Consider the following 72089-nt stretch of genomic DNA (forward strand, 5'->3'; position numbering starts at 1 on the left):
TGAATTTTTTCTAAATAATATTTTTAAATTTACATTTGAAGTTACAAATTAAGCCGTACTTTAATTAAGAGAGATTATTATCTTCCCACTAATCATTAAAATAGCTGATTGCTTTTGCACAATTTACTAAATTACTACTTTAATATTAACTCGGCCCAAGGGCGCCCATATAGGGGGGCAAGGGGGGAGGGCTTGAGCCCCCCCCCCCCTTTGAAAAAAGAACTTCTTTGTTTTTAGTACTTTTTTCTTTGCAAAAATGTAAAAATATTTCTTCTCCAGCCATTAATGAACAAGTTATTAAAAATGTCAAATTTTAATGACTCTAATCTGTCCTGAAATCAGTTTCCACGGGGGAAAATATTTGAGCCCCCCCTTGCAACTTTGCATATGGGCGCCCATGAATCGGCCTCGATTTTTAAATATTAAAAGTTTTTTTTTTTTTTTTTTACATCCGTGAACAAGGCATTTTTTTTTTTAATGAGTAAAATAATTGGACCTTAGCTGGGCCATTGTTTATGGTTACTTCTAGTAGGTAACACTTTCATGTAAGAATGAATAAAAGAAAACAAAAGGTTTCTAAATTGAAAAATATTTGCGTTATGTTTTCTGAAAAATGACCCTTATGCTCTTCGTGAACCTCAGGCCAATAAAACTTAGGAATTTTCATGTTCAGATGGCGCCACGTAACAAAACCTTTAATATTTCGCTCTCATTTCATTTCATTTAATCAAATCAACTATGAAAATAATTTATTATTAAGTAATTTAAGAAAATATTCATTTTGACGAAGAAAAAACGAAAATTTTTTACTTCACGTTAAACAGGCCAGTCATTTCAAAATTTTTCAGGGGGCGGGGGTGTAGGACAGGGCATATAATTAATGCGTTTTATATCGAAAAGCAACAAAAACTAATCCTGGATATATAGCTCGTTTGGAAGGGCGTCGTCAGCTGAAATTTATTGGGGGGGACAATTCTGACACTGTCATTTTAAAGTTGTATCAAGAAAAATGCGTGTATAAATATATATATATATATATATATATATATATATATATATATATATATAGGAGATAAAAACTTGACATCAAATAGAAAGGGGTTTACATTTAAGACAAAATTTTTAAACAGGTACATCTTGATTTACATATTTACACAATAAGAAAAAAAATTAAATTCCACCAAATACATATTTTCTAGACTGCACATGGGATACGAATATCCGTGCTATTTTTTGTGATTAATTTCATCCAAGATATTTTTGTGAACGTAACATAAAGCAACATGATTAACCGCTTTTGTGTCATAGTCGACCTTAGATACATTTTGAGCTTTCTCAGCGCACTAAAGCTTTTTCAGCTTCACACGACGAAGCGGAGCACACCAAAAGCAGCCGCACCAAATTTTCAACATTTTGAAACAGACCCTAACTTTAACGGCTGACGACAAAGCTTTCTTTGCTTCATCTAAGCAGTTAACTTCAAAGTTTTTATGGGATAGTTGAAGCTCAGTTTTTAAAGTAGCCATTCTATTAAAATTTATAAAAGAAGGAACATTTCAAAAAAAAAAAAAAAGTTGAACGCATTAGTTTTGATAGAACTCATAATGTTAAAATAATTCTAGTAAACGCATACCTGATTAGCAGGCATTCAGGGGCTACATGATAGAGGTCACTATGACCTCCCATAAACTTTTCTTTCCCAGAAAATTTTGTCTGACAAGTCCAAATTTCGAGTAGTTTTTCGTGAAATATTGCATTAAAAAGATACTCTCATTAAATGTACAGTGGCTCCCAAAAGTGTTCGTACACCTTGAAATTTTGTAGTAAAACTAAATTAACGCAAAACTAAATTCGAATTTGAAATCTAATTTTTTTTCACATCACAACTGATTTTATTTTTGAAATTTTTCAAAAAACGAAGAGATAGAGAAACACTACGCCACAAAAGTCACCGTACGCTGAAATATTTTGGAATATATTCATGATTAAAATTGTCACAGGTCATTTTTTAAAATTATTTTTGCATTGTGTTGACACTATAAAGTCATTTAGCTTGAATTTTTTGTGCATTTATTCTCTAATATTCTGCTTATTATTTTTAAATGGCTGGTATTCGTGAAAAAGCAATAAAGAGCATTCAAAATTTGATTTTTACCCCTCACAGTAGTGGTAAATTGGTTTGAAATGTCTCTAAATTAATTAATGTATACCATTCTATAGTAAAGTGCTTAATAAAATACTTTTGAGAACGGAATCAGATCAAAAGCAAGGTTAGAAAAAGTCAACCGGCTTAATTTTCTCCCAAAATTGTTCGCCAAGTTCTCTGATTAGCTGGATCAAATGGGACCTTTTCTCGCAGAAATTTTCTCGTTCTTGCGAAAAACAGAAAGCTTACGCTTTTCGTCGCAAAATCAATGATAAATAAGCTCAAAATGTTTTGGAATAACGTCTTACTTACAAATGAAAATGAATTCAACATTTTAGGTTAAATTGTTGTAATTGTAAATAGAAGAAAAAATGAGGAATTTGAAACACAATTTTTAACTATTAGCCCAAAATTCGGCTATCGGGAACAATTTTGTATTTTATCAAGATAAAGATGAGAAGCACACGGTTTTCAACGTTTGCGTCTGGTGCCTCAAAAATTGTCCTTAATCTTAGGAATATCTCCTCAATCCCCAGATTTAAACTTAATCTAGAAAAATTAGAGATATCTGATGGCTAGATTACGAAAATACGGCATTGAAACGAAAATCAAACTAGAAACAGTAAGACTCGAAGTGCGGTTGAACACTTACTCAGAAATTGCACAAAAAAAGAAAAGAAGAACAATGAAATCTATTTCCAGACGTTTAAAAGGTGTTGTTGGTATACTGCACGAACTTAGTAAAAAGTTAGATTATTTTTCTAATATATAGATATTTTTTCAAAGTGTACGAAAACTTTTCAGATAAAGTTTCTGGCACTTTTTGATTATTGATTTCTTAAAAATCAAGTTTTATTATGCTATTAAAAATTTACATGTAGTTTTGTTGAAAATAGATCATAGATCTTATAATTAAATACCTATTCCAAAATATTAATTTTAACCAATGGATAGGGGAGTATTTCATTGAAAATCGTAAGTGTACGAACACGAACACTTTTGGGAGCCACTGTTTAGGAATTTCATTCGAAAAATTGAAAAGTAATCCCATCTGAATGGTATAAAATCGGGGTGCCCCTGCAGGCATTACACCTAACAGAATGGTCCTTACCAATCGTTGTCTTTTGCCTTTTTGAAGACGGTTCCGTGGGATGTTGATAGTGGCACCTGGATGTTGATGGTGATTCAGTAGATAAAAATTGCTCAGGTTCATTTGATGTAGAAGGTTTGCTACATTTTCCCGTTTAAAGCCACCTCTCCATAGTTGTTATCGAATGTGTAAAAAAAGTATAATAACCAAAATAGGAGCGCTCTTCGGGTCACCTACTCTCAAGGAAATCAAAAGATCACATGAAATTATCTTAATTTTTGTCGCAACTTTTCCCAACAGGGGAAGCTTATTTTATTTCTGTCTTTTTTTCTGGTCATCTTGAGCTTTTTTCGTTGGTCAATTGGAAGTGACATCACAGTATCCGTCACTCTGCTGGCTTACGATTTGCTTTTGAAATTACTCTTTAATTTTTAGTCTCCTCTCCTTTTTTTCTTGTAACGTAACGCTTTTTCGGTCAAATTTGAGATGCCGCAAACACATTTAAGAAACCTCGCTTCGGTAAGGTACTTTGAAGCCACGTGTTGAATAGTTTTAAACACATGAAGCGTCTCCTTTCCCTTTCTACCCCAAATTTAACCTTTGACCAGCAAAGTGGTTTTCTAAGTTTGTTAGCATCCTTTGGCCAGGGTGTTCTTGCCAGCTGCAAAAAACCGCCAAAGAGGTCTGGTGTCTCATTTTGTTTGGGTAACATTGGGGTCGATATAAATTGAATCGAATTGGAGAAGCAAACACTGCAAAACTCGAAACAGAACCTTGCCAGCGCCAAGAAACGAGATAAGAAAGAAAGGAGCCGAAACTCAGATCCCCGTCTTCTGCTGACTTATTAGCGCTTTAAGCGCGAGAGCCGAAAAAAAGGGGGAGGGGGATTGTCCATCTGATTTCAGTATCACAAATTTGTCCAGTTGTTTCCCCCCAAATAGCAACAAATACGCTGGAATCACTTCCAAGCTGGGAACGCCGGGGACACGACTTGTGTTTTCAATACGGGACCGGACATAGGATACTTTTTGTGAGTTAAGGCATGGCTTCCTGCCATGGTTAAGGGATCCCCCTGTTAACAATTTATTACCCCGCTAACACATCTCTACTCTGTGACTGGTTGACATTGCGCTCTGAAGAAAGTGTTACCTTTCTTGCATCCTCTACTGAAGCTATGCGCAGAGAGCAGAGCAATGGTTTGTCATTGGATTTCACTTTCCGTTCACTATACACATCGCCTATTTTGTTATTATTTACAGTTCTTTTTCGCTTTTTTTTTTCCTTCTTTTTTTCGATGTTCATTTCGTTTTGTTTGATATGAATTAAGCATGGTAAATTATGTATTATGCAACTGTTTAAAGCCTTTTTTTTTTGCCAAAACAGTAATAATTTCCCCCAAAATAATGAATTTCATCTTGACAATTATCGAGAGGGTCCGATTTTCAAATATTGAGGGGGCCCGGTTCTCAAATATTGGGGGGGGGGTCCGGACCCCTTGGACCCCCCCGGCCGCGACGCCCATGGAGCCACAGTACGAAATGTTTAATTTTTTTTTTGCTTAAAGGGCTTTAAATAATGCTATCTTCTTCGAAAAATAATGACAGTTTTTTTGTTTTAATATTAACCACTGGAGAGCACAGAAAATTTATTTTTCTTACAGCAAATGTCCTGAAGAGTTAATATTCAAACGCTTCTCCTGTTATAGTGTAAAATTTCATTTCTTCGTATTGTGGCACGCTTCTTCCAAATTTCCAAATGAGTGATACGTAAAAGCATTGTCTACTTAGAGACAAGGGGGAGGGCAGCTGTCGCTTCCTGGCTCTCTTAAATGGGAAAACGCGCTTAAATGTTTTCCAGCTATACTGCTCAAAACAAATTGTTCCCAGATTGCAGTTTAAAATATATTTGGAATGATGGGGTTTCACAACTCAAAAATTGAAATAGAATATTTTTCACTTTCTTAAAAACTAGTCACTTTCCATCAAATCATCCATGTGCATATTATGAGGTATTAATATTGTTTATTTATTCATCGAACGGTTACTTCGAAGTCGAATTTAAACCGTTTATCCTTGTCAGCTCCTTGCCCGAAATATTTAAATCTTCTTGGAGCGTTGTTTTATGATGATAATTGCCAATCTTTTTCCTTATTTTTAAATTTTATTGTAAGTAAACCATTTAATAAAATAAAAAAAAAAAATAACTTTTCCTGCTAACCACTAGATGGCAGCATGAATGATGAATATCGAACATGAGCTCGGTTATGACTACGATTTCCTACTATATTAAAGTAATCAATAAAACTGGAGTGCGTTCGAATTGCCTGGTATCGTCTGCTAGAACTAATTCATTTGAATTATCATTAGTTACAAGTTGTTGTTTATATCATGAATTTACGTTTTTTGAACCCTTTTAATTAATTCTTATTTCTCTGTTTTAGTGTGTCGTTATTTTAGAAAACGTTAGACGTCTTCTTAACAAATGAACTAAGATAAAACATAAAAGATAAAAGGTATGACGTTTCAGTGTGGCTCCTCCCTCTTGCCATATGTGCTGTGTTTTTGATTACGTTTTAGAAAATAGTTATTAAATTCACGTTGATCCGCATGCTCGCCATGTGATCAGAGAGTGTTGCGAGGTAAGTGCGCAGGGATTTCTTCTTGGACATAGATGTAAATGTTATCTGCTTTATCTCTCCTTAATATTTCAACTATATGATTCTTTTCTTTGATATATTGTTTCGCTCTGATAATGGTTTAAAAAATAGATTTTGCAGATAGTAGTGTTTCGAGGTTGAACTTATGCTTTCTTGGTGAATTTTTATATGCTAAAGGTAATGTGTCCTACAGATATTATTTTAAATTTAGCATTATTATTTACTTGTTTTTCCTGTTAACTTTTTTGTTTCGTGGCGTTACGTTTGAATATAGGTAGTTATTTCTCCCTTATCTATGTAGAACGGGCCGGCAAAACCTCCTCCAAGTCAAACTAATGGATACCTGGTAAAGAGGCATTTGATACGTTATGAATCTTTTAATCATTTACAGCAGAAATTTGAATGAAATAATCATGGAATTAAATACACTGATAAAGTGAAGACAATGCCGATTTTAAGGGGAGCGTGATGAGGCATTTCCCCAGGGCGGCAAATTCACCCTTTTTCTGTGTTTTTTCGTGGTTACTTGATTCTAAAAACTTGTAGGATGACGGTTAAGGCTGAAGGAGATAGATCGACAATTGTTGTTTATATTTGAGGGGAATACTTCTCTACAGAAATAACTTTTGGGAGGGGGCCCTAAAATTGAGTAGTAAACACCTTCCATACACACAGGGGCGCCCATCCCCCTCCCCCAAATTCAATGGCGCAAATTCCCCCCTTAAGTTTTCTCAACCCTATTTTCCTATTTTATTTTTTAGTTATTTTTTTAACTTTATTTTTTAAATACTTTTTATGAATTATTTTTTAATTTTTTTTTTAATTGTTTATTTACTTTTATTTATATTATTTGAAAAGAGAAGTTGTATGCCTCGCCAAAAACATATACACAGTACACACACAAACTAAATAAATGAATAAATTAAAATATAAACCGAATAAAATAAAAATAATTAATTAAAAAATAAATCAATACATAAATTTAAATATATTAATAAATAAATTTAAATAACTTTTAAAATCCCCCTCTCCCCATTTTTATGGTGCAACTTGTGCCATAATCCCCCCTGTAGGCACCCCTGCATACAGAGATACAATGTTTCATACCAAAACTTTCATGGCTGTATTTTTAAAAGTTTTTTTTTTATTTTAGGATCATTTAAGGCCAATTAATCTACTTTTAGCTACATAAATATTATGCACTAATATGCTTTGAATGTGGACGTAAAATATCTTTAACATTTCAAGAGAATTCAATTAATTTTATCATATCAGGTTAGAAATGATTTCCTCAATTTAATGATACAGTTCTTTTGTCCGGATTTGACTGTATCATGAAGTGTCAATACTTCTTGATTTAACAATATTCTTGATTTAACGGTATCTTTTTCCAGTCCCTTGACAATCGTTAAATTGAGGTTATACTGTATTATAAATTTTTGATTTCATTGACGTATGCTTTAATCTTCCCTCTACCTTTATCCTCATGACTACACCACTATTACAAAGTAAATTTGTTTATAAATTTTTCTAACAATGCTCAGTTGTTCTCTGCTATCTTTTACAAAAAATGACTACATGCAGTATATCAATAGCACAGTTATGACATCCAGAGACTACTATTTTGTTCACGTTATGAACTCATCAGTCTGGGTTAGTCAGGGCTATAACCCGACTTTTGTTTTGGGGAGGGTTTTACCAAACACATTTCTCTTGAAATCTATATGATCAATAAAATTTGATTTCATTTGTACACTCTGTTGATTTTTGTTGCAATATTATATGTAAATGAGCGGGTACTGCTTTAATGACACCAACATGAACAAAAGTAAAAAATGATGCATGTATTAAAAATGAAGGAAAAAAATCTGATGTGTGATGATACTACATAACTTCATCCCTGGTCTTTTTGTAACTCAAAATAATAGATGCGTTTACTCCAATATGAGTATTCCAAGCGATAGGTACTTCTTAAATTCATATTTTTTGGCAATTATATGCTATGCAAAATATAGAGTTAGGCACTTTCAAATTTCAAGAATTTTGATGTTTTTGTTAACGTCAAGTATTCTCAAAACTTGAAGAAAAACATTGGATTGTTTTGTAAGAAGAGATGTTTACAACAACTACAATAAAAATAAAGTTTGTACAAATCTTTAATAGTAATTATTTTATTTTTAGAGTAAAAATGTGAAATAACTAAATAAAATAAAATAGAAAAAAGTATTTTTGGGGAAAAAACAAAAGCAAGAGGCAGATGTTACCTTGTTGTAGCAAAAGTACCAACATACTGATAGTTAAATAAAATTAGCACATCAGCGAAAGTCTGTAGCAATGGTGCGGTTCAACTTGTGAATTGATGGCAAAACTTGAACTTTAAGCAATAAGTTACTGCCTCTAAACTAGGGCTAAGGCAGAACTACATGCAATCGAGCTGTCGGAATATTGCATGTAGCTCTGCCTTAAGAGCTGTAACTTACTGCTTAATAAATACCAAAACTTTGCCTTCAATTCACAAGTTGCACTTTGATATTGCTCTGTCTGGTGTGCTAAATTTATTTTAGCTACCAGTTTGTTGGCCATCTCAGCTTTAATGAGATATCTGCCTCTAGCTCAAGTGTACCATTTTAGACTGATTAGCCCATTTATAAGACAAAACCGCAGTCTCTGGATGTCATAGCTGAGCTGTCGGTATACAGTGAAACCCAGATTTTACGTCCCCCGAATCTACGTTGTTCCCCGCATTTAATGTTTTTTCATCGGGTCCCATCATCAATTTTGCTGCTATGTATGTCCCATGTTTTAAGTTTATCCCTATTTTACGGTTTTTTAAACTAGTCCCTTGAGAAACGTAAAATCGGGGTTTCTCTGTATTACATCATGTAGTTCTGCCTTAGCCATGGCTCTTGGGTGGTAACTTATAACTTGATGAAAATGACTGTCTTATTTTTTCAGCTGGGCATAGAAGGGAACCTAAACAATAACTAAGAGTCCATAGCAGTTAAGTCTTGTGTGAAATAAAGAGTAGGTGAGGGGGGATGCCGCCCTCTTATGTCCCCCTTTGAGTACACCTATTGTGAAAAGGATGTTGGACTCAGAATTGGAAGATCCCCTTTTTCTGAGTCAGTACTGCTAAATACCCACTGAGGACAAGTGAAGTGCATACTCATTAAATCCGTGGGTCCAAAAGGCCTATGGTCTGTCATTAGCAGGTATCATGGGTGCATTCCTGGAGATTTTCCCTCCCTTTCAGAACTTGGAGATTTTCCATTCATGAATCAAATGACAGAGGTGACGCTGGCATCTATCAAATTGAACCCCTCCCATTTAGAGGCCTCAAATTATCAGGAACTACACTTTTCTGCCTCAAATCCTACTTGCAGCAGCAAAAAGGTCTTCAGTCTCCCATGTGGCATGATTAATAACAACCAAATGCTGTGTTTCATAACAGGCTTTTTCAACTAATTTCAGGAGAGTGCATTTACATTACACCCCAAGATATCCTGTGCCCATCGTCTGCCACAGATGTGGTATCAGGATAATGCAGGTAGGGGACAGGTCTGCCCGGGGGGGGGGGAGCGGGGCAATCGCCCTGGGCGCCACAAAATGAGCTCCTCGGACGTCCCTAAGAGAGGACACAAGTTTTCTGCATCAGAAAGACAGCTATATGAATTGCAAGAGAAACAATTGTAGGTTGCACAAAAATTGAAAACTGTACACAACGCACGTGTTTTGGGATTACATGTAACCCTTTTATGAATGCAATGCAGTTTTGTTATATAAGTAGAAGTAAAGAATTAGATATCCTCTAGAAGTAGTCTTCACGTATGTTGAATTTTCTTAATGCAATTACCTCTCAAACAAGCAAAGAATAATCTCAAAACCTGCAATTTTAGATATTTTTTAAAAATGTATTTTTATAAGCTATTCTTTATGAGGATGAATGATGTGAACATCATAGCATCATCTCTTTCTAAAGATGGTAAATTTGACGAAGGTATTGGCTCTTTTGTACACCTAGTCCAGTAAAATTAGCGAAAGAGTTTCTAAGAAAAAATTAGAACTTAAGGTTTTTCTTGACAGAGAGCGTTATCATCTCCTCTTAAATAACATCTGAAAAAGCTTTCTGCTGTTCGCTTCCCCGTTTTTTTTTTGGAGGGGGGAGTGGGATTTGTACTTTGTTATCAAGGTAAGTGAGGCATCATTTCTATCTTATTTTTTTTTACGCTGAGTCGAATACGATAAGAATTACGGGCACATATGGACAGCTGAATTTTCTCAAACTTAAAAAATTAATATTGATTATGAAAAAATAATCTACTTCAAGTCAAAGGTCAAGCGAAACTCACGGTCGCCACGCAGCGATCTAGTTTGAAAAAGTAGCAACCCAAAAAACTTTATCAGTCACAAACTTTGTTTCCTCTCTTTAGCTCATATGAAAAAGAATCTTGGGGTGAATTGGGATCTTGCAGCAAACACAACAGGGTAGAAGACAATTTATCAAGCAGAAACAAAAGCAGGATTGGATATTAAACAAAGAAAATAACACAAAATGTGCTGTAAATAGTTTTTTTTTTTTTTTTTCAATTATTCTAAACCTATTTTCTTGACACATGAAAATTTTTATCTTATTCTCATTGCTCTGGTCGATAATGTGCTAAAAACTTTAATATTTCAACTAAACTGTAGTTTCATGAGAATTTTTTAATTATTATCATGCTAAAAATGTGGAAATCTAATTATCTTAGTTTTTGGCGTAGTCGCCATAGTTGGTCATTTTCAAAATGGAAGTAGACAAAGCTCTTTAACTGCCTAAATTTCCAAAAACTGAGTTGAATGTTTATTTCAGTGCAAACTATTGAAAATAACGCAAAATGTGCGCTAATTTTTTTTTTTTTTTCGGGTAATTTTAAAATATTTTCTTGAAAAATGTAGCATTTTGTCCTTCAAGTTTTACCTTCAGAATATTATCTTTTCCTCATTGCTTTACGCTTATGTGCTAAGAAACAATTTCATCAAAATTGTAGTTTCTTGAGGATTTTTGATTATTTACTTTTATGCAATTAATTCAATTATCTATTAATTGCTTTACATTTTTCGCGTAGCATGTTCGATGATTCGCAAGACGGACGTCGACAAGGCTATTAATCACCAAAGTTTGCAAAAACAAAGTTGTATGTTTATAGCAGTGTTAACTATTGAAAACAAAATTTTCCAAAATTATATTTATACTTTTATGAAAGAAGTAAAAACTCCCCCCCCCCCTTTTTGTACTTCAGATCTTGGAGACAGTGGTGGCCACTAAGAGTTTTTAGTCTAAATGTCACTGGCCATTTACAGAGATGGGCAGATTCGTAATCGTAAATCCGAATCCGAATTTGATTCACAGTACCTTAACGTGTCAATCCGAATACGAACACATTCGTATTCACAAGTGTGAATCCGAATACGAAATTCGGATTCATTCCTATGAATCCGAATCCGAATCTACTCAGATTCAGACCTATGAATCCAAATCATTTCTGATTTACATCTGTGAATACGAATCCATTTGGATTCACACTTGGATTCACTGAAAAATTCAATTCAAAAGGCCAATATAAATAAATAAATGTCTGTCTGTACCTCGCTACTGGTCGAGTTTTCGGTGTTAGTGAATTTCTGAAGAAAAGTGACGATATTGTTATGGGTCCAAAAATTTTATAAGTGGAATTCTACCAAAGTCATGTACATTGAAACTTGATTTGTTTAAATAATTTTACCGCAGATAATTTATCTCAATTTCACAACTTTAAAATATAATGAATATACAGTGATTGAGATGTTACAAAGGACCAAATTTGATTGTAAAAATTTGTTGATGTTACAGATACTTGTACCGTTGAAAATGTAGATTCTCTCTGAAACGTTTTGTTTAAAAAAAAGAACAAATATATTATGATGGAAGAAAACGGTTTTTTATTCAATAATACAAACATACATTTCAACACTCCACCTCCGGAAGGAAGCATCGATCACAAAGATAATTATTTACTAATAGTTCTACTAACCAAATTTCTCTCGAAAAAACAGAAAATGCGTAAAAGAAAGCTAGGTTGTATTTTGTATTTCGCATTTATTTTCAACTACCGCAACTGTTGACTACTGCGAAAACGTTCTTGTTTGTACCAAAGAGTTCTATAAAGCGAAACGACTCGTATACTGCTTCCATTGGCCGCCATGACCAAGCACGGAGACCGGTTTGAGAGAGATAAGAGTAACAAGAACGGTAATTTCGTTATGAAACGTAATGAAAATTCAAGCGGCGATAAATGTTTTTCAATGCGTCAAATTACTGATATTTTTCCTCAAATGCAATTTCAAATGGAAATAACGATGGAATCTTCTGGGAATTTTTCTCAAATAATTTTAGGTTACACTGTATAAAAAGTTTTAATGAATGATGTATAAAAACATAATGCACTGACAGAATACAGTAATTTTCAACAGATAAATCGGGAAATTTTTAATCAGTACTCAAGAACAACAAAAAACTCTGCATATTTTATTAAACAGATTATAAAATAGTGTTTAAATTGTTGGATCTTACTTCATAACAGGGTTGAAAAAAATCAGGATTTTTAAAACTATGTATATAAAAACTCGGTTTTTTAAAATTTAAATCGGATTTTTTTTATTTAAATAGAATTTTTGAAATTTAAATTTATTTAAATATAGTATTTGATATTAACAAGTTAAAATGCCCAAGTTAGATGTTAAATTAGATAATTCTTTTCCTATATATGGTTAAAAATTCATAAAATCTATGTTTGAGTTATTCAGAAATCAGTAAAAAATAATTACACATCTGAGCTTGATAAAATCTTGCTACAATATAAAGTCACATATCCATATGGGTGTATTTCTTAGAATTTTTTTAACAATCAAGATAAATAACACCTTTCTTTTTTCTAAGGAAAAAAAAGGAAATAATATGGAAGTACATAAACTAAGAAAGAATAAAAATAGCGTAGAACATCGAATTATTTTCCTTTTTTTTTCGGAAAAATAACACCTGAAATAAAATTCACGAAGAAAAAAAGGAAACCATATGCTTCTTGTATTTTAAATATTTTAATAAAACTCGTCAAGGACTGAAAAGAAGACTGTTTTTCAGAATTCTTATCTTATAAAACGCATGCATATTTTTTTCTCACTGTTTTGACTTACTGTAAGTTGAGGAGGATTGTATGTTTATTTTTTAGTGAATAAGTAAATAGCTTAACTAGGGTGGTTCAAAAATACATGTAAAAAAAGTTTCTGATAGATAACAGGACACCCCTCAATATTTTTAGATTTGTGGATAGTAATATACCGGAAGAATTTTGACATCTTATTTCAACTGAAAGAGAGTGCTCAACTCCCTCCCCCAAACATCGTAAGTATGGGGAGGGGCATTAAAAATTACATTGAACTGAAACAACAATGCTACATATTATAATATACAAAAGTAATATGCATATACATTGCAAAAAAAAAATTATTTACAAAACCACAGCTGGGGAAATTAAATGTTTCCAAATTTGTGACATTTTCCATGCTACTACTAATGTTAAATTGAGCACCCTCTTAAAATTTGAGTAAGAAACTGAAACTTTTACAGCATAATATTATTAGTAAGTCTGAAAAAAAAAATAGGGTGTGTCCTGGACTCTAGCTAAAAAAATTTTTTTTGAACCACTCTGAGCTTAACTCTTAATAGGTACGTATCCAATTTAATTTATTATTTTTAATTTCATTGAAAGGCAATCTCGTTTCATATATATATACTTTGCAAGTTTTTTCTTTTTTTATGTTAATTGCTACTATGATTTTTTTTTATATTTTTCTTCGGTTTCAATTACATTTATTTAATAACAATCTGATTTTTTTTTTTTTTTTGTTTCTTTTAGTAAGATTACTTATTATTCCGAAGACAATTCTTTGAATTCGGAATGCGAACCTTTTTCAGAAATTGCGATTTTCGCTTACATCAGCACTAAGTGGTGCTTTTTTCAAGCCGGTGAGTGATAATGCCGATGCTATTTCCCTAGAGAGAGCCTCTCATAAATCTGTTCGAGCTTTATGTTTAAAATGTGATGCGAATGTTTCCTCAAAAACTAAAAAAGTTCAGGTAAACATTTTGAATACTTTGAATTTAATACGCCATTTACAGCGATACCACTCCACTGATACTGTGGAAGAATTCAAAGCTAGTCTTTTATCTGCTATAGGGAAGAATTCGTTATCACGAACCCCCTAGGGAAGTCCCTAACTTGGGAGAATGAACATTTTTTTTTGTTTTATTTTTAAAGGGACAAATCTACACACTTATACCTTGTCTTGAAGGGACGTAGTAAGGCACATCCTGAAAATAGAATACTTCCTGAGAATAGAATGGAAAACGTATGATTAATATGCTACTAGAGGTGAAAGTTCAAAACTGTCCCAAGTATGGGCACTTGACTGTACAAAAAATTAGCGAAAATTTTTAGTGTTCTTGACCATAAAATCATGATTTTTAACTTTTTATGAACTTCTAAAACCTGGGTCCAGTAGTATTCGACTTGGGGCTCCAAATAGTAGAAAGTTCATTTTCGGGTCAATTACTTAGTTTGACACCAATAAATATACATCCCAAAACTCGCTAACACCCAAAACTCGAACTGTAGCGAGGTACAAAGAAACATTCATTTATTTATATTGGCCTTTTAAATTGAACTTTTCAGTGAATCCAAGTGTGAATCCAAATGGATTCGTATTCATAGATGTGAATCAGCAATGATTTGGATTCATATGTCTGAATCCGAATAGATTCGGATTCATAGGTATGAATCCGAATTTCGTATTCGGATTCACACTAGCAAACATGAATCTATTCGAATTCACACTTGTGAATACGAATGTATTCGTATTCGGATTGACACGTTAAGGTGCTGTGAATCAAATTCGGATTCGGATTTACGAATACGAATCTGCCCATCTCTGGCCATTTATGAAATTTCTGAGCCTTGACCTTTGCTTTAATGGCAGCATTGATCCACATCCCAAGAAAATTTAAAGCGATTGGCAGTAAAATTCTCAGAGTTATGTCAATCATGCAGTTTTGTAACTTAAAGGTAAATTTTGCTGGATTTGTTGGAATGCTAATTAATGCACCTTTATTTTAAGTTACGGAATGTAATTATCTAAACATAAATAACTTATTTAATGAGTATAATGATTTATTAATCAAATTTGTCAAAAAAAAAAAAAAACTCTAGGTTTAACGACACATTTTGACACTAAGAAATATCGTGCTTAAAATCATTTTTAAAGAATTAACAAAAACTCCCTTTCATTCTTTGCTTGCGGTGTATAAACCGTGTAGTTATGTTTGAATTGAAGTACGGCAGTCAACGTGTTTTTACTAGTAAAGAAGAAAAAAATGTCATCTGCGTACCTTATAAAATCATTTCAAATAAGTACAACATGACTTGTCCTATGTTTAATCCATAATGCTCGGATTGAGCTGTCAGAAGTTTTAAGTAAAAAGTAAAAAGTATTTTAATGCTTGGAGAAATAATAGAATAGCTGGTATCAACTGAAGGAAGTCGAATAGCTATACTGCCGTGTGCAGGTAAAGGGCAGTAACTGCAAATTTTTCATTTTTTTGCATTTTTGACATCTATTGTACGTTATCTTTACTGTACAAGCTCATTTACTTGGTTTCCGCTGAAAAAAGGCGCAAAAAATACGTCTAATTTCAACATTTCCTTATTGTTAGTATTGAATCCAAAACGCTTTTCTTCAAATATCTCGAAAACTCATTTTTGCAGATACTGCCGTTTACCTGCACACGGCAGTATATAAGGAAACGTCCAACCCTTTTTCTTTCAAGACCAAAGAATAAAAATTTAGTCATTCTTTAATGCAGAAAATATTGATGCATTATAAAATAATAATAAAGCTTAGATATTATGGTATGATACAAGTTCATCGAAAGCAGACTTCGAAATTTTGATGTAATAGGATCTCAAAATTCGTACCCAGTCCAAAATTAATTCCTGAAAGTAGCAAAAAAAAAAAAAAAAAAAAAAAATGTTTTATGAAGCAGTTTTGGGAGAATGAAGATAGTTTCCTATTTATGTGAATTCTAGTCATTTGTCTTTGCCATTTCAATTATTAATATTATTTTATTTATGATGTCCAAATTTGGCATAAGAATGTCCAAATGTACCCCATACAAGGGCACATGTGAACAATTTTTTGTATTTTTAAATAATAATAATAAAAGAAATGTTGTCACGCCTAATATTTGAGCATGCACATTTGAAGGAATTACGTGCAAGATTATGGTTAGTTAAGAAAAATGAGAAAATAAAATGAAAAAGGTTAGTTTTTCATATGAAAAAAAAAAATAGCTATAAATGATTTTATTCATGAAAGTGTTTAAGTACTGCAGTTCAGAGGTTTTTCTAGCATCATATGACTTCGGAACTATTTATTTTTATTCAGGACTCCTTTCAGAAAAGAAAACCTTTGAACTGTCTACTTACCCTCCTTTTAAGATCCTATAATAAGGTTTTCTTTTCTCAGCATTATTGTCAGTTCCGGATTTACCTATTAGCTAAGCAAGCTATAGCTTAGGGCCCCGTTTTGTTGAGGGCTCCCAACTCCCGAAAAATTGCATAATTCGGTCCTAAAAAATTCAAAAGTACTTGAAAATATTAATTTCATTTTCAAGTGCTTGAAAATTAGGGAAAGTGGCTGCACACTTTGAATTTAAAAATTTTTAACGAATGGGAGTGTAGGAGGAATGTCAAAATATGTCAAATTCAGCTTCTTACTAGATCCTGCATCAAAAATACAAAACTCATGGTTCTCACGTTTCTTTAACACATAACTTGAGATACATTTTTGTGGCTCACATGTTTCATATCTTGCTATTTATTTAACCCCAAATACAGTATTTTGGAAATTCTTTTGTTATTGCTTGCTCTTATCTTACTTCTACTTCATATTGTCAGTTTAGCGCAAAAAAAAAAAAAAGTAATGAGCAATTTATTGTTTGCTTTTTCTTTTAAACTTGAAATAGCTGTTTTTTACAATGTTATAACAATACTGTGAAATTATACAATCAAGTACTAAAATGGCAGAGATTGGTGGAAAGTGCAAATGAAGTGCCTTAAATAATTTTAATTGTTCTAGAGTCCTTGAAAATAATTAGACATGTTTTTGAAACTCCTAAGCAAAGTGTGCTTCAATTTTATTTCTTATCAAATCAATTGAATGAATGAATATGAATTGTCCAAATGGGCAGTATGTTACTCTCTTGTTAACTATTTTCTAAATCTGAACGCTACACCAACTCTTTTTAAACATTTCTTTTCCTATTTATCATTTTCTGTTGAATTCATTGTTACATTTGTCAGTGGATTATAGGGTGGATAAAAAACTAATTGTTCTGAAAGCCGATTTGAGCAAGTATACAATGAATTGTCTTGTCTCCTCCCTCGCTGTTTCTCTCTGTCGACTGCTGTCATTCGAACCCCAAAACAATATTTACTGCGTATATTATCTTAATTTGCAAAAGAATATTTTATAACTTAAAAAGAGTTTTGTTTGCTTATTTTTTTATGACGCTATTGTGGTTCAAATGACCTAAGGCTTCAAAATACCGAATTTTATATCTATTTTTTAAAATTTCCTCTGGGGGAGAAAGCTCCATACCCCCTAAATTTTGGGGATATTCTATACCCCACTTAAAAGGGAGCCCAGCATCACTTTCTTGATACCAATCCCTCTCTTAAGGTCAACGCAAAAATTACAGCAGGCAAAACATTTAGAAACATAAAGCATGGCTTTATGTATCCGAGAAAAGAGCCAAAATAGTGAAAAAATCAAAAACACTTAAAAATAGCCGCTTTCGCCACCGTCAGAAAAAAGTTGTCCTGATCTCAAAAGGGGCCCTATACCTGAAATAGCTTAGCCCCCCCCCCCCCCCGTTAAGTCCAAATCCGGCCCTGATTATGGTTTAAGAGACGGGAAGAAAGAAAGGTCAGAGACAAGTACAAATAAAGAGGAACCAAGAGGAAGTCTAGAAATTATCTGAGTAGTGGTTCGGTTTATATAATTTTCCGAGCGAAAATGTCAATATCACTTGGATTACAGGAGCCGTAAAATAAGTTGCTACAATGCCCTGAAAATTGACTCAACCACAATAGAAGAAAATGTCGGGGGTAATCTTCATGATTTGAAATACTATTCATATACTAACAGTTTTTTCTCTTTCAAGCTGTGAATAGTCACTAGCACCGTTCACATGGACCTTTTCTACCCCGGAAAAAACCTGCTTCAAATCACATTCCGGTTATTTCCGGGGAAAATGTGGATCTTTCTTCCTCTTGCTGTCGACTGAGGTAAAAGTGTGTTTACCCAGAATGCACTTCGCGAAACACGTTTGTATACTAGCTCATAGCCGCTGGCTCTGCCCAGCTTCTGTATGCCATAATGCTGGGTAAAACTGCTTTCTCGGATACTGTTACAGGGTACAAGCTCTTTTTGCATGTGAACGGTGAATTTTCTAACCGGTTTTTTCTTCTATTTTTTTTTTCCGAAGTTGGAGCGGGGAAATGCGAGGTGTGGAGAAGTAATCTTTAGCCGCGTTTACATGAGACTTTTGTACCTCGCATTTCCCCGCTCCAACTCCGAAAAAAAAAAACGGATAGAAAATACACCGTTCACATGCAAAGAGAGCTTGCACCCTATATCCGAGAAAGCGGTTGGTTTTACCCAGTGTACGATGCTTGTCCGTTCAATTTAAGTTAGTTTTAAACTGAGACAGATGACATCTTAAATAATAAATTCTTCTTTTATTTACAATATTTACAATGCCGCTTCTTGACCAGCAAACAACTGAAGAGAATAATTGAATCTTTGACTAAATATAATGGCCTTAAATTAAAGTTATAAATACAAAAGCATAGTCCTTTGAAGCATAAATGAAAAGTTACTTTCCTGGTGTCTTCCCAGTCCGTGGTACGAAGAACATTTACTGTTGATTCGTTCCCAATCAAGAAGTAGAATGGCCGGTTGTGATCCAGTTGAAAGAATTATGCGCTTATAGCGGGTAAAATGGAACTTCTGGAAACAGTCGACTCGACTTAGATTTGACTGATTCATAAACGAATTGGCGACGACCTTACTCATACCGCAACTCGCGATTTTAACCAGTTCGCGTAAGACGTTTAACCTCTTCATTTGCATTTCGGGGCGGAGACTCTCCACCCAGCATTCTTAGCGACTATACCCAGCTATTAAACAAAACTCTTTTTGCGAATTGCATTCCGGGTAAAAATCCCGCTTTTACTCCAGTCGGTAGCAGGAAAAAGAAAAATTCACTTTCCCGGGTAATGACCGGAATGCGATTTAAAATAGGTTATTTTCGAGGGGTTCATGTAAACGCGGCTTTTATTTCACATTTTCAAAACCATAGAAAAGCACACATACTGGTTTTGAAAACGTATGCTTATGTTGATGGCAAGCTTTTTCTTCATGGCATGGCTATTAATCTGAGTTAATATGTAACGAGCATATAAAATATATCCTAAAAACTTATGCTCATCGTGTTTTATTGGTTATGTTGACTTTCATGAAAATCTTGGAAGCCATGGAACAACTTTGGCGATGCTACAAAGCTTTTGTTTTTTGATGAGATGATTACTGCAACAACATAGAGCCACTGTGATATTGAAACCACTTCGAAATCCTATTTGTTCTGATGGTTGTATTGCATCAAGACGCGGATGATTTTTGGAATGGCCGGCTGTGATCCAGCTAAAAGAATTATGCTCTTAAATGCAACTCCTCGAAACAGTCGACTCGACTTAGATTTCACTGATGCATAAACGAATTGGCGACAACCTTACTCATAGCGCAACTCGCGCTTTTAACTAGTTCGCGTATGACGTTTAACCTCTTCATTTGCATTTCGGGGCGGAGACTCTCCATGCTTCCCCGCGTTGGATGATAATCCAAAATTAAATTCGTCATATGACAAGCAGTGGCGGATACAGCCGGCGGGCAACCGGGCATTTGCCCGGTGGGCCGGCCATACTTCGGGCCGATCAACTAACAGCAAAGTCTTTCGGGCCTGACTACTAACAACAAAATGTAAATTTTGCGCGCATGTGTTTAGAATAACGAAAATTCGCAAAACACAGACTCAGCTCCTCTTTACGCATGAGCTAAAGCTTGCGGGTGAAGGGAGGCAGGGCCGTCGCCCACAAGGGGGGAGGGGGAATTTCTGAAATGGGGTTGCCCAGGGCCTGATTAAAACACAAGCTGCCTAGGCCTGGGGCCCCATGTTCCTAAGGTGCCCCACATTTTTGCATAGCATTGCAACGATATGAAAAATACATGTATTTTTTAAAAAATAAAAAATTGCCTTATTACAGTAGAGTCTCGAAAATCCGAGTTTCAAAATCCGAGGTTCCGCTTTATTCGAGGTGCTTGGTTGATAATTTTTGGACCTACTTTTTACAGACAAAAAATACTTTAATCTGAAAATCAAAATATTTTGCTATGTGGAACTTTCCTGACAACATACAATAAAGTAATAACATAGTATTAAAAGGTTTATGTCAGTAACAGTCGCCAAGAAATATTCATTGACTGTTAGAAATGGATTAAGAGATGCCTTGGAGAAAGTAAGAAGTTGGTTGATACAAAAAAACAACTTGAAATTAAAACATTGTTTTGCCTCAAAGAACGAACAGACATCTCTTTTGGAGCATCCGATTACAATTAAAAAGGGAAGTGCAAATGTCACGACAAAACTCATCAAAATTTATTCGAGGACGATCAAAGGGCATTTTTCGGTTGCCTGCAAACTTACACACAAGCACGAGCAGATATCAAGAAAAACACATTCAAAACTTGTTTAGGTCCAATTAAAACATAAATTTGTCTTGAAATTTGAGTGATGAAATTCTCGAGGAGACAATCTTTCCTTTTAATAGCGTAAGAATAAGAAGTAAACAGTGCATGTCCTTATGTAGTCCAAAGAATTTTTCGGATAATCCGAGCTTTCAGTAATTCGATGTGGCTCGAGCCCCAATTATCTCGGATTTTCGAGACTCTACTGTAATTGGAAAAAAATTTATTTAAAGGGGAATTTTTAATCATTCTGCCAGTAACGAATTTACTTGGTCACGATTATGAGGAGGAGGGGGGCCAAAGAGGATTCATAAATGCACATAAGTGATTTATACATAGTTGTGTGATTAGACACAGAGGACTCCAAAAATGCATTCGTGCTTTAAAAATATAAATCAAACACTGCATAGTCTTCAGGGGGCCTCCAAATTAATGTGGGCCTAGGGCCTATCTTTTAGTTAGTCGGGCCCTGGGGCTGTCAATATATTTTTAGTGGTGTAATAAAAAAAATGAATAATTAAAAAAAAAAACAGGGAAACCTTAGCGGTCGTAAAAAGTTAAAATACTTTTGGTTTCTTTGACGCTTTTATTTATAAATGACAATTCACAATTGCTATAAAATGCAACTTACAACAAGGACCGACTTGAAGTCATGTCAGCTTAATTAGAGAATAGAGGCCCGACTCGGAGTTGAACTCGCGCAGAGGGTAAAATATCCTAATGGTGAAAGGTGTAGAAGGGGCCTGTGAAAAAATTGACCTATGTCATTTTTTTTCCTGGATCCGCCTTTGCTCTCGGCGACCCTGTTTGAATAAAAGTGACAAAATATTTTTCCCGTAAAATTATTTTAAAAAATGCAATCTTAAAATACCATTGAGGAGCATCAAAGACTCTACGATGTTAAGATTATCAAATCAAAGGCCAAAGACCGCCAAAATGCGAGTGTCAAACATTTTTTGACGAAGCAAAGTATTCTGTACGCTGTACAAACTTACGGTTTCGGTCCCCTCAGTTTAAAAAGAAAATAAGTTGATAAAAACCAATGTCGAAAGAATTCCGGTAGTCCCCAGAACCTCTCCCCCCCCCCCTTCCTAATAACATCGAAGATAGAGTAAATTTTAAATTTTTGGGCTTCAATTTTGAATAACTTCATACGAGAACAGCCGAATCCACTCCCGCCATAACATAGAATTCCAGTTTCGAAAATTTGCTGGAAGAAAGTACTCGAACCTCTCGCATTTTTTTAATGTTCCCAAAGATGGTTTAAAACTGTTTTTAAACTAACTGTATCAAAAATTTTATGGGAAAGTGCCCCGTCCCCTCCTCTCTTTCGGAATCATCAATGAAGAACGTTTTAAATCTCGTTTATAGTGCTCCAATTTCGAAAAATTTCCGGGGTGAGCCTCCTGAAAATTCTTTTTCCTGACATCACTGAAGGTCAGCAAAAATTTCGTTTTTGGAACTTAACTTACGAGTAACTGCCGGTGCCCTAGTCTTTACCAAAAAAGGCTTTCAAGACTTCAATTTGAAAATTTTCTGGTGGATGGCCTCGGAATCTATCTCGACTTAAAATCACCAAGATCTTCTTAAACGGCGTTTTCAGAGCTAATATATTTTTAAATTTTCTGAGGAGAGCCCCCGGAACCGCTCTCCATACCATATACTCGATGAGAATTTAAAATTCTGTTTTTGGATTTCTACTTCCGAAAAAAAAAATTAAGGGGCTCGTACAACACGGTAACAAACTCGTACCCGACCCTTCCCACCAGGTTTTTGACCTCGCATCGAGTCTGGGGGTCGTCTGGGTATGGCAGTATAAAAAAGGGAATGTTTATGACAGGGCCCAGTAATGTATGTTTGTGTCGAGGGACCCATTACGTTCTAAGACGGCCCTAGTCTTTCACCCATGATCATCGCTAGATCAGTTTCATATAACAGGGCAATTAAGTTACTTGTTATGACTGCAGAAAAGGACAGACTAGCCAAGCAGTGTTATCATTACCGAAATATTCAATCAAGTTCCGGGCATTATAAAAATACTTAAATGGACAATTACAATCACAATTTTCCCCCAAAATAAGGTTTAGCTAATACTGTATCAATTTGTTCACCATTAAAGCTCAGAAGTGTTCCTATCTGTTAAATTTCGTTTAAATAAAACATATTTAGTTGCTAAGAATAATTTCCTCATATTTAAGTGATATCCCAATCGTTAGGTAAAATTTAATATCTATAAGAGCTATGGGGCCGCTACATGTCCTAATGTAAGGGCCGATTTTTTCAACCAATCCGCCACTGATGACAAGGCCACTATTTTGGTAATTGATCGTTTGTAGATTGCAGATGGGGTTTTCACTTCGACGACTCTGACTAAATCAGCATCTCTAGGATAGATTTGAGTCATACGAGCGAGGCACCAAACCTGGGGCGACCGGTTGTCCTCCCTCAGCAGCACCAGTTGACCCACTTTGACGTTTGAAGTCGCCTTGTGCCACTTGCCACTCTCTTGCATCTCTGTTAGGAACTCTTGAGTCCATCTGTGCCAGAACCTGTTACGAATAGATTGAACTACCTTCCATCTACAAAAAAAAGCAGAACTAGTTTGAGCAGAATATTGTTCAGGAAAAGACAGAAGGGGTGCACCTTTTAAAAAGTGCGGTGGTGTAAGAGGCTATAAGTCCATCGGGTCGGCATGCAAAGGGGTTAAATGCCTGCTATTTAAACATACTTCTATTTGGATCAATAAGGTTGAAAGTTCTTCGAAATCAAGAATAGCAGAATTAGACCCCTTGATTAAATGCTTTTTCATAGACTTTATGTTGGATTCCCATAATCCCCCAAAGTGAGGAGTAATGGGGGGGGGGATGAAATGCCAGTTTATGCTTTCTTCTGTGGCATAGTTTTGAACTTCTTCTGAGGAACAAGTTAGAGCTTGAGCATATAAATAATTTCTTGCGCCCCTGAAATTTCGCGTTGTCACTAAAAATATCAGAAGGCTTTCCTCTTCTTCCAATGAATCTGCGAAGGCAAGCAAAAAAGGCTCCCGTGCTTAAATCCGATACACCTTCTAGATGTATTGCTTTACAGTCCAGTCCCGACTTACGCGAGGGATGCGTTCCAAGACCCCTCGCGTAAGTTGAAATTTCGCGTTGTAGAAAAGGGTATCTGTAAAAACTTTTATAAACATATCCAATTATTTTAGATACTTGTAAACACCACCTCAAACTGTTAAAAACCATTTCTTAACTATACATTAGTTTTTATACAAAAAACTGAATTTTTATTTGTATTTTTTTTTTTTAAGAACGTTTTATTCCGCAGAAAATACTGCTACGATGCACAAATTCAATGATCAATGGGGAAAAAAAGACATAAATTAAACCAGTGCGATGCGTAAAGTATGTAGTAAAAAAAGCAAATGCACTATAGTTGTAATGTACAGTAGATCCAGTAATGATATTTGTAACTTAAAGTGAAGAAGATGATGATTTATGTTGTGTGATCAAAACGTTATTCTTATTACATTGTTAAACGCACAATACAGTTGCTTCACTTGTTTTTTTATAACGTTTCCATCTGTGGCAACACCCCCACTTCCTGGTTTCTTCAATTCACAATACAAGAGCAGCTTCCATTTTCATAATTTTTGCATTTTGTTTAGATACTGCTCGGTGAACTTTTACGAATTTCCTTTTTTTGACTTTTAATTGCATACATATAAAAGATTCACTCATACCTAATTGTTGTGCTATCTTCGACTCATTTTAAAGTTTTTCAACCACATAAAATCTTTAGCTTTTCTTTAATTGTCGGAATTTTTCTCTTTTTCTTTATATCTTCACAAACTTTATATGAAAAAGCAATCATAGGTGTTATTACACGAATTATATTTCATGAACTTTTATAATTAGAATAAAAAAAATAAATGGAAAATGAGGAGTAGAGTTTAAGCGATGTTCAGACTAGTACGGTGTGGGAACATCCGCTGCGAGTGATGCTAAAGGGATGAAAGTGCATTCATCCAAAAGTACATTTTTAGTTGCCAATAACAAAGTCAATACTTGCACACCGCGATTCTCTTTCGAAAAGTTTCGTGTTGCGGGCGAGGAATTCGCGTTAGGTCTAAAGTTCTTTACTGGTGAAAAAAATCGCGTTATAGCCATTTCGCGTAAGTCGGATCGCGTTGTAGCGGGAGTCGACTGTATTACTAAAGCACACGAATTATGCGATATAGCTTTTCAAAGTTATTTTTGACCGCTTAAGATTAGGTTTTGTAATTACTGGACCGGCGAAATCTAATTTGAGAAAGCTCGAGCAGGGGCCTTTCTTTGGGTAAATTTCCCATTAGCTGCTTTGAATTTAAAGAATTAGCTTTTAAGCATACGATACACTTTCGAATAATATTTCTAACAGCATTCCGACCTGGTATAATCCAAAAATTCTCTCGAATCAAGAATAGAGTTGTTTTGAACACCAGCATGCATAGCTTTTTGATGAAAGTGCTCGATTAAAAGCTTTAAAAAATAATGATTTCTTGGAAGCAAAATTTATTGTTTGTGATCTTCACGCAAATTTGATGTTTCAGTCTGGCCCCAACTCTTCAATTTTCTCCCCAAATTTTCATCAAGAAAAGGACTGAGTGGTAAAAGTTTGTTTTGAAGGTAGTGATTAGTTGTTTTTCAATTTACGTATTTCTTGAATTCTTCGTCTTGTAGAATTTTAATCACCCGAAAAATAGCTTCTGATTTTTCTTTAGATGTTAAAAACCCAAACTCATGCTCTTTTGCAATAGTTTTACAGTTCTTTATGAATCTCAAACACCAAGTCGTAATTTTAATTTGTTTAACGTTACTTGAATAATTTTGAATGAAAGGAGTTGACTCTTCAACGTCAAACAATCAAGTACGCTATCCGATTTTACTTGTTCTTGATTCGATTCTTTAACGGGGTAAAACAACGCGCTTGAATTAATGCTAAAATTTGGGTCAGAAAGCCAAACTGGACCTTTCCACCAACGTTTATATTCTTTCAACTTAGTAGATGGCAGAATCCCTTTACTGGCGCAATACCCTGTGTTATCTTCACTACTTACGTGAAACCAATTTTCAACCGGGGTTAGTTTTTGAATTTCTGATACTCGATTTGAGACAAATGCTTTCTATCTACGCGATTCCGATTTTATTCAATCTAAAACGATTTGCGAGTCTGTATAAAAAGTAGTCGCAATCTGTTGCAATCAAAAGTCGATTCTTAATGCTTTTATACAAGCGACTCAATAATACTGCAGAACAAAGTTCTAATCTCGGTAAAGTAATTTTCTTTACAGGAGCTACTCTAGTTTTCGCTACTAGAAAACTGACTTTAATTACACCGTTTTCCAAACGGAAGCGTAAATAAATTACTGCCGAGTAAGCCTTTTGAGACGCGTCACAAAATGCATTAATTTCAGCGGATTTTGAAATTTAACATTTATCTTTCAAATTTCGTGGGATTTGAATTTCTTTCAAATGCATGAGTTCCGATACGAATTTTTGCCACTTGCCCATAATCTGTTCTGGTAAATTTTCATCCCAGCCTATTTTCTCTAACAACAGTTCTTGAATTAAAAGTTAATATATTTTGTCCCCATCACTTATCCCCCCATCTGCACTACGCCACTAAATTCTTTGATTAGAAAAGTACTACTACAGCAGGTCTGGAACGTTTCTTTAAAATAGTTTTTAGTTTGTAAATGTATAACATTTAATATTTAAAAGTTTCTTAGAACGGTGATAACTCTTATCTATGAAGTATTAGTTGCTTTCTATTAAAGGCTTATATTTTGACCTTGCTGTTTAAGGTCCACTTGTTCTCAGATAAACCAATAAGTTTATCTTTAAAACTTTTTTGCGACTCAATCTTGTTTATGACATGTGATTCTAAAACTCGAAGCTACGTAATTCATCGATTGCTGCTTAATTTCGTACTTTGGGGCAACGAAATTTCGTGTAGAGTCTGTTGGGGGTAATTTGGGTGTAAAAATGACCCAGTTTGAACTTTCATGTAATAAACTTACTATAAAACGTCTTTTTCTTTCTGTTGTTCCAGCAACTTATTTTTTATCAATTTCAATAACAGTGTTAACCACCAAACCACTATATATTCAGCGTATACTAATAGACAGAGATGATGTTTATAACTGAATTTTCGTAGATCAATGAAAGTATTAGTTTTCTTTTTAACTAATGAAATATAACTTATACCCAAAACGCCCCCACATACCCAAATCACACCGACGGACCCTACTCTTCAAAGTTTTACACAAAATTGAAAAGGGAAAGTAACTTGTTTGAATAAAAACTAATTGAGATATAATAATATACATTGAAGTTCGTTCGCAATTTAGGAAAACGGTTTCATATTTATTTTTTTACTTCCTTTTACAAACAAGCTGATGTGTGTATCACATGACTTCCTTTTACTCCAACTTAATGAATAGTAGTGCCTTGGAGTAAGCAAAGAAAAAATTTAAATATTTTTGCCCCTAGTTTGTTGCGAACTGAAGCAACAAAACGTTTTATGCAGTTTAATTTTCGCAGTATTGGACATGTTAATGTTATTCAATTTTAACTCTCTAAATATCGCCAATAGTGGCCAAAATGAAAGCAAACTAGAAAAAAAAAAACTCGCCAAATTTTTTTGTCGCCAAGTTGGCGACCAAAAGCTTGGTGATATGTTGCCAAGTATTTCCCAAATTATAACGCCGCTTGAGTTTGCATTGATATCAACAATGATTTCCCCCCAAACGGTTTAAAAGGCCCCTTTAGGAACATCCGAATGCAACCAAATGGGGAGGTGCACAGCTAGACCCCACAAGGAGTCTACGTACCTAATTTCAACTTTCTGGGACATACCGTTTTTGAGTTATGCGAGATACATACGCACATACGTACATGCAAACGTCACGAGAAAACTCGTTGCAGTTAGTTCGGGGATTGTCAAAATGGATATTTCGGTTATCTATATGTTCTTAGCCATATATCCACGTGTCCACGTGAGGTCAGGTTAAAAAAAAACTCAACGTTCATTCGGGGGCGAGCAAAATGGAAATTAAGGCGAATTTTCGGATCAATTTTTTTTTTTTTGTGAAGACAATACTTCCTTTACTTCGTAAAAGGAAGGATTGTATTCGCGAAAAAATTTTCCGAATGAATGTTGAGGGTTTTTTTTTTTTCGACTCAACCACACGTGCATATATACCTAAGAACGTATAGACGCTCGAAATATCCATTTTTACTATTCCCGAGTTAATTACAACGAGTTTTCTCGTGACGTCTGTATGTACTTATGTTTGTATGTCGCATAACCCAAGAACGGTATGTCCTAGAAAGTTGAAATTTGGTACGTAGACTCCTAGTGGGATCTAGTTGTGCACCTCCCTTTTTGGTTGCATTCGGATGTTCCAAAAGGGGTCTTTTGCACCTTTTTTTTTGGGGGGGGGGGTGAATTATTGTTAATTTCAATGCAAACGCAAGTAGTGTTATAATTTTACACGCACCTGGCGATATATCGCCAAGCTTTTAGTAGCCAACTTGGCGAGAAATTTGGCGGTTTTTTTTTTTAAAAATCTGATTTCAATTTGGCTGCTATTGGCGATATATAGAGTTAACTATTAACTCACATTAAAATTGCCAATATTGCGAAAATTAATCTGTATAAAACGTTTTTTTTTCCTTCAGTTCGCAACAAACTTGGGGTGAAAATATTTAAAGTGTTTCTTTGCTTACTCCAAGTCCAAGGCACTGTTATCATTAAATTAGCGTAAAAGGAAGTCATGTGATGCACACATCAGCTCGTTTTTAATTGTATTTCGAGATAAAAATATGGTAACTTAAGAATAAAGTGTCTGGTACCATTTAGCTTTGATTGGAATGTAGAAAAAAAGATGATTTATTTTGAAAAATTGATTGCTCAAAAGTTACTTTCTTGAGTTTTCCGAGAGAAAATTCTCGTCACTGCAAATTATTAATTATACGTTATCAACAAATACCGAGGAGAAATACTCATATCTTCAATTTAATTAATCACCTTACACCGTGGATCGTAGATCCACGGTGTAAGGATCGTGATAACTGAATTTCAAAGTAAGTTGTTATGAACCATATTTCAACTTAAAAAGGAAACTGCTGTAACTTTCCCAAGACTTCTAACGTTAGTAATAAAAGTGAAGTCTCGGATCCTAAAAGATCCGTTTCATCAACGCTAGGCATGTTTTCCAGTCTTAAGTCTAGTCTTAAACATTGAAATCCGACCGTATGTATGTATGTTACTCGAACTCCTCTAGAACGCCCAAGAATTGAAGGTCGTCTCTTCTTGAAAAGCTTGCATTAACGTAGATATTAATGAAAACGTTAATCTTCAGGCATGCTTCATCCGTTTAGGAGCGGTACAGTAGTTGCCCGCCCACTTGCCAATAATGCCTGGTTCGGGAGTAAAAGTGGATTAAGTAAAGTTGGCTACTTGCCTGATTTGAGCAAAACTGAATTAAGTAAGACGCGTTTTAATGCGATGCATTACTTTTTTCTACTTTTCCTTTGAAGAAATGTAATTTGCGTCTCAAAAAAAAATGTCAATTAACATTATCATCATTAACTTAAGCCACTTCAGGCGACAAGTAGAAGACAAAGCTCCCGAAGCCCTGAGTCTTCAGCTGTGTACTTCGGGGGAACAGAGGTGTTCACCAATCCGCTACAGATTGTTAGTCTTTTATATTAAAATTCGACCGTATGTAGTCATTTGAACACCCCAAGAATGATACTGAGTTGAGGTTCGATCTGTGTATCAAAACATTCGAAAGTTTACGACGATCATGGATAGATCGACCTGATTTTTGCACGAAGTTAGTTAGCAGAGGTATTAATTAAAGAGTAGGTTCTCTAAGACGTTTCATTCCCTCCGAAATCTTACCAGTAATTCCTTCCTCTGTGTCGAGCGCGAAAGGGGATTGAGTAGACGCGGAAGAAATGTTGTAATAATATTCGTCGAATAATTCCTGGATTAAGTGAGATGCGCAGTTGCTACCACAGGCGGGTTGGACGAGCCACTCTTTCGGCTAGTCATTCATTAAATTTTGAGGAAAAAAAATTATATATATATATATATATATATATATATATATATATATATATATATATATATATATATATATATATATATATATATATATATATATATGTCTATTTTTGCCAAATCGTATCGCTGAATGAAGAAAAAAATATTTTTTAAAAGAAATAAAAAACATCTAGCTGCTGAAATATGGAAATTAAATTTAACACTCGATGAAGCTTGGTTCTATTTAAATAATTTAAAAATGGGCATTACAATTTTACATTAGCCCATTTCGTAAATCACTGTACGAAAAGGCTTCGTCAGTGTTAAGAAAAGTTTAGACCTCCCCCTCAAAAGGATTCATGACAGTAGCAGGTTTTTCTACAACGACAAGTTAAAAATTTAAGTCTCGAGCAAGATCAAAATTAATTCAATTTACATTCAGCAGAATATTTTTGATCCAATTTTTAAAAGAGAAATTCCAGACTTACACGGAAAAGATCTCAATGAAGGTGAGCTTCATATGCAATAAGCTTCACTCACACATCATTGTCTACAACTACTTATTTAGCACATAAGCAGGAATCAAGCATCTCATTTAGTGAAACGCGTAAAAAATTACCTGAAACTTCTCTAATAGACTTTTACGTTCAGTGGTGTAGCTAGAAATTTTTTTCGGAGGGCGGTATGATTAATTTTCGGTAGGAGATACAGTTTGTTTTAGCCCTCTTCCATATTCGCGAGAGGATAATTTCTGACTTTTGGAGTTGGTTTTACACCCCCATCCCCGCTGCGCCCCTGTTTGCGCTTTCAGTTTATTGCCATGAGCCTTTTAGAAAAAAACAGCGCCTGAAAACTCTGATTTATGAACTTGAGCTAGTAGTTCAAGAGAAATGAGGTAAACGTGACATGATAGCATTAAGAAAAAGGTTTTCCTGAAAAATTAGAGTTTCAGATAATAGCAAAAACCATTTTTACTAGATAGAAGCAAATCAGCGCAAAAATTGCAGTATTTGTAAGTAAAAAATCGTTCACACATAAATGTGTCTTTGTCTGTAAATTAATTTTGATCTCCTTTAAATTACGAGCAAAGAAATATCTTTGATATTCGCAGGGGAAAAAATAGCTCGCATTTGGTGCTTCCTATTTCAGTCAAACCAAAAAAGTAAGAGTTAGGAGCTTTCATTCAGGGACTACCATTTGTGCGTTATTGTTTATTGGTAGGTAAAGTAGTATGCTAACTTTATGCATGTCATGAATTGTTTGATGTTCCTACTTAAATGAACGAATACATGCTAGAAGGAGGTTGGCAAGCCCCCTAGTCATAAAATAAATGTCATTGTTTTAAAATGTAAACCAAAATTAGTGTACGGCGGATGAAAGGATGTCGCGTTCAGGTACTTCATTAAATTTTTTTGACATTTTGCGGTTTTTTTTTGGATGTATCGCATATGGTAACTAATAAATAACGCATAATTTTTTAATGTATCAGTCTTAAGACTAATGTTTATGTATTGTAATTTACAGAGTTATATTGTATAGGATTTAAGCCATTTCCATGTTGACTCCCTCCCTTATATCGATCGAAGAACAAAGTACGATGATAACGACGGTTTACTTTAAATTTGTTTTCTCATATCTTGCGTTCCGGTAAAAAATGAGTGATCCATACAACACTGGAGAGGGATTTCCCAAACTTAGCCCGTTCTTTTATGACATCAAAGGTAGCTTGAAATTATCTTTTTAAAACTTCAATTTCAGAAAAAATTTTGGGACCCCCCCCCCTCTTTACATAATCGAAGATCGCCTAAAATTTTGCACTCGGAACTTCAATTTAAAAAAAAAAAAACAAGCGAGACCCGGAACTCTCCCCCCCCCCCCTCCAACTTGGTAGAATTGGCGTACGATTTCATACTTGGGATTTCAGTTAAGATAAATTTCCCAGTTAAAATCCCAAACTTAAACCTTTCTCCGAAACATTATCTAAGGTGACCTACAATTGCGTTTTCAGAGCTTTAATTTTGCAAAATTGTCTGACCTTTAATTTATTTTTGTTCTTACTGTTCAGACGAACCTTTCAAAAGCACTTTATCAGTTATCCATTTTTTAATTTTAATGTCACTCGAATTGATAAGTCAAGAATCTTTAAATTTTATTAAATTGTAAGAAAAATAAATGCTTTATTATTGTTGAATACTTTATTTTGTGTGTGTGTATTGCCAGAAGACAGTTGAACTCAGCTAGCATGACCATTACAAGTTTTTAGTACGACATTATAACTGGTAAAACCAGTGTATTCTAATTAATGTCAAAAAATTTTATAAATTATAGTTGAAAATTTCATAGCTATAAAAGTGCTTTTTCTGAGATCTAACACCGTGAGATTTTTTCGATGAACTGGAACTGCAACATCACAGTTCTACAACAATCCAAATTTTTAAAAACACCCTAATTATGCCCTTAACTAGTCAAATTTACCCGGAAAGAAAAAAAAGATAAAGAAACAACAAACGCAGTTTTTTATGTTAACATTTTTGCAGTTATTTTGCTGGGCATTTAAAAAGTTCTGTTATCCCCCCTCCCCTTTTTTACTCGACTACGGTGAAGCCAAAAGGAAGGGATATGATTTTAGCAGTCTATATGTATGTTTGTCTTTACGTGTGTTCCACCGTAGCGCCTAAACTATTCATCCGATTTTGATCAATAAGGTGTCAATTAATTCGTTATTATAGCCTGGGTGACATAAGCTGACATTTCGATTTTTTTTTTTTTTTTTTTAATTTTAGCAGTCTTCGTATTTTCGTATGTTAAATCGTAGCGCCTAAACTATTTATTATGAATAAGGTGTCAGTAGATTCGTTATTATGGCACGAGTAACATAGGCTACATTTTAACCGGCTTCAACAATAGGAAGAGTCAATTTTACCTTGTAAATCTCGATTTTAGCCAATAGCGCGGGTTTTAAAACAATTTATTAATAACTCGACTAAGGGTACAAAAGGTTTGAAACAAGTTTGGTGTTGATTACTATTATAGTCTTAATAAGTAAGATTTATCTTTCGTAGTTAAATTTTTTTCTATCAGTTTGATATAATCGCAATAAATTAAATTTACCATTCTTTTATATCAAACTAAAATGCTTGCTTGTAAAGTTTGCATTACTCACGCTATTATTTTGTTGTCCATCACAGGTTAAAGTGGAAAATATTAAAATAAAAAAGTTTAAAAAACAAGAACCCGACTACGGCAAAAAAAACACTAAAAGGTAAGAAACAAGGCAGTTGCTGTTTGATATCATCGTCTTATTGAGTAAAACAACTCATTTGATATGTTAGATATTCCTATTTATTTAGTTCTATTGAAATCCTCTGTTACTTTCACATTAATAACATTATAATTCAATTCAAAGGCTGTTGTCGTGCGTTGTCAACTACAGTGTTTTTTTTATTAACGCACGACTACGGCATTTGAACTGAATTATAATGTTATAATGTTAAAGTGTGACAGAGGATTTCAATAGAACTAAACAAATCGGAATATCTAACATATCAAATGACTTGTTTTACTCAAAAAGACGATGAAGTCAAACCTACGTTGTTTCTTGCCTTTTAGTGTTTTTCGCCATAGCCGGGTTATCGTTTTTCAAACTTTTTTATTACTGCAAAGTAATGATGCATTGTTTTTGAATTGTTGCCATAATTTTCAATCGTTGTGTAATTTCTTGAACTTCGGTGCAGTATTTGAGCTTGAACTTAGGAACAAGGCTTCACTTCCATTTTCCTGATTATTTGATCGCCAAGCGTTGATAAGTTTCATAGTTATTTTAGAAAAACATTCTCCTCACAACTTTCCTATACGATTTCAATTTGTTTTTGTGTTTTTTAAATGAAAGTTAAATAATTTTCCCTTTTAATTGGGAAAATCTTTTTTCTTTCTCTCTCCCCTCCCCCCTCCTCGCCCCGCGAAATGTGGTATTTTTCACTCTATAAATCCTTGATTTTAAAGAATGCGCTACCAAAAAGAAGGGAAAAAAATAGCTTGGCGGTTATTCTGTATACATTCAAACGAACCAATTAATAACTTCTGCTGATAATTGTTTCGTTTGAATATATACAGGATAATCTTTACACTTTACAACTTCACAGTGCCAACGCATACATAGGAGGTCAATTGTAATTTAAAAATTGTATTTCGATTACTGTAAGAGAATCGGTGCGAGGATTTTTTTTCGTTCTTAAAAAAAGAGGAACAATTTCACTTGAAAGTGAAATAAAAGAATAAAATCGAATTTAGAAGATAAAAAATTGCCGTAATTTGCACAGCCGAATTATCGTAAAGATTGTTCTGCTAAATTTCACGACTCTAACTAATGATGGAAAATTAAAAGTGAGGTAAAGTGGCCGAAATCGTATCATGGAATTAAAAAAAAAAAAAAAAGATTAAAACTTCGCTGAAAAATATCTGAGAATGGAGGGAGAGGGGGGGGGGACATGAAGAAAAATTGAAAAATGCGTAAGAAAAGCGCAAAAACCATAAAAGTGAGCAGAAAAGACCCAAAATAGGCAATAACATACAAAAGCACGCCGCTAAGCCTAAACGTTTTGGTTCTTTAAACATTAATTACTGACGATTTAATTGACTTAGAAAGTTCGAATAAATATTATCTTTAGTTTAAACAATCCGATATTTCGATTTGTAGGAACATTAAAAGCGCGTGAAGAGTTTTTACCCCCAAAATAGGAAATTTATGTGAAAATTTCGGTATCATTTAAATAGAATTTTTGGAAGTTGGCTGAACGGTAAAAGAGCTTTGGTGGCTAAGAGTAGCATTTTAACTGCAAATAGTTCATGTAATTTCGATTTCATTTATAAGGCACTGCAAAAACTGAAATATACTGCTACTTTTAAGTCAAAAAGAGTTATTTCCCGTGAAAAAATAAACTTTTTAAGATAAGCCGAAATTATCCTTCATTAATAGTTTTTTTTCCCTCCAAGTTATTCATCCATTTAAATTTCCATCTAATTTCATCAGTTTTGCTTGTGTATAATCTTGGTAATGCTCTTATATTTTTAAGAAAATTGTCCAACACTTGATCGAAAGCTGGCATCAATCCCTATTCATATTTCCATTGCGATAAGCAACGCTAATGTTTTGGAAATTTGTGTTTTTGGAACATTAGGGAAGATTCGTTTCCTGTTTTTATCTTGATATTATTGTTTTTTTCCCTATTATATCCTTTTTGCCCTTGAATATTGCAGTCAGCTTATACATTTTCTATATTTGTCTCTTGTGCAAACTTTGCTCTTACAGTTTATACTTTGAACTGTATCTCCTAGTCTGTTGATACTGATAAGGGAATTGAAAGGTAGATAATGTTCTCTTTATAGTATCCTTATCACACTTCTTCTACTTCTATATATCTGTTCTTGGTGTTTTTTTCTCCATTTCCAGTTAAGGTTTGAATGAGTTAAAGAGTACAGAAAGAGTTATTTTAGTGATTTACCATGGTAAGTTTCTTGCAATAGTTTAACTAGAAATATTTTTGGATTTATATTTGCGATTTTGGGCCTGATTCGTTTGGTAATTTTGAATTAAAAATAAAAACTTATTATTCAGAAGCTTTTAATTAAATATATATTGTTTCTTCAAGGTTTTTACTCAAAAATCTTCTTCAGAACCAGTGACCATGTCTACCTCAATAACAACAGAAACTAAAATACATGTGCCTAATTGTAATCATATATCTCAAGAGGTAAGGACTTTCTTGTTTCGGTTAACTTAGTTTCAAACTTATAACTTTATATGTGTCAACTTTTGTCGCACTTTATATTTCAAACATAATCAGTGTGTTCTAGATTTTAAAGAATTGCTTTCTATGGGATGAATATGTTTTTTGTTTTTGAAAATGATTTTTAACAGAAATTAGTCAACTAAAAACTTTAAGGGAAAGAAAAGTGTATTTTCTGTTTCGTATGTTTATCAAATGCTTCATTCTATGGTGCGCTTTAGGCTGGTGATTTAAAAGAATGTAACTTTATATTTTACTTCCCTTTTATTCACTTCTACAATTGTTTAGCATTGATTTAATATAAGAAATGTGGGAGGGAAGGGGATTTTACGCAAAGCATATCTACATTAAATGCTTTTTTTAAAATATACATTAGCTTCAAAGTTCGAATTACTCATCCAGCACTATCAGCTAAACTAGTTGATCTGGTACTAGTTCACTTTTGTTATAGCTAGTTGATCTGGTACTATTCATTTTGTTAAATGGATGATTGCAAGCATATACTGTCAAATTTGGTGAGTACACAATTCAGAGCATGGTTACACTTATTTATAGGGAATTGAAAACTTTGATAAATGTTACTTAATTTTTGTAAGCTTTTATTTTTAACTCTTTGAGGTTCTCATAAGTAGAATTGAAGGGCTCGGGGCAAGAACGTGATATGCCACATAATGTGAATTTTTCAGTTGGCCAATTTCAACTTATAAAAAATATTTATAGAATTTTTCAAAGGTATTATGCATTCTATGTTCTGAAATACTGAAACCAAATATGTTTTTCTTCAAATGACATAATCTATTGTCTTGTTTATTTCAATTTTAGTTATAAGAAACAAAAGTTTTGATCGAAAAGTCGTTCCTTGTGGCTTGTCACATTTTTGTCCCGAGACCTTCAATCAGGGCCCAGTTTCTCAATAGGCAGAGTAAGCAGCTGCCTGTAGGGCGGCAAAATGTTCAGAGGCGGCAAATTTTGCTTTAACCACACATTTTTTAAATGAATCTTTTATTCTTGAAAGTAAAATATTAGCATTCTTTCCTCTTTCCACAGAGAATTTTTCCAACAATACAATTTCAAAAATTTAAAAGAAAAAAGAATATGTTGCAATATTATCTTTCTAATTTTCCGAATCGTCAGCAAAATTTGCCGAATAAGGAATTTTTTGGGAGATCGCTGTAACCTCTCATCGGGGCACCCCTGAATGTGAAACGTCATCATTTCTTCATAAACTTGACAGTTTAAATTTCCGGAACACTTTTTTTGCGTGTTTTAGAGTTTTTACTTTTTTTAGGGAAAGGGGGGGGGGGGGAGGGTAAATCTGCGGTGCTTTAAACAACAGAATATTTTTTAAACAATGACATTTTTTTTCGTAATTTTACGATTTTGATGTCTTATAATGAGATTTTGCAGATTTCTATAAAATGTCTTCTTTAATTTGAAAATACGTGCAGAAAATCTGCAGAATTGCTCAGTTATTGAAACTTTAAATCGTGACAACCCTATGATTAGATCACTTTTGCTTAGCCATCGTGTTTGTAATATTTTTATCTACCTTTTTATGTGTAACTTATTAGGAAATGCAATGAGGGTAGGTCAACCTAATTCGGATCTTCTATTATGATTTCTTTTTCACGTCCTCCTTGCCCCCTTGGATCCTAGAAGCAAATATTGTTTCTTGAGTGATAAAAGTTCATAGAAATCTCTTGCTTTGAAAGTGAACACTCTTGTTTTTATTGGCCATTAGGATGGCTAAGAAAGTTTAGATTCACGGTGGGGTGTGTGTGTGGGAGGGGGATTTCGATCGTGAATTCTTTCCTTTTCTTGAAAGCTTAACTTAGTAATAGTATAGTAGAGCCCGTGATGCTAAATGGGGATTTACTCGAGCGTCGTGGGGACTTATTAGATTTTGTAGTTTAGGTTATAAGATGAAGAAAATGTTATATAATGTTCCACTTCAGTTGTACGGAAAGTGTCCTCTAATACTCATAAATGGTAAAGAAAAAAACAGTTACATGGATTTACTTGAGCGCATCAGATATTGATAATTTAGATGCTCCAACGTGTCTCTGATACTAAAGGTATATTAATCTGCCGACTTGCGTGGTGGGAGGTGGCCGTTCATACGGGTAGAAAAAAAAGAAAAAAAATATCGAGCGCGTCAGATATTCAGAGGGGGAGGGGGGGGTGAAGTGAACTCTAAAAATGATCTCATTCAAAAAGCTTACGTTTCAGAGTTGTCTCAAGCTCGTAGCAAAATTTTGAAAGCACAAAAAAAAAAAAAAAATCGTCATTTTGAAATATTTGAGCTTGTCAGATTTTTATACATAAGGTACAACTTGATGTTCCAGTTAACGTAGCCTAAGATCTGAATGTAAAAAATATATCTTGGCCTCAGAGCAACAGTAAGATATCATAGTGTTATTTCTGGGTTTAGATATCTTACTGTTGCTCTGAAGCGACGATATGTAAAAGCTCAAAACGAATCATAACACAATCATAAGCTTAAAAAAATAAATAAATAATGACTATAATGATATTACTATAGATCTTAAATTTTTACTTAAAAAAGTCGGTTAGTTGTAAGCCATCGATGTTGAAAAAAAAAAATGTGAAAAGACCCACGGATAATCCGGCCGCCGATAATCGGGAGTTTGCGGAAATTCCAGATTTGCAAAATTTTTACTTCGGTAAGTTTTTTAAGTTATGCAGACTCATTTAAAAAAGCATTTAGTAGCTTTACAAATAAAGATCTATTTTTCAATGGAAATTTGAATCAGAATAGGATTTTACATTTTACTCAGTTTCTGGTGGTATTTAGTAAATTAATTCACCGGAAGATTGAATAAAAATCATTATTTCTTGACTATTTATACTTTGCGTCAGATCAGTTTGGATGTTCTTCTGAAAGTCAAAATATATTATAAACCAATTCAGTATTTGTATCATTTTTTTTAAATTCATGAATGTTTAAGGGAAAATTTTGTTTAAAGTAACTCTAGACTAAAATCAGGATTGAGTTGACTAGTAGAGTAGAAACACACCTACCGGAAAATCCCGAAGTAACCCCCTCCATCGATTAGGAACCCACACTTTTTCTATGCAAGTAAAATCACTCGATGATCCAGTTAATACTCCCCCCCCCCTCTTTTTTTTTGGATCCTCTTCATTTGCCGCTTTAAAAAAAAAACGAGCAAAGAAAAAGGCAAACATTTTCTGCTCTTCTTGGCGGACATTTTTGAAGTTTTAGCCCCCCCCCCCCCATATGCTGGTTTTCTTCAAAAAAATAGAAATAAATAAAAGCAAACATTATACTGTTTGTTTTCCTTAGCCGAGACCTAGCGCCGATTTGCGCATGCGTAAGGTCTGCTCTGATTTTATCAAAATAGGGAGAGAAACCCGGAAGTAAAAGGTGCAAAGTAACGTGTTCAGCAGTTCTTACAATGTAGCGTCGAAGAAGACTCAGATAGCAAGTGCGAGCGGAAAGTGCCCATCCTTCAACCTATCGCCCCTATTTGAAATGGAATCTGTCCCGAGTGGTAGTCTTTGCTTTCGAGAATGGACAGTAATTCAAACAAAAAAAAAAGGTGCAAAATATCGGTTTTAGTGGTCTATTCCTCTACCTTGTCTGGACGCCTTTTGATGCGAGGGTTGCTTTTCTTTTTGTTCTTACGTGTTATAAAAGAAAACTCATACGATTGTATTTCTTTTTATTTGTTTTGGAACGGATAGTTTCGTTTAACTTGTGAAACTGAATAATCTTCAACGTGCTGCCATTTTGAAAACGCGCTGTTCAAGAAGTAGCGCGAAACTTCGAAATTTTTATAGGAGAAATAAAGTAAATGTACGCGCGAATTAATTATTAGAGAAATGTATAGTTTACTAAGTGGTATTTGATATTTGTCCGTTTTTACGATCGCGAGTTTTATGAAGTGGGAAAACGGCGCTTTCGAAATTGTGTTCTTTTTTTCTCACGAATTGGCTGCCGTGATGGCGATTTTTTTTCCTAAAATTTTTCTTTTTATTTCATGTAACCTCATTAAATTCAGTGTATGATGAACTTTCAAGCGCTATATTAAGGGATTTCACCAGCTTAAGTGCTAAACCCTTTCTTTGGTAAAAGTTGGGCACCTTCATGTTACCACTAAAAAATTAATAGTTATTATTAAGTCATTCATATTTTTATTTTTAATTAATCCTAAATATGGTATTCTTATTATTTCTTTTCGGCATTCTGTTGTGTAACACTAAAAACAACATTTTTGGCAAATTTTTGAAAAAAATATCGATTATTAGCCCCCTGAAATGAATCAGTTTGGTTTTGAAAATAGGAGGGGGGGGGGGCGGTACTTTCGGGGCTTTACGGTGGTTAGAAGCATGTGAAACTATAAATTCCGGATGCACAAATTTTTCGGATAGTAAAGTGTATTTAATTTTGAACTCGGTTTAAAATATTATATGTAATAAAACTGCAAAATTTTTTGAAGAAAAATTTGGTGTTTTTGTTTAAGAATGTAATTAACAAAAATCACAATCGCCAAATCTTCCATTTTTAAAAAAAATTGTCATGCTGGAAACTCGCTTCACGATTGCGACTGCTCTCATACATATTTATTTGTTTTATTCTCATACCATTATGTGTAGAAATCGTACATTTCTGATCTTGAATTTATTTAAATTCCATTGCTTTGCTAAAATTTCATGTTTCGGGATATTTCAAAGAAAACAGGTTTTGAAAAACGGTGCCACGTGGAATAATGTTTCAATTTTACAATTTGAAAAAAAAAACAAAACAAAAAAAAGTCTACTCGGAAAGGTGAATGAATGGCTAAGAAGTATGTGATTATAGGTTTATATGTGATGCATTTATGAGGTTTATCTAACTTTTATTCTAACTAGCGAACTAAGTCTAAACATTTGCATGAGCAGAAAAAAAAGGCATCTCTTTAAAATGCATTTTGACTAGGTGGAGGGAATAAATTACTAGACTGAATTTTTTGCATATGCTTTCCAAGATAGTGGGATTTGATGTTACCTTTGAATTATTTTTTATTTCCTTCCCTTTGAAAAGAAACAAGCATGTAAACAGAAGGAAAAAGCACAGCTTTACGATGTTCTGCCCCCCCCCCCCCCCCCGCCGCCATTATCTTACTTTTAAGGATTATTTTGAGGGACTTGAAAATACCAGGCGTTTGAACTTGGTTGAACTTTTACTGTATGTGATATTATCATTAGATATTATATGTGATATCTGTTAACATTTTTTTTTCTCACAAACACCCGTGAAACCTGGGAAAGTTGAGGAATTTCATTCTTACCTTTATTACCTGACTATTTGTCATAGAGACTTAAAGTGATAAAAATTTTACTTTTCAGATGTTTCTTTTGAAAGTGAGTCAAGTTTGTTATTGCAGAATATTAAATAAGGCAAGCTTTTTTAAAATGAAAAACTAAAATTTTGATCTCTCAAATAATAAGATTCTGATTTTTTTTTGGTTCTAGATTGTGACAGATAAAAAGATCACAATAAGTTAAGTCTATAACTACCATTATCTTCTTTTTTCTCTCAAAACTGGACTTGCCCCACTTTCAAAATAAATGATTCATTTACTTAATTTGTCTGCATCTGTTCACCAGATAATTAATTGTTCTTCAAATTTTTAGATTCTTAGCATTTATTTTATTTCCTGTTATATTAAATATATTATTGCCATTATCCTAAAAATCATTAATTATAATTTTTTTCTTTTGTTTTACAGACTATTGCTAAAGGACAGTTTGTTTCATTAGAAAAATATACATTCAAAGATTATGATGGGAAAGAAAAGTACGTATTAAGTTAATATTTGAGCTTTTATTGCCCCATTTCTTAATGCCTAGTTATAGGTTGATTGCAATGTATATACAAAAACATTTATTTTGAGTTTGCTGTGCTATGTAATTTTAATGTAATGCTATTTATTTTTCGACCCACTCTGTAAACATTTGCAAAAAATTTTGTTTGACTGTGGGCTTGTCATTTGGGGGAGGGGGGTCAACCCCCCGCCTTTTCCCTGGCTTTGACAAAGGAGTGCCATCTACTTATAAGTAGACCGACTGCCTATTTATAAGTAGGCGTAGTTTTCATTTTTGCACTTCAAAATTTGCTCTGAAAATACACCCCTTTGCTCCCCCCCCCCCATAATTTGAAATGACGAGCCTGTTTGGCTTTGAAGTGTTCTTGCTTATGCACAAATGATGTATGTGTGTGACTTTTCATGGTTAGTGCATTATCAAAAGTTTTGCATCTTTTTTGCACAACAAAGGATAAATCTCAAAGTAGCACCCTTTGCAGCATCATAAAACCTCAAAGTCTATTACTGTATCTATGATATTATGAATATGAAGTATGATTTTGAACCATTTTATTCAATATCAAAATGAAACACATAAACAAATGTCATATTTCTCCCAAACGTGGCATTTGTACTGATGGGAAGCAGTACTAGCTGAAAACAATGCTTTCTTAAAGTCTTTAAAATCTTTTTTGTTTTTGTTTTCAATAGCTGCTTTTTCATTCTTGTCTGATTGTTAAATGAAAATTATTTTTAGGTGGTTTGTAAATCTAAAAATATTATAACAACAAATTTTTTTTGTACTTTGATTCTTCAAAAGTATTTAACTTTTTTTTTTGCTTTGCAGAACTTGGGAAGTTGCTGGTAGAACATCAAAGCCAGATGATGGGACTCCTGATTGTAAGCTATAATTTTATGAATCAGTAATATTGCTTTAAAAGGTTAGGTTTGTGTTTTTATTTTTAAATTTGTCTATGCATACATTATTCATGGAATCGAATTTTAAAGAAGCAGCAGTAAAATATCAGTTGAAGGGAAAATCTCTGGTTTTACTTAGTTAAATTAGTAGATAATCATAAAAGCATATTAAAAATTTACTTCAAAGAATATGAAGTTGAACAGTGTGTTTTGTCATTAAATTGGTTTACTGGAAGATATTTCTTTGAATAAGGTTTTCTTCCACTAAATTTACATGTTTAGTTTTTTTTGCTTCATATAGTGTTTTCAGTTAATTCTAAAGAAGCTTGAGCAAGCAACAAAATAAGAATCTTTTCTTTTTCTAACAAAAAAATTTATCTTAAATTATATCTAATTTTTGATATAGAATGAAACGCTTAGTAAGTGCTGTGTACAACCAGTGAAATACTGGAAAGTAAGGATTCAAGGCTGTTAAAAAAATTTAAGAAAGTTCATTTATTTATTTTGCTTTATGATTCTCTAATGTGAATATTGTTTTTAGAAGTCTTAAATACATCTTCAAAGTTGTTGTCCTTCAATTTCGTTTAGAATGGTTGTAACAAAAGCTGTAAAAATAAGTAATATGTAACTAACAATGAAATGATATTCTGTGTTTTGATTGTTTACTTTGTTCAAATTTTGACTGTTTTGTTTGTATTTAAGTGTTTAATTTCTCTTTTTATTTATTTTTTTAAAGGTGTTGGATCTTTAGCTGTTTTAAGACGCTTGCTGAAATATGACTGTTTAATCTTGGTAAAGCAGTATAGGCCAGCACTTAAAAGATACACATTAGAATTACCTGCAGGTACAAAACTTGCTATTAATCTCTTATATATTTCCAAATATTTACTTAAGGGAAATTTTGTTTTGATAGAATCTTGTGTCATTGCATTGGCTTTATGAAAAACATAGACGCTAATTCTATATGATGCATTAAAATTTTGAACGTTACCTGAAACATTGTTTAAATATTTTTTTGGCTCAGTAACAAAGACATAGCATATGCAATACAAAAATTATTCTAAAATATTACCAATTCAACGAAAATACCAAAATACCTCGAAAGATAGACATTCATACAAAACCACTGTAATTACCAAAAATCTTAAAAATAAGTTTAATGATTAATTCTGAAAGTATGATATGCAATTACAATAAACAAGTATCATAATGACAATATAGGCTTAGTCCATTATGTATAGGAATAGTTCCTATGCCTATATTGTCATTATGACACTTGTTGATTGTAATTGCATATCTTACTTTTAGAATTAATCATTAGACTTATTTTTAAGATTTTAGCTTATTTAGATTATTAATGGGCACAGTCCATTTCTGTACCTTAGAAAGATTGTTGAGCAAGGAGCATTTATGGCCTGACTACATACATTCTTCCTTAAACTAGACTTAAATTGCAACATTCTTTTCTTTTTGAATATCGAAGACTTGCAGAGGCCTTTGATGTCTCCCACTCCAGACTTCACATCTATAGGTCACCTATTTTTGCTAACCTTCTGAGATATGCTACTGTTAGACTTTACTTGGTACAGCCTGTCTGGAAGTCAGACTCTCACCAGACTGAATTGTATTCCATTGCTTTGGCCACTATACATGAGATACCCTGATCAGGAATGGTTACAGGTTTTCACTGACAGATCGGCCTTTTTTTCAGCTGGTAGAGCTGGCGCCAGTGCTTGCTTCAAATATTTTAATCTTCAAGAGCCTCTCAACACTTAATCGCATAATTTTGATCTAGAAATGAATGCAATGTTTATGACCATCAGACCTATTGGTTAACCAGCTGAACAAGATATTGTTTTCTTTGTCGATTTTCAGGCTATGATTCAGACCATTTCTAACTGTTAATTTAAATCCCTCTGAGCTTGAGTGTAAGTGTAAACAACAAATTGACTCTCTTTTATTTTCTGGAAGAGAGGTTGTCTTCCAGTAAATCCCTAGCCATTGTGGCATATACGAGAATGAACGAGGGGGGGGGGGTGACATGTTGGCTAAAGAGGCTTCAGTTTTTTATCTATCTTCCTATCCAATTCTTTTTCAAAATGCTAGGAAACTCCTTACGCACAAAATCAGGCGTGGTGTAATTTCTGCTCTTAGAAACATGACTGATGCTTGCTTTCTTGATAGCCAACAGCACTCTCGTCTTTCCCTCCTTCCCAGGACTGAGGGAGTTGCTTATTTTAGAACTATTAATGGACATGACTATCTGCTGGCCCATTTATATAAAATCAATCAGGTCCAATTCACCTCTTTATGTGCCTTCTAACGCCTCACCTGCGATTGGGGAACATCTTATTAGTTGCCCCTCCCTTTTTGACATTCATTCCAGTGATTTTCGAGCTCTCACTCCCTCTAGAGGGACGTCAATACTGTACTGTACTAGACTGCAAGATGCATCATGTCCGAAAAGACGATGGCGGGAGTAATTTAAAAATCGAAAAAAATTCCGTACTTGAAATTGAATTCTCAAGAATGTGGAGCTGAGTTTCCACTACGGTCGCATTTTTTGCAAAATGCGAAAATGCTGTTTAGTTTACGAAAATGAAAAAATGCATTTTCGCTTTATTGCTCAAAAAAAAAAAAAAAATGTCAATATTCAACTTAATCTATTTTTATTTCAACAAAGATGTTTATATTATAATGAAATTCAGCAGTACTTAGTCTTATAAGAGGCAGTATTTCCCCCGAATAAATTTTCTATTGAGGAGAGGAGACTTGTAATGTTTTTAAAATCAAACTTATGTTGATAAAGGTTTCTAATTTTTTTTTTTTTTCAAATTTAAAATAAAAATTATTAACCATTGTATATTTATTTCTTCAAAGATGTCATAACTGAATATTAAATTTAGTTTTCATTGGAGATGAAACACACTGAGGGTACAGTATTCATTAACCTTTGACATTTTAGCATATTGCTCAAACATTTTTTTCAATTTTAGCTTTTTTGCTAAAGAACTTTTGAACTCAGCTTAAACCTTGATGTGGAGCTTGCAGTCATCTCAAGTTTTTATTTTAAGTGGTCTTAACCATTCATTTGCAATTTGCATTTAGGACTTTATAAATGCATAAATTTATTAAATTACAAATTAATCTCTATTTTATTGTAACCTTCTTATTGCTCTGAACCTCATAAGAGACTTGTATGTTAAAATGCAATATTTTAGTTTCAAAATGTCCACAAAATATTTTGCTTATAAACATCTTTTATGCATGTAAAAAGCGCACATTAGACCATAAAATGATTACAAAAATCATTATTAAATGGTGCTATATATGCCAATATCTTGTTGTCGACCAACTGGTACTGTTTTTCAAAGAAGAAAATTTAAACATTTGTACTCTTTAATGAACCTTTTTATTTATTTATTATTATTTTAGGCAAGCCAATATTTTCTTTTTCTTCCAACTTTTCTTAATATGTGCATGTTGGAAATTAGTTTTTAACAAAAGAAGAATGCCGTTCTCCAGTTATTATTATAAAAATAATGCAAATATTGGTTTCAAACCAACTTTAAAAATAAATGCCTTTTTCTTGAATTAAAGCTGATATAATTAATCTAAGATATAATTAATCTAAGACTTTTTTGGCCTGACAAAAATTTGTATATCATTACATCTACCCTATAAAAGGATGTGTTTCCCAAAATATTATTGTCCAATTGCAGCACTGTTTGGGTCTCATATGATGCTCATAATATAATGTAGAAAGGATGGCCTTTGAAAAAGAACAGAATAAAATGCCTATGCTAAGTAGTAGCATATTTTGCCAATTAAATCGTAAAAACATAAATTTTTCTTATTTTTTCACAATGCTCATGGGAAGGTTTATCACACGACTTTCTCTAAAAATGCCCCTAGAAAATTAGTAAAATGTTCATTTTTGTAAGTTTAGGTTTATGCCACTGTTTAGGTATATGAATGTATAAATTCTTAGTTTTATATTTCACCTAATTTTCTATGTAGCATCAATGAATGATGGGGATCAAAAAGTAATGCCTCCTTTATCATAGAAACTTTATTAATGAACATATAACAGCAGAAGTTATTACAGATAATAACCTGAACTTTCTTTTACACAAAACTACTTTTGAACATGGTAATGTAGTTGTTGGGAAACTATTTCGCACAAACCTTCAGAGACAGAAATTATTCCTTAGCCAGAGCCATAAGAGATGTTCAATGCAACAACAATGTTCTTAACTGTAACGTGTCTGTCATTTTGAATCAATTTGTCAGCATGTTCTTGATTTGCATTTGTGACTCATGTTGTTGACCTGCCGCTTCTCAGTTTATCTGAAACTTCTATTTCTCCTTTTCCAAAGTTCTCCTAAAATCAGACATTGCTGATATCCATTATAGCATACTCATAAATATTTTGCAACAGTTATGGATTTCCTTAGATGCACTACCTTCTTTTGCCAAAGATTCAATGGCAACTTATTTTAAACTTCAGATCTATGGTTCTAATCAATGAATCTGAAAAACATTGTTTATTCAAGTAGTTAGGTTACCTCTGTAATATCATTCATATATAGTCTAGTATATATGGGAAGGAAATAAAATTTAGAGCAGAGTGGAAGAAATACTTTTTGATCCCTCTTTGAAAATTACTGGATTAGCTTCCTGCTCGGAAAGCTTTTACAAATTGCTTTTCACTTCCTAAACGTGAAATTAATGTTTCTTGCTAAACATACATGATACGCCAGATACAGGGGATATTTATCAGTGTGTATATGGTAACATGCACAAAAGAAAAAACATAGTATAATAGTAGTTTAAATGAGTTTTACCTGTTTTTCTTTTGAACCTTGCACTATGTAACATGAAAAATATGTGCCTTTCAACTGCCATTTTTTGAAAAAATCAACAAGGAATAACAATTATGTTTAAGGGTCTTACTGTTTTTTTTTCCTGTGGGGAATACAAGTATATTACTACTTTAATTTAAAAATGTTATAATCCTTATTGAAGAAATAATTATGATGGTAAGAAGTTTTTATTGAAATTTGAATACTTTTTTGTTAGTTTTGTTTCTAAAACAAACAATTCAATCACTTTACCACAAATAACCAAAATCATTGTAAGTTCATTGTTTCTTTCACAATTAGGCTTAATACAAATATATCATAACATTGTTTTCATTCTTAAAACCTACATCCATTTTAGGCTTGGTTGACCCATTAGAAAAAGCAGAACAGACTGCTATTAGAGAACTAAAAGAGGAAACTGGATACACTGGTAGTGTTGTGAAGCATATAAGTCCGTGTAAGTTTGTTTTTTCTTTTTCAAAACATTTTGTTGGCAGATTTTTATTCTGTACTTAGGTTGTTTAAGTTTATATTAATAAAAAATTTACTTATTTCAGTGACAGCTCTAGATCCTGGTTTGTCTTCTTGCACAATGAATGTGGTTACTCTTGAAGTGAGTGTCTGCTATCTCTCTCAGTCTCACTCTCTTTTATATCCCTCATATGATGCTGCTTAGAAATCATAGAGAATATGCCAGAATGTTAATACTACTTGATCCTATCTTTCATTTAGGTTAATGGAGATGCTGTTGAAAATCATTATCCTCAGCAAAGCAACCATGATGAAGGTATTTTATTAAACTATATTGCCATTTCGATGATGCAGGTCTTTGAATGTTTATTACAAGTATTATTTCACACTTACAATTGGCAGCATTGCCGCTCATTCTCCAATTAATGTTAATTCAGGGGCAAAAATTATTTTTAAAAAAAAGTCACTGATCCTACAGACCGGTAACTACAAATTTCAATGGTTCATAGACACTTTTATTGGTCCATTCTTCCATCCTGGTTTTAAATCATAATGAAAAATTAATGAAAAAAGAAAAATTTGTGAAACAAAATGGATTAATTTGACAAATGGTGTCAGTCAGCAATTTTCAATAAACATGTCTAAGCAACCAGAGCAAAGAAGGTAACAGCAAGAATTTTCATGTAACACCAAACCTAGTTAGGGAGTTATAACCAATAAAATCTGATCTCTGTTATTGCTTAGAGATTAGTGGGATAGAGTGGCCAAAACAATATGTTGTACATAGAAATTTCTTAATATATATTCTCTTGCAAAAAACATTGTAAATCAAGGTGAAAGCATTTTACCTAATGTTTGAAAACATTAAAAGCTCAAATTTTTTTAATGAACAAAGGGCATAACTACCGATCCCACGGATCACTGAAATTTATCCTCTACTAGTCCAGTTGGTGTTTTTATGGTCCTGGACCAGTGGAGCACTTTTAATTTTGAACCATGAGTTAACTAATTTTTTTTTGCTGGAACAAGTTGCAACAAGTACTTAACCATTCTCCAAAAAGAGTGAACTACTCATCAATTTGTCTATTTCAGAGGTCTTCAATCTGGATTCCGCAGATTATTATGGTTCGAAAATCTGACAGGAATCCACAAGTGAACAAAGACTATGCTTTATCACCAAAAGCGTTGGGACACTTTCAAAAATTGGCGCTTTTTTTCCAATTTCTTGAGAAATACCATAATTGTTCTGTAACTTCAGTTATATAAAAAGAATGCTTCAGTTTATACTTTCTGTTAAAATCCTTCATGCATTTAGGAACCTTCAATAAATTGAAGAAGAGCAAAAAGATTTTTGATCATCCTGCATTGTAAGTTGCTGGGAATGCACTAAATTTCATTCATTATTTTACTTTATATACATGCATTCCATAGATTTTATATAAAGCATTTCTTACATCTACTAAGGTATGCACATTTCTTTCAAAAATATCAATTTTATTCATAAAATTTTTGCTCAAAACACGCAGAGTTTTAAGTCAAACTTTCAGAAAACTTGGCAGCATACAAGAAATAAACTATACGGAAATTTGAAATACAAATATTTAATATTATATTAGCATTTAAAGCAACAATATTTTCACTATGCATGCCTGAAAGTTATAACTAAAAATTGCAAATCTTACTATATTTGGCAGCGTATTAAAGAATTCCAGTAGAAGATCATAAAAATTGAAAAATATGAGACAGAAACTGAAAGATTCTCAGGTAATAAATGGAAGGAGAGGGACTGTCCATAAATTGTTCATTTGTATTATGTATCACAGCATAGTTTGAGTTTAATAAAGGTACCAAAAATAATTACACACATAAATGACAAATTTGGTGGATTTAATTACGGAAGTTAAGTGAAATCACAAAAACCATATGTTTTAAAGGCTACATTATCCCTTTAACTGCTTGTAAAACACCAAACACAAATAGAAAGACACTACAACATATATTTATCTTAATTTGTAAATGAAGAAAGTGATTTGAATTATGGTTTACAATCTCAGTCAGACAATAATGGAATTTGATTTCAATTTCGTGAGAAAAATCCTGAAAATAAATTTAACTAAAACAACTTAAAATACACAAGTAAAAAGTATTACAGACAGTTAACAGAAGTAAATAATGGGCCTTTCAACTAAAATTGAGTAGTACATCAGTTTTTGATTGTTAGATCATCAAACGAAAATAAAATCAATAGCTAAATTCGTTCTAATGCTAAGTTTCCTACCGAATATTAGATCAAAGTCTTTAATCTCAAATACAAATGCTAAAAATAGCATTTAAAATGCAAAATATGCTTGCATTAAAATACTAATTTAGCAGCACTAGTTTGACTTACATCAGAGTGATATCGGTTAGTTTAAAAATAACAATTTGTGGGAAGTCACTTACTATCTATCTATTACCTGAGAATAATTGTATACAACTGACTAGATTGCTGATATCTTTTTCAATTTTTATGATATTAAATTGGAATTTTTTCATGACTCTCTAAATATACGTAGATGTGCAATTATAAAAGTCATAAAATTCTACCATTTGCGCATGCACAGTGAAAAAATAATTGCTATAAATGTTCAAATCTTATCAAATATTAAATATTTTTACTTTAAATTTCAGTATAGTTAATCTCTTGTATGCTGTCAAGTTTTCTGAAAGTTTGACTTAAAACGCTACATGTTATGAGCCAAAACCTTGTGAAGAAAATTCGTATTTTTGAAAGAAATACTCATACCTTAAATAGATAGATAGTAGATATAAGAAATACTCTTAGGAAAATCTACAGAATGCATGTACATAGTAAACTAATATATGAAACTTACCATGAATTCCCATCTTTTTAAGATGCAGGATGATCAAAAATCTTTTTGCTTTTCTTTAATATATTGTTAGTTCCCTAAATGCATGAAGGAAAAATTCAGTCCTGGAAGACTGAAACATTTTTTCCCCCTGATATGATTAAAGTTGCAGAATAATTGCTCTGGTATTTCTTGAGAAATTAGAGATAACGGGAATTTTTGAAAGTGTCCCAATACGTTTTTTGATCTAGTGTACAGTAAAACCCCTCCTAACGGACACCCCTCAACTGCGGATACCCCTCTTATGCGGACGATTTTCAATTCCCCGATTCCAAGGAAAATAACATTATTAAACCCCTCTCCTGCGGACACCCCTCTATTGTGGACAAAAAAATTTGTCCCGTTAGTGTCCGCATTAGAGGGATTTTACTGTATTTGCTTAATCAAAGCTCTGAAATTTTAGTCAAGTTTGATTGTCACTGATTGAACTGTCAAAGATGATTTGTTTATAAAAATAAACATAAATAAATATTTTATTTAGAAATATTAATCATAAGTCATATGCTTCAAGCATATTTATTATTCATAGAATATATTTTTTAAAACCAGAAATAAACTTTAATAAGCTTGTACATTTGAGTACAATTAAGCTTTTTTTTAAAATTTTTTTAATGCTGTTTGAGCAAGTGGTTTTTCCAAGAAAACAGTAAGCTCAAAAGGTTTCCTAACCTATGGCCTGTGAACAGATATTTTCCAGCTCATGAAAAGCTTACAAACTGGGGGGGGGGGGAATATTTTTCCTTTTAAGCATTTTTAAAGAAAACTAAGACTAGAAAATCTCAAACCACCACTGAGTACTTAGTTAAGGAAGAGTGTTAGTATTAGGAGGGGGGGGGGGAGTGCTAGCACCAACTTGACTATCTGAACTGAACTAAAATATTGTTGAATTATCGTTGGCCTTACCTTCAAAAATATGCAACATTCAGCAAAGAGCAAAAAAGGTTCCAAAGTGTAAAAGGTTGAACACCCTGGTCTACTTCATTTCATTACCTATTTTGTGAAGCAGTTTTGAATATTTCTCTCAGAAGGTCTGATTAGCATTGTAACCCATCAAATCAACTTAGAAAATACTAGAGTCAGGCCCCATGCTCAGTACATATTTATTGAAGGACAACTGTTTTATGCATACAACTGTTTCAACAAAATCATCAAAAATGATTTTGACTACATTTATTCTATTTTACATATAGCAATTTACTATTGTTCCTTGTACATCAGCACTTTTTCAGTCCCATTCCTTACAATTTATATGCTGTTTTAGTTTCATTACACCCCTTTAATGTGAACTGTGCCCCTGAAAAAAAAGAAAAAGTAAAGTTTATTAAGTGTCCTACCCTAGCAGTTAGGCAGTTATTCATTGCTTTTTGAAATCAATCTTATTGAAATTTTCAAAACAGTGCCAGGTTCTAATCACTCAGTATTGAATAAAGGAATAGGAAGGCGAAAGGACGGATTTTTAGTTGGAACTTTCACAGCAAAGCAGTGAAAGATACGATTTTTTTGCAGTACCTCTTGTTTGATTTGTAATAGGGTTGGTTGGGAGGGGGGGAGTTGGTCACCTCCCCCCCCTTATAACTGAAATATGGATAAGATTTTCAAACTTTTTGTTTCATTGATCATGTTAAATTTCATCACAGTGATTAGTTTTGTACGTGTTTAGGATTCGTGGAATTTTTTTCTAGATCATAGCACTAAGTCAAAAAAAAAAAATTCTGAAAAATATTTATTTTGTGAGTTCACGCAACATTTTTCAAAGAAGTGTTTCCAGGTTAGTTTTTATTATTTTTTTATGATCATTAATTTTTCCTGTAACTTAAAGTTCATTCTACAAAAAGAATATTTGTATAAAATATTATTAATAAGTGTTTAAGAGGAGAGGTCCCACTTACCCCGTAAGATTTTGCTATAAGGGGTAAGTGGGTCCCCCTATGTTAATGAGGATTTCAAAATCAAAAGCAACTCTGATTAAATACTTGTATTGGTGAAATACAAGACAACTATGATGACCTAGTACGAATTGATAGTTCAGCTACAAAAACTGCTAAAGCTGGTGATTATGTATTTGTGAAACTTATATAAAAAAAAAACCCATAAAGTATTATGTGGGCTTAATGTTGGAAGTTGATGCTAAAAATTAATTTAAACAAAATACTGTTACAAGAACAAATAGAAATGGCGAGTTTTTATTGGTGCAGAGGATGATGGGAAGTTATTATTGAGGATGAAGTCCAGTATGATGATAGTTCTTCCTTAGCACACTTTAAACCGAGGCAACCATTTAGTGTTTCCAATTTCTTTTTCAGCTTATAGTTTTGGCTAATTACCTTAATCAACTGTATTACATTTATTCAACACCTTTATTTGTTAAAAGTAAAATATTTACCTATAGGCTTTCAATAAATTTCAGATATAATTGTTTTGTTTTTGGTTTAAGAGTTTTCTGTCATACAGATTTACAAGACAGTAAATATCTCATAAATAGATGTGCTTACAAAAAAAAAACATACTAAAATTTTACAACTGTATGAAGTAAAATCTCCTTACCCCTTTTTTAGATACGCTTGTTGTACTTTTGTTTTCTATTGTACTTTAATGCATTTTTTTTTCTTTTAATTTAAGCACATTAAAAATTTGACCCATAGAAAAATGAAGAAAGAAAAAAAATATGATCATCAAGTTGTAAATGATAATGTAAAACAACTGTATTGAAAATATTTAAATCTGTTTTGTTTGTTAATTCAAATTGTCTTGTATTCTCTTCAGTAAATTACGTAGCTAAAGAAAATAATTAAATGTAACCCTTTTCATCAAAATATTTCTAAAGATTCAGCTTTTTTCAAAATTCTCATTTTAGATGAAGACTGAAAAATGTAATATAAAATAAATTGAAGCAATCTTACGTACAATAAAACAGATGTGCATAACGTACATAAAAATGGTGCCCATTTTTGAGCACTTGAAATATCAGCACCTGTCAAAATATGTCATGACAATAAACTAGTTACAAATAAACAATGCAGATAGAAAATCAGCTGTAAATTTACAGGATAGGTTTTCCTAATACATAAAAAATAAAAGTATAATCACAAAACTACATTTTTTGGTTTCACAAATTTTGGTTTTTACAAATTTAGTTCTTTATCTTTGTTTCTGAAACTTCATAAAAAGTATTTTAATTAATAACAATCTTTATGTAACACCTAAATATAATTGTAAACTCTTTTGCTTTTCGAATTTGCAATAATCTTCATTATGTTTCAAAAACATGACTTGAAATGCCTTTTCCATCTAGCTTTGTAATTAATTAATTTTGCAATTGTTAATGATCTCTAATACATATGTTAGAATTATAAAAACATAATATCATCATGACAATGTCGTATTAAAAGAGGCGTGCTGATAATTCTATGCATTAAAATAAAATTAAGCTTTAAGACATTATGTTTATGTCCCAATGTGTATTATTATTGCATGTATTAAACATTTTACATTATTGACGATGAAAGTACTTCGAACAGTTTTTATGATTGAAGTTGTTGATACTTGAGAAACATCTTTAGTGCATTATTATATTGTTTTGATTCTAATTTGCATTATTATTTAAACCTTTTAGTATATTTGTGTTTAATTTCTTTCAAATGTCTGTTTTTTGTTTTCAGATCAATTAGATGTCATACACATTCCCATAAATGAACTTCTGCCAAGACTGAACGGTTAGTATGTTTTTCCTTTTCATTGAAGATGCACTCAATGTTGCAAGATTATAAAATACTTATGAATTTGTATAAACATTTATTACTGAACACATTTGAGGCAGTGAAAAGTCAAGGGATATGATTGCCAAAATTTAAGGTTTGTTGAAAACTTGTACAAATGGTAGGTGAAACTTTCATATATTTTGTAACAAGAGATGGTAATAGTAGCAATGGCAGGTGCTGCTATATAGCATGTTTGAAAAAAAAATGAAATGCTTACCTATGATTTAGACTGTGCCCAATTGTTAGGGGTTTTGTGGTTGAAAACGGTTTGCAGTCCCAGAACTTCTCCACACTTCCCCATCCCAAATAAAGGGGGGGGGGGGGGGAAACAGTATTTAAACTTTTTAAAATGGAATAAATTTGAACAAAATAGCTTACTGAGCAGGAAACAATTACAGATTAGTTTACGATTTTTAAATAAACAGGTGTGATAAGAACACCTACTGGCATAAGAGGGCTAAAACTATCTTATCATGGTCACTCGGCACTTCCAGCCCTTCACAAACCCTTTCCAGATAAACTTTTTAGGAATGTTATGTCTTTTTCCTGAGGTGCTTCTTTGCAAGAGTTCCTTATAGCTGTTTAAATAAAATAAATGCTTCTCCTCTAAGGCTTATGACATTCTTTTCTTAAATTTAGAGTTTCTATTTCTTGATTTTTTTTTTATGATCAATTTTAGCTTTTATGCACCGTCACTAAGACATTGATGCATCTGAAAAAAAGGGGGTTTTAAATGAGTACGTAAAACCATGAAAAATACCGTTGACTAGGATGACTTTGTAACAGTATGGGGTGAGATTGCACTATATTAAATGTTACAATAATAATAATACAAAGAGGTTAAATTAAGCTAAGCAAAAGATAAAACAGTGCAACACATTTCAAACATTCCACCTTCAGGGGCATAGCCAAAGGAAACGTTCATGGGGTCTGGATCCTCCCCAAAATAAGTAAGATGATTTTAAAATGAAGATGTCTATTTTTTCACACATCTTTCTATATGTATCAAAACTCGAATTTGAGTTCATACAAATTTCATTGAACCTTCTCCGAAATGAAATCCTGGCTACGCTGCTCTCCAACCTGCTCTGAATACAGCATCCTACCTCTTACAGTTGTGCCACAATCTATTTGGTGCAATCTAACCATTGCTGTCACAAAGTTACCCAATTCGATGGTAAATAGAAGATTTTAAAAAAAGGTACTAAAAAATATTTTGTGCCTTTTTCCTCATCCCATTCTCCTTTTCTTCACTTTAAAGTCATTGTGACATTCATATAAATTTATGAATTACCTAATATTTTTAAACAAGTGACATAAATAATTGTTGAGTCATAGGAAATTGTTTGTTTAGATATATCAAATACTAATATTTTCACATAAGAAATGCATGAAAAGAAAACAATTGCAGATTTTGAAAACCTCACCCAGAAAATCTTTCTGGCTGCATCACTACTGCCATCATGTTTTACTCAACTTAAAGTTCATTTACATCCCTTTGCTTCTCACTGCTTCTCATGTAATTTTTTTTTTTTTTTTTTTTTTTAATTTCTCAAAACTATGGTGCTATTCACATGCATGGAAATAGCAATGATTGTGAACTATATCTTTAAGATATGTGAAAAAAATTATTTTCCTGAAAAACAAAAAATTAATAATATTAATTATAAACTGATAAACAATCTTCAGAAAACTAAAAAATGTCATTTATAGTAGAGGGGGAAAATGTTTTTTCATATCAATTTAAGGCAATATTTATGACAAAAAATTACAGCTAATTTCTTTGTAATATATAGCAATCGCATCATTCTCTCCCCCCATTTTTTGAGGAATTATTTATTGGCCATCACGTAGCATTTAATATACACTGGTGTAAGAAATTAAGAGAATTTTCAGATTTGGTCAATTATCTCCAGAACTACTGGACTGATTTTAATGAAATTTGGTATGTACATACATTGAAACAATACAAAACAAATAACCATCTAAAATTTAAAATACACAACCATGATCACAAATAACACTCGTTAGAGTCGGTTGGTATGAAACAGGAATTGCAAAATTGAAAAAAAAGGGGGGTTAGTAGGCGGTACGGTCCTCTCTAACAGACAGGTAGGCCTCGCAATGTGACTCCATACTTGAAATAAAGCAGTTCATGGGATCCTTAAGCAATTTTTCCACTCGTATCACAACACCGTTCTCAGGCTATGGATGGTCCCCGGAGGGGTGTTGAGATTTACTATTGCCCTCCTGAGAGCGTTCCAGACATGTTCTATAGGATTGGAGTCTAGAGATCTGCTTAGCCAATCCATCGAGTGAATATCCTCCCCTTCCAGAAATTCGTCGACCAGAAGAGCTGTATGTGGTCTTGTATTAAAATCCATTAAAACTAACTTGGGGCTAACAGTGCCCCTCAAGAGGGGATCTTATTGCTCCAAGACCACATCCCTCTATGTATTGCAACTGTCACAGAGTCTCTCTCAAAGACATGGAGGGGTGTGCGGCCATCCAACATGATGTCATCCCAGACCGTCAAACCACCATTGCCAAAATAGTCGATTGCGCGGATATTGGAAGGCAAATAGCAAGTCGTTTCAACTTAAATAACTATTCTTGTCCTACGTTTACATGAATAGACGCAGGAACCTGCTACCTACACTCCAATATCGGCGAAATCGACCATTATGGCGGTGGTGGTTTGACGGTCAGAGCAGGCATCATGTTGGATGGCCGCACACTCCTCCATGTCTTTGAGAGAAGCTCTGTGACAGTTGCGAGACATAGGGATGCGGTTTTGGAGCCCTAAGATCCCGTCTTGAGGGGCGATGTTAGCCCCGAGTTTGTTTTAATGGATATTAACACAAGACCACATACAGCTATTCTGGTCGACGAATTTCTGGAAGGGGAGGATATTCACTCGATGATTGGCCAAGTAGATCTCTAGACTCCAATCCTGTAGAACATGTCTGGAACGCTCTCAGGAGGGCAATAGCAACTCGCAACACCCCTCCGGGGATCATCCATAGCCAGAGAACGGCGTTGAGGAACGAGTGGAAATAATTGCTTAAGGATCCCATGAACTGATTTATTTCAAGTATGGAGTCACACTGCGAGGCCTATATGTCTGTTAGAAGGGACCGTACCCCCTACTATCCCCCCTTTTTTATTATTTTTCAATTGCTGTTTCATACCACCCGACTCTAGCGACTGTTATTTGTGATCACGCTTGTGTATTTTCAATTTTAGATGACTATTTGTTTTGTATTGTTTCAATGTATGTACGTACCAAATTTCATTAAAATTGGTTCAGTAGTTCTGGAGATAATTGACCAAATATGAAAATTCTCTTAATTTTACACCAGTGTATAAAGTGTTGAACTTATTTAGCAGAGGTTTTCATTTGTTTTGTATAATAGAGTAAAATATATTTAAACTGCCGATCTATATAGCACATTATATATCTCAATAAACCACACAACCTTTGCTCTATTATGAAGTCTATTTATTTATGAATAATTAAATTGCATAATTTGAATTTTAATGTTTAATTTAAATATAACTTTTGGACATGCAAATATATTGCTATATTGTGGATGTTATTTTATAAATTTGTGAAACGATTTATATAACTGAAATTACTTGATAATATATGCAAAACCTCTGGTCCCAATGTGTGCATTACAACTGTCTTCTTCTGTATATCTCTCAGATCGACATAAAAGGAAAATTTTCTTACACTTTCCGAATTAAACTCATTCAGGTGAATCTACATCCTAATAAGGCTGAGTTAGAGGCCAATATAGCATCCATTCCCTCATGTGGTATCTCTTTTGACAGATGCAACTACCATGCAAAGTTTGCTGTCCAGTTTCCCCACCAGATCAGACATAGTTATTGGGATGATGACCCCTTTAAGTGAACAAAGATCGGCTAAAGCTGCGTGTTTTTGGGACTTGTATTTGAATTATTCGCCCCATATCCCGTATTTATGCCCAAAAACAACTTGTAAACACCTTCCAGTATCAACCCCCTGTAAAATAAGAAGCTAGGTCTGTCCTTGCACAAGATGGAGGCATTCGGGCTCTCTTCAGTGCAAAACTGCACTAGGAATTTAATTTTGCCAAGCGTATTCAAAGTCTAACAAATTCTCGAAGGATCTTTTACATGCCGCCTAATTGTGCGGCATGGATGCTGTTGTTTTATTGCATCTTAAATCCACCAATTGAAGCCAGGTTCAAACCTGTGCCTTTAGGTGTAAGAGGCCAAAGCCTAACCACTACATCAATCTGTTGCCATTTAGCTAAATCTGGAAATAGATTCTCTATGAATTTACAAAATCACAACTGCTTAAAATTTCTCAAGTTTCTGTAATTTGTCTGAATTAAATTCTATAAAATTCTATTTTTGTGCTATGTTTAAATGCACGTAATAAATGAAAGATTGCCTTTCCTGTTTGAATTTGAAATGCTGGTTTTAGCCTTAAAATGTATTAAAATGAACCTTTTTTTTTTTTCTTTTCTATCTAGAATACAGCGAACAAGGCTTAATTATTGATTCAAGAGTTTATTGCTTTGCTATTGGGCTGACTATTGGAGCCAAAAATGCATGTTATAAGCAAACAGCTAATCCTTACTGACACATGTGTATTTGTGATATCATTTTCATTTCATTTTTAAAAACTCCATTTGCTGAAATCATTTTATTTTAATCTCTTTGTCTTTTTTGTGTGTTTGTACTTTAAAGCTTTACATTAATCAACAGACTCTTAAGGCTGAACTTAAAAAAAAGGGATTGTTTTTACTAAGTTTGTGCCTTATGGTTTTCAAAATCCACTCATACTTGTTGTATTTGTAAATGCTGCGGTTTAACTTTTCCAATCTAATAATAACATTTCAATAAAGAAATATATTTTTCATTGTAAAGTTGTCAATACTTTTCCATATCAAACTTTTTCTATTTCTCATATTACAATGTAAAGGTTTTATTTTTTCTCTTTGTATGACAAATTCTTAATAACATCAAAATTCTAGTCAAATGTAAGCATATCCTTTTATTTAGCTAGAAAGATGTAAATGCTTTGTAAAATTAAAGTGGGTGTGATGTAAAACACTTTTTGTAGCAGAATTATTCATCACAAAGTCAGAAACACTGCATTTTAATCTTCTCATGCAACCACAAGATTTTTAAGCTACTGCCATAATATTTGGTTTTCTGAATTATTGGATGAGAATCAGAGGAACAAAAAAAGTTAAAAAATTTTTTTTTCCAAGAATTGGAGTACCATATTTTCTGTAAGATGAGCCGCACTTTATTGATGCTTAAAAGCTGAATATTTTTGCCTGTGACTTAATGATGTAGAAGTAATATTCTGAATATTTTTAAAAATCCCTGTTATATATTGCCAAAAATAAATCAAATTAATATAGGCAATTCTTTAGCCTCATCCACTTTTGCAGAAACAGGCCAAACAAATGATTTGACTTCTACACCAGAGGTTCCCAACCGGTGGTTCGCGATCCCCCAGGGGTTCGCGAGGTGCAGGAAGGGGGTTCGCGAAAATTTCGGTGCAATGGCGGATTTTTCCTAGTTTGGTAAAAAATTGCAAAATATTCAATTTGCACACATAGTTACGATTTTTTTTTTTAATTTGAAAACGCGCCAGACTCTTGTATTAAGCTCAAAAAAAAAAAAAAAAATATTTCAGCGGTTTTATAATCTTGGTTAAAAAGAAATTTTCTCTTTTTTTTTCGATAGACAACAAAAAGAGATATCCTTCCTTCTTTATTGCGAGGCGCCATGCAGAAACGTTGTATTAAGCTGTGGCGGGGATCACGATGACCTTAAAAAGGCGCCATCGCGTGGAGTCAATCAAACAATATACATAATATACATATGTCGAAAAAAATAAAGAATTCTCAAACAATGCATCATAGGGGTATTATTTCTAATCTGGTTGAAATATAACTCGGGAATTTCCGTCGAATTCAGTCATCGAATAGCAGACATGACAGCAAAAGGCTCCAAACTTAAAATTTATTACTGGATTTTACCCATCTGTTCGTTTTCAAAAATATATAACATCAGCATGCTCATAGTTCTGGGGAAATAGTTGTTAACAGACGTATTTAGAGATACTTTAGTGATTCTTGAAAACAAGTGATTTTGTTTGCAATTGGTTTTGCTACGTGAACTTGCTACTCTGTTTGTGAAGTTATAATCGTGTTGGGAATTTTTATGTTTTAATAACTTTCTGCTGGTTATGGATCGATGGTTGAAAACTGGTAGTTTGGTTGAGCGACAAATGGACAAGCAGTCAATCGATCAACCCTCAACATCAGCAGTAACTTTCGAATCAACACAGGATATTGAAATAGATAGCTGTAATGAACTGCCGCCTCCCCCGACTAAACAGAAAAGTGAACTAGGGGAGAAAAAAGGAAAAAAGCGAAAATATGACAGTGACTATTTACAAATGGGCTTTTATTTTACTGGAGAAGAGTCTGAACCTAGACCGCTTTGTCTTCTCTGCAACGAAGTTCTAGCGAACAGCAGTTTGAAACCGTCACTTTTGAGAAGACACCTCGAAACAAAGCATCCGACACACAAGGACAAACCTATCGAATATTTTAAAAGAAAATTGGAATGTAATAAAAAGTGTAGCGTCTCTACGTTCCTGTTAGAATCCAACGAAGATAGTAAAATGGCCCTTGAAGCTTCATATCGAGTCAGTTATAGAATTGCAAGATCTGGACAGCCACATACAATTGCAGAAAATTTATTGGACCGTGTGCTAAAGATATTGCTAAGCGTATGCTGGGAGAAAAGTCAGCAAAAAATTTGACCTGGTTTCGCTATCAAACAACACAGTATCACGCAGAATTACTGATTTGGCAAGTCATGTGGAGAAAGAACTTGTGAATAGAATAAAAGAGAATAATTTTGCGATCCAGCTTGATGAGTCGACTGATGTAGCAAACGCTGCAATATTACTTGTCTATGTTAGGTATATTTTTAACGATACAATTAAAGAAGATGTACTATTTGCAAAACCTTTGAAAACCAACACAATTGGAGAAGCAATTTTCGAACTGGTCAACAGTTACTTTGAAGAAAATGGAATAGTGTCTTTGTGTGTGGGTGTGTTCACGGATGGTGCAAAATCGATGACAGGAAAATTTGTTGGCTTTGTGGTGCGAGTAAAGAAGATCAACGAGAAAATTGAATGAACTCATTGCTGCATTCATAGACAAGCATTAGCATGTAAGCGTATTCCCGCAGAATTATCCGCTACTTTGAATGATGCGGTAAAAATTGTAAATTTCATAAAATCACGTGCCACAAACTGCCGTCTATTTCACGCGCTTTGTGAGGAATTGAGAAGTCTTCATGTTACTTTACTTCTTCACACAGAAGTTAGATGGCTTTCCCGTGGCAAAATTTTGACACGCTTATTTGAATTGAAGTCAGAAGTCCAAGCATTTTTTGTTGATCATCCATTTCACTTGTCCACTTGCATATTCGATCCTCTTTAGATGCAAAGGCTTGCATATTTAGCTGACATCTTTTCAAAATTAAATGAATTAAATCTATCCTTGCAAGGTGCAGTTGTTAATATTTTCGTTGTATATGATAAAATTGAAGCTATGGTAAAAAAATTGAATTTCTGGATCCAATGCCTGGAAATGGGTGAGTTTTCTTGTTTCACTTCTCTTAGTAGTTTTTTATCAGAAAACTCAATGAAACTTGATGAAAGCGTGAAAAGAAATGTATGTGAACATCTGCAACATCTTGAACTAACTTTTGACGAGTATTTTCCTAATAGGCGTAACGCGTCCCTCTCTCAAACAACTGGATACGCAATCCTTTTGAAGGAAATCCATGCTTAGAGAACACCCTGACATTACCTGAAAAGGAAATGCTCATCGAGTTATCCTGTGATAATTCATTGAAAACTACCTTTAAAGAGCTCTCGTTAATTGACTTCTGGCTCAGTGTAAGAAATGACTATACCGTTTTGTCCAAAAAAGTAATTCGAATTTTATTACCATTTTGTACAACATATCTGTGCGAGAAAGGATTTTCCTCCTATACTTATCTCAAAGATAAATTCCGAAGCAGATTGAATGCAAAGCCTGATTTAAGACTCAAACTGTCAGACATTGAACCAAACTTTCAGTTTCTTTGTTCCGTCAAACAGCCACAAATATCGCATTAAGGATTTTTTCCCCAATTTAAAGTATGCTTAAAAAAAATAGTTGGTTTATAAAACTTCTTGTTTATAATTTTTCTTGTAGATGTAGTTTTAACTTTTTATTAATGTTTGCACTTAATGATATTTTACAATTATATTTTTGTTTATTGCAATCAAATGCTGCAAAAAATGGAAAGCAAACATGCTGTTTTTTTATTGTTTCTTACATGTTACTAATTTCAACATCAGGGGGTTCGCGAACTTTTTTGCCTGTTCCAAGGGGTTCGCAAAGAGAAAAAGGTTGGGAACCGCTGTTCTACACAGCACATACAGAACAATTACATATGGAGAAAAATCATTTCCCTTCACTCTCATTTTTCAAGCAGATTTTCAACATATGCACAAAATAATCTGGACATTGATTTTTTCATGTAATTAAATCCCTTTAAGCTTTTTCATGGAAGTATTTAAAGAAAAAAACAATAAATCCAATGGGGAATTTTTTTTCTTTCTGATACTTATGAACGTTATTGAAGCAAAGGAATCGTGATTCAATACTTTCATTGTTTTAACTCCATTATAGCTTGCGCTCAAAGAGTGGCAACATCATTAGGAATCACACATATTTTCCATTTTGAAATCATATTCACAATTCCTAGGGATTAAGAAATTTAAAAAACGATTGATAAGTATTGATTTAAGAAATAAATACATTTATAAATGTGTACTTTTAAAATTCTTTCCTAGTCTCACCAAGTTAATGTTACCATTGCTAATGTTACTAATTACTTTTTCTTCATTTTAGAATGATGCCAATGTTTAAAATACATGAGTTAATTATACACCAGAGGTGCTTGGTCATTGATTTATTTTTAAAACTAGTGTAGACCGACCAGTGAATGAACAGTTAAGCACAATTTCATTTTTTAAGAATCCTAGTAATTTTAAATTCTATACTATACAGATCGTGATAGTTAAAACATTTTAATTGATCTATGTAAATATCACTAAAAAATCGCGGGAACTAAATGGTACCACTTCCGACTTTTTTAGGTGTTTAAAGAAAAAATGGCACAACGACCCAGTGAATGAACACCTCGAACCAGTAAATGAACACAAATTGGTCCAGTGAATGAACATGATAAATTTTGATTAAAAAAAAACTAAGTTGCTTTGAAATCTATCTATATAACTAGCTATATCTATTTATCTATCTATATCAATCTTTTTATATCTCTATCCATCTATCTATCTATATCAATCTTTTTATATCTCTATCCATCTATCTATCTATATCTGTCTTTTTATATCTCTATCCATCTATCAATATACCTTTCTATCTATTTTTCTATCTATCTGCTAATCTATCTATCTTTCCACTTATCTATGTATATATCTATTCATATAGCTTATCTATCTACTTATCTATCTCCATGTCTATTTACATATCTTATCTATCTCTATGTCTATTTACCTATTTATCAATGTACTTATCTATCTATCCATCCATCTATCTATATATGTATCCACTTATCTATATATATACATATCTACTTATCTATTTTTCTATCTATCTACTTATTTATCTATCTATATATATATATAATGTACTTATCTATATATCCATCTATCTGTATAGATATCTATCGAGCTATCTAACTACTTATCTGTCCAGTTATCAACTTATCTATCTATGCTTATCTATCAATCTACTTATCTATGTACTTATCTGTCTATCTACCTATCTACCTATTTATCTGTCTGTACATCTAAAAATCTACCAATCTATTATCCTAATCAATCTATTTATCTACCTGCTTTTTTACCTGTCTATCTACCTATCTATATCTATCGGTCTACCTGTCTATATATCTACTATCCATCTCTATATCAGTCTCTCTACCTAGCTATCTATCTCTATCTACCTATCTATCAATAAATCGATCTATCTACTTACCTATTCTACCTCTATATTTATCTACCTATATATCTATTTACCTCTTATTTTTTATATATCTATCTCTATATCTTCCTCTATCTATTTATTTATCTATCTATATACAAACATACATATCTATCTATTATCTCTCTTTGTATATATATTTCTATTTCTCTATCTCTGTATCTACCTGTCTATCAAGAGAATTAAAGATATAGAAAGATGGATGTTGGTAGGTAGGTTAATATACAGACAGAGATATAGATTGATAAAAGATAAAACTCAGTAAAAAGTGCATTGTTTGCAAAGACAAAAATAAAGAAATTTTAAAATATATAATGAAATACATAAATAAATAAGCATATAAAACTATCATCATTACAAAAAAGTACGAAAATGAAAATATCTCAAAGAAACTTCAAATTTCTTTTTAAATCAAAAGAAATTTTGCCATTGTTCATTCACTGGGTTTTTGCAATTTTTCATACCCAGTGACTGAACACCCCTCTACCTGAAAATCTACGCATTCTGCATTGACTGAAACAATTTAAATCCATAGCCTAAATATGTATACTTATTTTTTTTTTTTCCGTAGAGTTAAAAAATAAAATTTATCGATAAAAATAATATGTATCAAAATAATTGCTAGCATGAAACCAGCCTTATTATTTTGAAAGAGAGAAAGAACGATTCACAGCAGTAAGCCAGCTAGTTGCCAATGGCAGTTATTTTCTAATTAGTAGGTCTTCATACATAAATCAAACCAATTAGTAGTCAGTTTTTTTTATGTAAGGAGAATCGGTAAAAATTAGAGAAAAAAAGAAGCCGAGAGAGTCGCCATGATTTCCAACGACTTTGATTCCTTTACCTCAATATCAGTCCGACTCCACAGCCCTGATTGTAACTGCCCACCCGGGGGGGGGGGCATTTGAATAGATGAGCCTTTGCGCTTGGGAGTTATGGGCACTCTTGACAAAACCCCCTTCGGAATGAGAAAAAGTTTCAAAATAGCATCAACTTTCTTTTTTTAAAGCCATTGAAATTTTAACAAAAACTTAAAAAATTCCCTTTTCAACAAGTTCTCTAAAATTCATCATTATATAGACTTTTAATGATGAATTTTGGAGTCATAATTCATATCATATAGACTTCAGTCCCTTAAAATCCGCATCATTATCAACCGTTCTTGAATAACGTTAACGGTAAATCTAAACTCAACGATTAGGTTAAACGTAACGATAAAAGTCTCCATTATTGCCACAAAAGTCCTTATTATATTCTGCCGGTAGTATATTAAAAGATAATAAAAGGATAAAAGGCGAAAAAAAAATCAAAGTGGGAAATTTTTAATTCCCCCATAACAGGAAAAGTCTCAAATCAGAGACAAGAATTTTATTTGTTCACACCTCAAGCAAAAAATAGCTGCAGATATCTCTTCTCAATGATTTCTTTATGCTAATTAAAACTGAACTTGCGGCAGACGATAAATTTCCAAATTAAAATTGATTTTCTCTCACTTAAAAATGCTTGTAACTTTTTCCTTTTGATTTTAAAGCCTTGGTGGTTTCGAATCCAAGGGAAAATAGTCTTTTGAAAGGGTATATTTCGTGAACTTTCAAATGAGACTAAAATGGAGAAGATCCAACAAATATTTCGGGAAGAAAGAACCGTTTAAATCCGTTTTTGGGTCATAAAATTAAAAATTGAATCGTTTTTCCGGATAATTTCTGTAAATTGAACCGTGGTGCATAAACAACTATGTAAAAAGTCTATTTTAAATTCAAGAGAACGAAAAATAAATCTGCACAAAAGAAAATTATTAATACACTCATATTTGTGAAAATTGCAACAACATGAGGGACTCATTCTGAAGGAATAAAATTTATTACACATATTACTTAATATCTTTTGGATGTCTTATCCTGCTATACATATCCTCTGAATTTCAGTTTATATATCTAAATGGCTTTCCCGATTAAACAAAGTCCAATTTCTTTAGATTCGGATTAATGTGGGTATACTGGACATGAATATATTGACACATATATATACTTCCCAACAAATCTTAATTTTAAGACTTTGTATGAGAAAAGAAATAAAGTGGAAAAACAATTATGAAGGGTTTAACAAACATAAATAATAAAAAAGTTTAATTACATATATAAGTTATTTTAATTTTCAAGCAATTTTTCTAGTTTTTTAAGCAGCAAACTTTTCTATGAAATATTAAAAATCCAAAGACGATGACAAATCATTTTAAATAGAAATCAGCTTTACATTTTCAAATATTAAAACACTCTTTGTACACGGTCACTTTTCCCCCTTTTATACAACGCTTTGAAGCACATTTTTTGGAAAGTTCTCAGGCGCTTTTCAGATCCTTTGTCTTGTTCAGAAATAGGCGGATTTATGAGGGGGCGAGGGGGGTCAATGCCCCCCCCCCCCCCCAGTCTTGGGAGGACTTTATACATGGTAACAACACACCTTCAAAAATGTGAAAAGAAAAAATCATGATTTTTTTTTTCTTTTTTTGAAAAGTTCACAAGTGAAAATGAAGAGAATAGCGACTTCCTTTTTCTGATGGGGGGGGGGCACCGTACACTGGTATTACAAAGAGTAAAGCTGTCACCAGGTTGTTGAAATGTGTTGAAAACGACTACTTTGAATTGAAAACCATTAGAGCAAGTATATGAGTGAAAATATGAGTAATCAGCCTTTATACTTAAAATAATCAACGACTGTTTCAACAAATTGGAAACTAAAGCAAAGATTTAAAAAAGAACCGGATTTACCTATAAACTAAACAAGCTAAAGTTGAGGGCACCCGCTTTGTTGAAGGCCCTCAACTCCGGAAAATTTCATGATTTGTTCTTTAAAAAAAAGAAGAAAAGTACTTGAAAAAATAAATTCTATTTTAAAGTGCTTGAAAATCTTGAAAATTTTCAAAAGTGTGGATACAAACCATAAAAATTTATAACAAATGATGAGGGGTAGAGGGAGAAATGTCGAAATGCGTCAAATTTAGCTCCTTGCCACATCCTGCATCAAAAATATAAAAATCATGGTTCTCGCGTTTCTGTAGCATATTACTTGAGATAAATTTTTGTGGCTCGCATTTTTCATATATTGCTGTTTATTTAATCTCGAATGCAGTAATTTTGGAAATTATTTTGCATTACTTGCGTTTATCTTACTTCTTCTGTACATTGTTAATCTGTTCAGTCCAGAAGGAAAAAAAAAAAAAAAAAACACTACCTCTATTTTTTTTTTCGTTTTTTGTACTTCTAGTAATTGAAAATAAAAAGTTGTTGTAATGAGAAATCAATAGTTTTTTTTTTTTTTAAACTTATAATGTTGTTGTTGTTCCTGATGCCCCTTGGAGCACCCAAGGTAATGAATAACGAAGGCGTTAATCCACTTTTGAGACTAATATGAGCGGCTTTCGTTTGACTGAGCCCCATTTTAGGTGGAAGTCCGACGTTTGCTCAGACACGTAAGACATATAGCACAATTCAGATTTATTACAATAGAAGGAAATCAGAAGAACACCCAGGGCAGTAGGCGGGAATCAAACCCATGCCTCTCTGCATGCAAGCAGTTGCTGAGCAACACCACTCGGCCACCGAGGCCCCAAACTTAAAATAGTTGCTTCTTACAAAGTTAGAATAATACTGTAAAACAGTACAATCAAGTACTAAATTTCAGAGACTAGAAAGGCCAATTTAAGTGCCTTAAGTAATTTTAACTGTTTTCAAGTCCATGAAACGGATTAGATGAGTCTTTGAAATTCCTAAGCAAAGTGTGCTTCAACTTTATTTCTTATCAAGTGTATAAATTATGAATTGTTCAAATGGGCCTATTTTCTAAATCCATACACCATTTCTTTTAAAACATTTTTTTACTATTGATCATTTTGCATTTAATTCCTTGTTGTATTTGTCGGTGGGTTGGAGAGCGTGATCAAAAACTGATTGAATTGAACCGACAGCCAAAGTAAGCGAATAACAATGCATAATCTTCTATACTTTCTCGCTTTTTCTCTCTGAGAACTGCTGTAATTGATTTGTCAACCCAAAAACAATTTTTACTGTGTATTATCGTAATTTGCAAAAGAGTATTTTGCTATTTGTCTCCAAGATTTTAGTAGTTCCAATTACCCCTTCTAAGGCTTCAAAATGCAGAGTTTTATATCTATTTTACAAAAAATCCTCAGGGAGACAAACCCCCGGAAACCCTAAAATTAGAGATATTCTGTTCCCTACTTAAAAGAGATTCTATTTTCCACCTTAGGCCTTATGTATAATGCATGGGGGGGGGGGGGGGGGCTTTAAAGAATGGCCTTTTTTTTTTTGCCACCGATAGAAAAGTTGACCAGACTTACCAAAGAGACCCAAAACGTGAAATAGCTTAGGGGCACGCTAAGTCTAAATCCAGCCAGTTGTAATCAATACAACTAATAATGCTAAAAAAAAAATAATAATAATGCTGCCTCCCCAGAAACTCGGTTCTAAATCCGCCTATGTGTTCAGCCCACTTTTTGTAATACTTTTCGTTACGCATTTTGAGTACACATTTTGAGCACTAACTCGTGTCCCCATTTATCGAACGCTCATCTTTTTCTAAAGCCATTGATTTTAACTAGTGGCTGCGCTACACTGTTAAAAAATTTCCTGAAAATAACGGAGAAAGTACCGGCAGCAAAGTTGCCGTAAATATTGCGTTTCCGTTCAATGACTTTCCGTGATTTAACAGAAGTTCCATTTCTTATTTCTCCGTAGTTGTAGTTTTCCGTTTATAAATTTCTCGTGACTGAACGAAAATTCCATTTCTTATTTTTCCGTTCATTTACGATCTTTCTGTGTTTTAACAGAATTTACGTTCCTTATTTTTTCATTGCGATATTTTTTCCATTTCTCACTTTCCCGTATTTATATAAAAAGATTTTATTTTAAAAAAATATTTAAAAAGATATGTCAAGTATTGACTTTTCGTTTCATTAAAAATTTAGTTCTTTAAAATGATATATAATAGATATAGTTAACTGTTCTAAAAATATTACTTTTTTTTATTTGCATTTGTTACTCAAAGATTTTTTAAATTAACATCTGGAGAGAGAACTTACCTAACATACCAAGCATCCATTTGCTGACCAAAACTTTTTATATCAACTTCAGATGAGTCAAATTAATCAAATAGTACTAGCAGAAAAATTGATGGATTTGAATAGGACACCAATTATCCCTGCTGATACTGTTCGATATTCCCTTCGTCGTACATTGTCTGGGGTGGCATGGAAAAACATACATGAAAAATATGATATTTTTATTTGCAGAATATGTCAAATAAAATGCTATTAAAAGCAGGTTGACGTTATCATATAATAATATACCTGATAGAGAGTACCGCATATCTATTGTGTTTAAAAAAACAGAATTATTGACATGCACGTGAAGAATTTTTGGTTCCAGATGCTACATTCCCCCCCCCCCCCCCAATGATATCCAAATTTTTCACTCATTGGAATCGCAACGTAGATTTTTAGTACATAATCATTATTACTTAAGCATATATCAATCAGTTCGTTTTACCCGAACTGTTTTTCCAAGAAACTTGCAATAATCTCAAATAAGTTGTTGGATAAGATCTTAATAAATTAAATTAAGTACTTATTGTAGCCAAAACTTTCATTGTATATATTAAAGATCAACAATACACCTTTATTTAGAGATTTAAAAATAGTTACTTTCAGTATTCCAAACTGTGAAGCGAATCCCCCCCCCCCCCCCCCCCCAAAAAGAGTGATTTTTCCTATGTTGCTCGCACACCACGATAATCTCCGGTATAGATACGAAATGGCATTTAGTGTATTAACTTTCAAGAATGCGTAAGAGCAATAAAAAATAACTCTATAATAGTTGTATAAATTCTAAATAAACTATCACCGGAATTCTATCAAATGCATATTAACAAGGAAAATACATTTGTATTAACATGTACAAAGATATTCAACAACACTTACATATGACCAGCGGTGCTAAATGCATCTGGATACAGCTAATCCAATAGGCTTTATTTTAAATTGATAACACGAGATCCTTAAACTATTCTCACTGCTAGAGCACACAATATGATTAACGAATAGAATTGTTCAAAGTATTGAGCAAAATATTAAAACCACAAAAATATTCTAATACTGACTCGGTAAAACCCACATCAAATCACCAGGGCGATCAAAACACATCTGCCAGTCTAAAAATGGCGCGAACATTTTTCCAAACCTACAAAGTTCAAATGCTTATAAACAATTTCGACATACGAGTATATTACTCTCCAGACATGAAATAGCAAGCTATGTATTTTGTCTACAGCATCTGAGTTGTTATTCTAAATATGCTTTTAATTAGCAGAATGTAACAGTGCGATTAATAAGCACTATCAATAAGTGATGTTTATCATGACTTGAAGACTAATCGGAGCAAAGTACAGCACAGCGGCAACCCTAGAAATGGAAAAATTCCGTTTTCGTCGGGATGTTTACGTTTTTGCAAGGAAAAAATACATTTTGAAGCATTACGGAACTATTCTGTTAAAATCAGTCAGAAAACTACCTGAATTTTCAGGTTTTTTTTAACAGTGTAGTAATGAAACGGCATATCTTTTTAGCAAAGGAAAAGCAGCCGCCTTAAATTTTATTTTAAACTAGCTGCATTGCCCGTCTTTGCACGGGCTACCTCGAAATAAAACTTTGGCAAGTGACGGATGTTCAACACTCAGCCTTTAAGTAGAGAAAAAAAATACTACAAAATTTCCCTTCAAAATAATTATTCTCAAAGAAAGAAAACGGCAAATCAAAAATTCCCAAATAAATTAAACGCAACCCTCCATAAATACAACTAAAATCCTTACAAAAAAAAAAAAAAAAAAGATAAATTGCCAAATAATAATCAAAAGGGGGAAATTTTTACCTCAAAATAAAAACAAAGTTTTATTCAGTCGCAACCGAGAAAAAAAAAGTGGCAACCTCCTGAACGCTAATTTAAAATAAGATTGCGCAAACGATAATTTTCCGATTTAAAATTTCTGTTCCATTAGGCTTAGCAGTGCTTTTTAATTTTTTTCCCGGTGATTTTACAGCCTTTTTTCTTGAGAATCGAAGGAAATGAAGGAACTCAATGGGTGTTTTTCGCGGACTTTCGAATGGGACCTGAATCAAAGAAATTGGATAATTATTTCGGGTAAAAAGAGCCATTTTCGGGCACTAAAATTAAAATTCGAACGGTTCGGGTCTTTTTTGGCGTTCGAACCCCCCCCCCCCTCCCCTGCGCTCCTTCTCGGGTGCTCAAGTACCTCCCTGCCGAATTTCGTCGAGATCCGACGTAAACTGTGGATTTGTATTGGAAACATACACACACATAAACACTTTTTTGTTTTATTTATATAGATAAGCTGCGTTGCCCGGCTTTGCACGGTGTACCTCGAAAAAGTTCTGTCAAGTGACGCATGTT

General features: G+C 33.2%; 1 protein-coding gene across 2 annotated transcripts; it reads left to right on the top strand.

Moving 5' to 3' along the window:
• Positions 1–5629: 5629 nt before the first annotated feature.
• On the top strand, positions 5630–59492 carry LOC129231408 (ADP-sugar pyrophosphatase-like). Of its 2 annotated transcripts, none has more exons than XM_054865716.1 (10): positions 5630–5748; positions 35568–35669; positions 41459–41526; positions 42381–42433; positions 43188–43295; positions 47675–47773; positions 47874–47929; positions 48049–48103; positions 54356–54409; positions 58981–59491. In XM_054865716.1, exons 2-10 carry the CDS (start codon positions 35604–35606, stop codon positions 59088–59090), a joined length of 669 nt encoding a protein of 222 aa, XP_054721691.1. In that variant the 5' UTR covers positions 5630–5748; positions 35568–35603; the 3' UTR covers positions 59091–59491. The 2 variants fall into 2 exon arrangements, with proteins under 2 accessions (XP_054721691.1, XP_054721690.1); XM_054865715.1 differs by lacking the exon at positions 5630–5748 and adding an exon at positions 35286–35424 and having other exon boundaries at positions 58981–59492.
• Positions 59493–72089: the final 12597 nt, after the last annotated feature.

The sequence above is a fragment of the Uloborus diversus genome, chromosome 10 (genome assembly GCF_026930045.1).
Source record: "Uloborus diversus isolate 005 chromosome 10, Udiv.v.3.1, whole genome shotgun sequence".
NCBI lineage: Eukaryota > Metazoa > Arthropoda > Arachnida > Araneae > Uloboridae > Uloborus > Uloborus diversus.

Bases quoted from the DNA above. Each gene is read 5' to 3' on its own strand.
- LOC129231408 (XM_054865715.1), top strand. The intron at 35,670-41,458 runs GTAAGGACTTTC...TTTGTTTTACAG, and splicing joins GTAATCATATATCTCAAGAG to ACTATTGCTAAAGGACAGTT. The intron at 47,774-47,873 runs GTAAGTTTGTTT...TACTTATTTCAG, and splicing joins TGTGAAGCATATAAGTCCGT to TGACAGCTCTAGATCCTGGT.